This window comes from Nicotiana tomentosiformis, chromosome 8 (genome assembly GCF_000390325.3).
Source record: "Nicotiana tomentosiformis chromosome 8, ASM39032v3, whole genome shotgun sequence".
Lineage (NCBI taxonomy): Eukaryota > Viridiplantae > Streptophyta > Magnoliopsida > Solanales > Solanaceae > Nicotiana > Nicotiana tomentosiformis.
This window is the reverse complement of record NC_090819.1, coordinates 135,523,490-135,595,211: the sequence shown is the minus strand read 5'-3', so window position 1 is coordinate 135,595,211 and position 71,722 is coordinate 135,523,490. Positions and strand designations below refer to the sequence as shown.

The 71,722-nt window shown below is 36.8% G+C and overlaps 5 protein-coding genes and 2 non-coding genes across 14 annotated transcripts in view; 4 read left to right on the top strand and 3 right to left on the bottom strand.

The window, feature by feature from the left end:
* LOC104089325 (kinesin-like protein KIN-14J) overlaps positions 1-7,761 on the top strand; it is a 9,904-nt gene extending 2,143 nt beyond the window's left edge. For both annotated transcript variants that reach the window (XM_070182826.1, XM_070182827.1), the window contains exons 3-19: positions 419-525; positions 629-712; positions 822-899; positions 983-1,075; positions 1,174-1,203; positions 3,096-3,437; positions 3,509-3,590; positions 3,680-3,775; positions 3,857-4,036; positions 4,184-4,290; positions 4,376-4,555; positions 4,884-5,047; positions 5,142-5,395; positions 5,522-5,685; positions 5,972-6,540; positions 7,049-7,149; positions 7,323-7,761. In XM_070182826.1, coding sequence (XP_070038927.1) covers positions 419-525; positions 629-712; positions 822-899; positions 983-1,075; positions 1,174-1,203; positions 3,096-3,437; positions 3,509-3,590; positions 3,680-3,775; positions 3,857-4,036; positions 4,184-4,290; positions 4,376-4,555; positions 4,884-5,047; positions 5,142-5,395; positions 5,522-5,685; positions 5,972-6,540; positions 7,049-7,149; positions 7,323-7,384 — 2,693 coding nt within the window. In that variant the 3' untranslated portion in view covers positions 7,385-7,761. The remainder of the gene's footprint in view (positions 1-418; positions 526-628; positions 713-821; positions 900-982; positions 1,076-1,173; positions 1,204-3,095; positions 3,438-3,508; positions 3,591-3,679; positions 3,776-3,856; positions 4,037-4,183; positions 4,291-4,375; positions 4,556-4,883; positions 5,048-5,141; positions 5,396-5,521; positions 5,686-5,971; positions 6,541-7,048; positions 7,150-7,322) is intronic.
* A 2,611-nt stretch (positions 7,762-10,372) lies between these two features.
* TRNAV-CAC (transfer RNA valine (anticodon CAC)) lies at positions 10,373-10,446 on the top strand. Its single transcript has one exon. It is a non-coding gene; the product is annotated as a tRNA-Val (tRNA).
* A 13,075-nt stretch (positions 10,447-23,521) lies between these two features.
* LOC138898203 (uncharacterized) lies at positions 23,522-41,824 on the bottom strand. Its single transcript, XM_070184250.1, has 4 exons — positions 41,654-41,824; positions 40,904-41,224; positions 24,143-24,304; positions 23,522-24,076 (listed from the first exon to the last, which is right to left on the bottom strand). Exons 1-4 carry the CDS (start codon positions 41,822-41,824, stop codon positions 23,522-23,524), a joined length of 1,209 nt encoding a protein of 402 aa, XP_070040351.1.
* Positions 41,825-45,187: 3,363 nt separating this feature from the next.
* On the bottom strand, positions 45,188-46,786 carry LOC104112389 (organic cation/carnitine transporter 3-like). Its single transcript, XM_070184247.1, has one exon. The coding sequence runs from the start codon at positions 46,784-46,786 to the stop codon at positions 45,188-45,190; it is 1,599 nt and encodes a 532-aa protein (XP_070040348.1).
* A 10,050-nt stretch (positions 46,787-56,836) lies between these two features.
* Positions 56,837-62,859, top strand: LOC104118722 (uncharacterized). 2 transcript variants are annotated; one of them, XM_009630044.4, is made up of 9 exons: positions 56,839-57,165; positions 57,880-59,137; positions 59,256-59,374; positions 59,618-59,742; positions 60,293-60,392; positions 60,516-60,593; positions 60,833-60,916; positions 61,215-61,297; positions 62,100-62,859. In XM_009630044.4, exons 2-9 carry the CDS (start codon positions 57,931-57,933, stop codon positions 62,293-62,295), a joined length of 1,992 nt encoding a protein of 663 aa, XP_009628339.1. In that variant the 5' UTR covers positions 56,839-57,165; positions 57,880-57,930; the 3' UTR covers positions 62,296-62,859. The 2 variants fall into 2 exon arrangements, with proteins under 2 accessions (XP_070038926.1, XP_009628339.1); XM_070182825.1 differs by lacking the exons at positions 61,215-61,297; positions 62,100-62,859 and having other exon boundaries at positions 56,837-57,165; positions 60,744-60,916.
* A 250-nt stretch (positions 62,860-63,109) lies between these two features.
* Positions 63,110-63,181, top strand: TRNAD-GUC (transfer RNA aspartic acid (anticodon GUC)). Its single transcript has one exon. It is a non-coding gene; the product is annotated as a tRNA-Asp (tRNA).
* Positions 63,182-64,568: 1,387 nt separating this feature from the next.
* LOC104118723 (uncharacterized) lies at positions 64,569-69,102 on the bottom strand. Of its 6 annotated transcripts, none has more exons than XM_009630049.4 (3): positions 68,780-69,102; positions 65,896-67,764; positions 64,569-65,450 (listed from the first exon to the last, which is right to left on the bottom strand). In XM_009630049.4, exons 2-3 carry the CDS (start codon positions 67,735-67,737, stop codon positions 65,121-65,123), a joined length of 2,172 nt encoding a protein of 723 aa, XP_009628344.1. In that variant the 5' UTR covers positions 67,738-67,764; positions 68,780-69,102; the 3' UTR covers positions 64,569-65,120. The 6 variants fall into 6 exon arrangements, with proteins under 6 accessions (XP_009628344.1, XP_009628341.1, XP_009628340.1 ...); XM_009630046.4 differs by having other exon boundaries at positions 68,865-69,102; XM_009630045.3 differs by lacking the exon at positions 68,780-69,102 and adding an exon at positions 68,520-68,773.
* Positions 69,103-71,722: the final 2,620 nt, after the last annotated feature.

The window sequence follows — 71,722 nt, the reverse complement described above, 5'->3', positions numbered from 1 at the left end:
CAGTTATCATGGAGGGAAATTTGAGGTCTATTTTGGAATTTCTGAATTCTTTAGTTCCTTGCATCAGACAGTTTCACCTTCATTTATCTTTTCATTATTCATTATTGTTTTCTCCTGTTACACCTTTGTCGACTCCATCACTTACTACTGCACTTTACAAATTAAAGAACTTTCATCACAACCAGACTAAGATCCATTACCTTTACCCCGGCATTCTTAACCTCCAGCGCGTAGTACTCTGGCTCTTCACCACATCCAACTATCTTCAAACAACACGTTTACGTGTGGAACTTCGCAGAAAATGGTGTATCAGAAAAATTCTTATCTTGAATTTTATGTATATCTTAAGCGATTTGTCATTGGTTGTAATCTTTTCCACTGTAGATTTACTTGTCTTTCTTTGAGCTTTAAATTTCAGACAATCTTGCTGGGAGTAAATTGCCTGATGGGATCCAATCAAAGCATGGTTTTGCTGATATTCCAGCTGCTAAGATCTCAGAGCTGATGAAACTAAACAGCTTAGAGGTAAAGCTGGAATGGCTCTTCACTTGGCGTTGACTGATCACCTTCTTTTATAGTGTTTATGCCTACTTCTGATTTCGTTTGTTGAACTGACTTTTATCTTCAGAGTGCCTCCACTCATTCGCTTTTCAGTGTTGTGAATAATATTTTGGATGACAGCATTGAGAGAAAGAATGGCGATATACCTCAGGTACGACAGATGAACTGAACAGGGTGACAGAAAAATGAACAAATTTCTCTTTGCTGGATTCTATTTGATACTTAATTTACTTACCGATATCTTTTTACTACTTTTTAAGTGTGTGGCCTCCCTGGTGAAGTTAGTTGTACAAGAGATTGAAGAACGAGTTTCAAAACAAGCTGATAATTTGCGAAAGGTACAAATGTTCCAATTATCAGTACTGGTTTATGAACTTCATTCAAAGGACTTAAGAGCTGTGGATCTCTTGTGGTATTACAGCAAAATGGTTTGTACAAGTCTCGTGAGGAGAGATATCAATCAAGAATTAAAGCACTTGAAACCCTTGCTGTGGGGACCACTGAGGAACATGAGGTACTATAAGTATCAGTATTGATACAGAATTAGTTTCTTTCTTCTATTTTGTTCTATCTATTCTTTTCTTGAACTTCACGTTTCATTCAATCCTCCAGGTTGTTATGAAGAAGCTTCAACAGATAAAGGTGCATACATTAAATTTATCAAGAAGTTACTAATTTTTGACTTGACAGAGCATGTTCTCTTGTTTATTTTATGATGTTTCGATGCTGAATATATTGAATGTTCTTACTAAATATGTACTCTGTGTCTATTTCGTGCTAAGTGTCTAAGTCTACTGTTGTGTTTCCAAATTGCCACTGGTAATATGGAGAGCTTTTTGGGGTTTTGACAATGTCTTATTCTCCTGTATTGCTTTGGGACTGAAAACTACCGCAGTTACGTGTTAGTACTGTAGTCCTTCATAGCTCCCTTTGAGTTGGGAATTTGGATATGCCTGTTTTAAGGTTAATGTGTCTTCAATATTTATCAATTTCCCCTTCTTCCTTAGTTAATACTCGCAGATCCAAAAAGTATTTATATGTGAATGTCAAAAGTTTTCATTGCGAAACACTACGAAGTGCCATAATCGTTGAGGCATTATTGATATTCCATAAATATTAAGGACCTTCTAGGTCAGGTTCTGAACAAGTGTGTGTTAATACAAGGAAAAGGGTAGAGGGTCAGGCCATTATACACATGCATACAATTGCTAATCCTTAATCTAATACTCCCTTTTGTTCCATTTTGTTTGGCATTTTTTCCTTTCTAATTTGATCTAATAATTTGATCTAAAATGGACGACACCTTTCTATGTTATAAAACAATTTATTTTTAAACTTTTCATTTACCCTTAATGACATGTTTCTATAACGATAAAAGTGTCATGATATGTTAAGACCAGAAGTTCCAATAGTCTTCCTTTCTATCTTAAATTCTGCGCCCAGTCAAACACCGTCACAAAGAACGGAAAGGAGGGAGTAGTTGAGAATATATAAGGATTCCATTAAAGTCATGTTAATACTCTCAAATCCAAAATAAATTACTTTTTTATTTTTTATTTTGATATTCTCTGATGATGCAAGTTTTAGACTAGATGAACTGCGTTCAATTTGCCAAAGTTCTCTTGATTCTCTTTTCTTTTGATCACTTAGAGGGTTTCACTACTGTTTCAGATAGTCCTTTGTCATATTAATATTTGTCCATTGATTTGACAAGATTCTGGAATCAATTTTCTGCAGGATCAAATTATAGAACACCTAGTTGAGCTAATCATGCTACCTGTTGCTGGCTTTTCTAATCATTACTGTTAGCATTGCTATAGTATTTATCAGTACCCGTGTACTTTTTTTTATTGGTTTGAGGTTAAGAAAATTTCTCAGCGTGTTTAATATATGTATGTCTTCAATTAGCTTGCATACTGTAGCAGTTGCGAATAATGTTGTATTTAGTACTCCTCTGCCTTTAACGTGACTAGGTTATAATGGAGAGTCAAACAATTTGACTATGATTCTTGTTAACAATTTGTATTAATTTTGATTTTAGAATGCGTGACTACTATTTACCAGGAAGGGGAGCCTTGGCGTAACTGGTAAAGTTGCTGCCATGTGACCATCAAGCCGTGGAAACAGCCTCTTGCAGAAATGCAGGGTAAGGCTGCGTACAATAGACCCTTGTGGTCCGGCCCTTCCCAGGACCCCGCACATAGCGGGAGCTTAGTGCACCGGGCTGCCCTTTTCTATATTAGTTTGTAGATATAACGATTTTAATGAACACTTGATGAATAACCCCAAAGATTAGCTCAGACTTAGAGGCTCAAACTTTAGTCATTCTTTTTGGGATTAATTCGTGGGCGCATTGTGATATATGATAGATCTTTCTCTGCTTCTTTTCACTTGTTTATTTTGCTGTGATGTTGATTAGCATGCCTATTATAGCAACCTGTTGAATTGACAATGTAACAATGTTGCTTATATGGTTTCTTGTTATGTGTTTCTATTTTACTGGACATATAGTCCAACTAACTTCCCTTTTACAGATTGAGAAGGCCAAAATTGAAGAGAAGGAAAAACTTCAAGAGCAAGATTTAATCAGGTTAATGAAAGATAAGGATCATTGTGAGATGCAAATATCCTCATTGATAGCTGAGCTTGAATCATCCAAACATGCACATGAGAAGGATCATTTACAATTGAAAGCGCACGCGGAGCAAACTCGGGCCGAGTCAGAGATCAAGATACTGGAACTTCAGGGTCTGCTGAATGAATCAACAAAGAAAGTGCAAGAACTTGAGGCATTTTCAGAATCCAAGTTGGTGAGCCTGAAAAGAAGAGAACTTGGCTACAAACACTTCATAGACTCTCATTTTGGATCTCTGCAGGTTTGCATTTGAATTTAATCTTACAAGTTCATTCTGAGTTATCAGGAATATGACATTCTCTAATAACTCAGGAATTGAGGATAGCATCTGAGTCTATAAGGCAGGAGGTGATGAGGACCAAGGAGGTTTACGTCGAAGAACTTAACCACTTTGGTAAGAAGAAGAGCTAAATGCTATGATTACATTTGATCTTATTCTTGGTCTTGGCATCTAATCTTTGTGGATGTTTTCTTGATTAACAGGGTTCAATCTTAAGGGACTGGTTGATGCTGCTCAGAATTACCACACAGTGCTTGATGAAAATAGGAAGTTGTATAATGAAGTTCAAGATTTGAAAGGTTAGTTAAATGGAATATTAAGAACTTAGTTGTTTAAGTTTAACACAGTGTTTTTTCCTAACATAATGTCATTTATGATAGGTAACATTAGAGTTTATAGTCGAATAAGGCCATTCCTTCCGGGCCAAAGCCAAAAATTGACAACCATTGAGTACATTGGTGAGAATGGGGAACTGGTTGTTACTAATCCCTCCAAACAAGGGAAAGATAGTCACCGTCTTTTCAAATTCAACAAGGTCTTTGCACCTGCAGCCACTCAAGGTTTGATGATTTTGTTTATCAATTTGATATTTAGAATAAGTACTTAATATGGAAATACTTTACTTTCATCACAAATGAGAATGAAAAGAATGAAAATACCCTTTTTCAATGTTTGCCTTTTTTCTCTCTAACTCTATTATTTTTCAGAGGAGGTATTTCAGGACACTCAACCATTAATCAGGTCTGTTTTGGATGGGTTCAATGTCTGCATTTTTGCTTATGGTCAGACTGGTTCCGGAAAAACATATACCATGGTATGGACATACTTATAAAATTTATTTAGTAGATATAGTTGGCTTTTCACTTCTACTCATCCTTGTCCCTTTTAATTGCCTTTAGAGTGGTCCAAGCATGTCATCGGTGGAGGATTGGGGGGTCAACTATCGAGCTCTGAATGATCTATTCAACATCTCCCAAAGTAGGAAAAGCTCCATTGCATATGAAATTGGCGTTCAAATGGTTGAGATATACAATGAGCAAGTGCGTGACTTGCTTTGCAGTGATACTTCACAAAAACGATATCCTTCCTAAATTTTTTTTAATGTTTTTTTTATTTTTATTTAATGTGATGATGACATGAGTTGATTTTAAATGGAAACGTGGTCAGTATGGTTTCATATAGTTGACCCTAACTTGTTTAGGACCGAGGCATAGTTGTCGTTTTTGTTTTTGATACATTGGCTATTTACCTTTTCTTTGTTCTTTTTCTACACATTTATTTCCCTTGAAGTACTTTGCTTCGATGTAATCATATAGATATATTCAAGTTTTCCAATTCAATAGTTAGTGGAGATGTCAGAAATATGTACGCCATATATTTCCGGATGTTTTCTTTAACTTGCGCACACTTGGGATTTGGAGTACTACTCAGCCCAATGGATTAGCTGTCCCAGATGCTAGCATGCATCCTGTCAAATCAACCGCAGATGTCTTAGAATTGATGAATACTGGCTTGATGAATAGAGCTGTTGGTGCTACTGCTTTAAATGAAAGAAGCAGCCGGTCTCATAGGTTAGCTCTTATGCTAAAACTGTTTATTCACATTGTGGACAATCATTCTCATTCTGCAACGCCATCATGCTTATTTGAACTGACTGTGATGCAGCATCCTTACCGTTCATGTACGTGGTATGGACTTGGAAACAAATGCTATTCTACGAGGTTGCTTGCATTTGGTAGATCTGGCTGGCAGTGAAAGAGTAGATCGGTCCGAAGCCACAGGGGATCGTTTACGGGAAGCACAACATATAAACAAATCCTTATCGGCTCTTGGAGATGTGATCTTTGCATTGGCACAAAAAAGTTCTCATGTGCCATACAGAAATAGTAAACTAACTCAAGTTCTTCAAAGCTCCCTTGGTAGTTATATATCTCTTCAGTGTTAATTCAAATTTGAATACATTGCTTTATTCCTTTGATAGTAGTTTTATTTCTCTTTCCTATTAAACCTTTGTTTACTTGATTTTCGCTCATTACATGTTACAGGAGGCCAGGCAAAGACACTTATGTTTGTACAGCTCAATCCTGATGTGGAGTCCTACTCAGAAACCATAAGCACCCTGAAGTTTGCTGAGAGAGTATCTGGAGTGGAGTTGGGTGCAGCACGGAATAATAAAGAGGGTCGAGGTATTAAAGAGCTTATGGATCAGGTACTTCATGGCATGTTCTAATGAATATCAGCAGTTCAGTAGATAATGTCATTCTAGTTGCTCTTACTTTTTCATTGCATGCATCTACTGTTGTATTGTATACTTATTTTTTGTAAATCCGACATCACATTTGTGCATTTACTAGTAAAACCCCGTCTTAATAATAATCTTGTTACACTTGACTCTTCTCTCGAGTACACCAGATTTATGATGCTTGCCATGTTTCTGTTTCCTTTGTTATGGTCATGTACAAAGTACAACTGAAAATAGAATAGTAATTTTTCAGGTAGCTAACTTAAAAAACACAATGGCAAAGAAGGACGAGGAAATTGGGCGGCTGCGCGCTCTCAAAACCAATGGCAATGGTGAGAGGCGTAGTGTGAGCTCAACCAGGCATGGCTCTGCCTCTCCAAGAAGGCATTCTTTAGGTGGTCCACGAGCAAGCCAAATATTTTCTGGAGAGAGAAGCTCAAGACCTACTCAGAAAGCTGCTTCTGACGTGGACAATAGTTCGGAATACAGCGACAGACAATCTGACACTGGCTCTCAGCAATCAATGGATGACTTTAGGCATCACAGAGATTTCTTTAGACAATCCAGGCTTGCTGTAGTAGATGCTGGTCTAAATTTGGGTGAAGAGACTGATTCAAGGGCCACTGTTAGAGGAGAATGTCAGAATCCTAATGAAGATGTGGTGCTCATCGGATTTGATGATGCAGATTCTGAAGAGAGATTAAGTGACATATCTGATGGTGTGCTTTCAATGGGAACTGAGACTGATGGTTCAATCAATAGCATCGTAGAATACACTCTTTTCCCAGAAACGGCAAAGCCACCTTCAGAGACCCCAGAGAAGTGAGTATTCTACAGATATACGTTCATTATGCCATCTCTGATTGTCTTTTTTGGCGGTCTTGCCTTACAATTCAATGGCTTTTTTCTTGAATATTGATTAATTTGTGGAAACTCTAATTCCTCCTCCCGTAGTACTTCAGGTTGAGAGGTCACGTATCTGGTATCTTTTTGTGCTGAAAAAGTTCTTTACCTGCCTTTGTAATAGAAATTATCCTTTTTCCTTTTCTCATTTTTGATCCATATTTTAACTTCACAGAAAGAACCGAAGATAGGCATCAGGTTACATTCTGAATGAGCATCTCATATAATTTGGAGTTGCACTTCCTCGTTTCTAGTTTAAATGTACTTCATGACTTTTAGATCACATCTTTTCTTAGTACAGTATTTTGTCAAAGACAGCTTACAGTTAAACGGAAAAAGCAAGAGACTAAGCTTTGGCACTGAACTCATTGTTAAAGACACTCATCAAAATTAAAGGACTTATTCTCTTTTCTGGTAAATGATTCAGGCCTCCTGTACCTGCTAAACTTCCACGGCCCACACAAAAGAAGGTGCAAACAGGATCTTCTCGGTTGTCATCATTGCATAAGAGCACCCCTAAAGTCCCGAGTATGTGATTCTCATTTCTTGATTTTCGCCTTTATTTTCCTTCTTTGTTAATGCTCTCCAAATTAGAGAAGAGAAATGACAATAATGTAGCACTATTTCATTCTTTCTAAAGCATTCTTATTTTTGTTCCTAAGGAGTACCAACTTTTGCTTTTTCCTCTCTATGCTTCTCAGGTTCTAAAAAATCCACTGCCAGCAACACTTCTACAGTTAAGTCTTCCAAAAGATGGCAATAGTACAGCAGGAAATTTGCGGAAGAGGATGCTTGCAACCCTTCTTTGTATGTAGAGTAGACACCATCTTTAATTACCTTTAGCCTGTTGTGTTAGTCTTCCATTGTTGTGGAAGATATTTAGGAACTTCAGCTTGTAGCAAGCTGCACTAATCAGGTGAATTTCTGTAGGAATATTTGCTCCTCCACTCTCTCCCGCCTCCCCTGCTCGAAGTGGAGGAAAGGAGGGGGGCGTGGGGTTTGCCATTGTGTAGTGTGTACATGTAGCTCTATTGAAGAATTCAGTTATATACTTAGGTTATTAAATGGTGTTAACTGGTAACTTCTGTTTGATTATGGTGCTTATTGTGAAAGCAGAAAGATCATGCTTGGTTTTGATTATGCTTTAGCACATAGTAACTGGATCTTTTGTTTTCATTCTTGAATTTGAGGTACTATATCTAGCCAAAACTCAAAAAAGCCAGGTGGTTTCTCTGTGTGACCTATATATATAGGTCACGAGTTTAAGCCGTGGAATTAGCTATTGATGATTGTGTCAGGATAGGCTGCCTACATCACTGAGCGGCTCTTCCTCGGATCTTACGTGATCACGGGGTGCTTTGTGCACCGGGCTACCCTCTTATTTCTCTCCTTCCGCAAGTGAAACAGAAAAGGGAGAACAACATAGAAGTGCAATCCATGATAAATATATGAAACCTTACTTAATATAGACAAATTATATGCTTGAATCCACATAACATTGTGCTTAAATAAAAGAGATTTTTATCTTCCTATACACTATTTGAAATCTTATTATCCCCCTACTCAAATTTCAATTTAATTATATGGTCATAAACAATTTACAAATTATATACAAATAAGTTTTAAATGAGTATCCCTTTATATTAGGAATTGAATAAGGAATATCAGTTATTTCCGTATCCCTTATACTTGCCCACTCTCTCTCTCTCTCTCTCTCTTCGTCTCTCTACTCTCCTTTTCTGTCCCCCCTCCCCCCCCCTCCAAATTTTCTTCATTTGATGTTCTATGTTTTTTTATGCTTTCTTGTTGTATAGAGTTTTAATAGAATTAATCAATGAATTTCAATCGTTTTAACTTAGTAATTTCCTTTCATGTTGCACAATTGGTGTTCAAATTAAAATTGTCAATCAATAAGAATTATTTTATGGGAGTGTTTAACTTAGATTTAGAGGGACAAAAGGTTTGGCAATTTTATGCTTTCTTTCGATCATCGCAATGATAATCTCGAAAGACTATAATTAGACACCAAATTACAATTTAGTAGAGACCAAATAAGAAGTGAACAATTTAAAACGTACTCATTTGTTTGGTATGAAGCTATACGTACCCAAACCAAATACAGTTGGTCAATTTCGATATCAAACTACTAAATTATAGGAAACGAAAGAATGTATAGAAAATCTATGAGGCTTTAAAGGAAAAATATTAATTGTTTTCACATCTTTTAGGCTTAACAATTTTCTCTCATTCTTTAATAGCTGAACAGTGTCCTAAGGTGCAAGAAATAATTGCAATTACTTGATTTGTTTTGTGAAAAATGTTGACTGTTGGGAGTATCTTTGGTCCCAATATTCTGGAGAGAAGAGGGCAGAGATGAGAGAAAAAAGAAAAAGGGTGTAACTAAATCCCTTGATTGAAGGCAATAATAATGGATTGTGAGCCTTTTAAGGTGGAATGTATATAATTTGTAAGTAATTCTTGTTTATGGCGGGTAATATATAAAATTAGAACGATTTTGGTAAATAGGTTTTCAAGGGCGGCTCAATATAAGTGGGGGCCTAAAGCGAAGCTTTAAGAAAAGGCCTAAAATATTTTAAATAAAATTTCATTTATATTTTATTTGTAATTTTTTTTCTTCTAGATTTTGAAATGAGTAATTAATATCTTATAATTAATTTCTTTAATAAATATTTTTTTAATTGATAATAAAGCTAATCCATTTATTTTTCTTGAAACAATGTTGATCTTATATAAGATTTTGATTAGTTTCACTTTTAAAAAGAACACTCTCTTGCTAATACTTTAATAAGAGTGCTTTTTGAGATTGTGATTGTATTAAAGTTTCAATTTTTTTTTTTTGAGTTTCTAACAACATGACTCATATTTTCTAGACAACAATTTTAAAGGACAGCCTGTCATAAATCAGGATGGAAGGAATATGCAATTCATATTAATAAATGTACTTTTTTGTTTGACACAATATAAAAAGGCTTACGAAAAAAGAAAAGAAAGAGCGTAAGTATGAATATGAATTAGGAAGACAAAATTAGAAGGAAACTTGTATTGCCAATAAATCAAATTTTTATATGCATTTCATTACAGTAAGCGTTCACTATGCTCTAATTTTCTTTGAGCTATTTTTTGGGGAGGGTCAACATGAATTTTAAACTTTACAAATTCATTTTACCTTTTTTTCTCTAAAAATTTCAATATTTTCTAAATATCTTTAAACCATAAAGCTAACTATAAGAAATTTTGGCCCCCTAGAATTTGGGGTTACTTGCTTTGGCCTCAAGCCGCCCATGTAAGTTTCAAATATTGTATATAAACGAAAAAATCCCTAAATAAAATAGACCTGCAAAGATATGAATTCTATTTTCTTCTTTTTACTAATTAGTCTCGTTTTCGACACTATTTAGATAGAAGATAGGCACGAAACTTTAATCAATGATATTGCAATATATCAACCACTTCTATTTTTCTTGGCGACAGTTGTATTACAAAACTAAAAATATACAAATAATTAAGGTTACAACATGGTACTTATGAAATAGTGAAATACAATAGAAAATTTATCTTTTGAAACAAACTTTTCACAAATATTCTTTTTGCATGAAGCGAGGTATGTGTTATATTATAAACTACAAGTGAAGTAAACGTTAAAAAATAAAGTTGTGAGAAATTATGCAAATAGTTATTGAAATGAAGAAATTTAATTTATATTATAAATAAAGCCAAGTTTAGCACACAAGTCTGGGTGGTGTAGTCGGTTATCACGCTAGTCTCACACACTAGAGGTCCCCGGTTCGAACCCGGGCTCAGACATTGATTTTTACGCTCTTGTTCTATTTTGGTTTCTACTTCGATTTTGCAAACTTTTAAGAGACAATTATACCTTTTTCCCCCCCTCAAATTACATGGGATTTTGATGAGAATGAGATAAATGTAATTGCCAAATAACTTCTCATATTAGATAAAATCAAGAGAGTGAAGTTTATAGGAAGTATGCAAATCATTTGTCTTATTACTTCATCCATCAAAATATGATGCCCTTTTTTTTAGCTTTTCTCCTTAAGATAAAGAAATTTCGCGATAAAACTGCTAGTACCAGGTGAAATGATATTGATCAAAGTTGAATAATACCATAGGAAGTATTTCTGGTCCTAAGCTATATATTGACCTGCTTCGGGAAAAAATGGAACATAATTTTTAAGTAGAAAGGAAAATATTATGTGCTAAGTCAAAACTTATACATGATGGATACACAACTACAAAATCAATATTCACACCCCATTCATCACATAAGGTGCTCCATTACCCTCTTGTTCTTGCTCTTCCATGTTCTTACAAAGCTCCAACCCCTTTGTTTCAGGCAGAAAAATGACCAAAGATCCTGCAATTGATGTCATAATTCCAAGCACCAAATATGGTAAAATCTTGCTTCTATCTCCTCCTGCATCAACCAAAACTGGACTTACCACGCCCCCGAGCACCACAGACTGCCAAACAATTGACACAGTAGCATTCCTTATGCTAGTTAGGAACAACTCTGAAGTGTATATCAGCAACAAGTCACGATGTGCTCAGTGTGGTAAGCAGCATGCCGGGCAATGCCTTATGGGGTTGGGTGTTTGTTATACTTGTGGTTATCCGGGCCACGTTATGAGAGATTGTCCGACGAGATGTGGTGCAAGCATAGTTCAGCCAGCGGGATCTGTAGCTGGTTCGTCATCATCAGTACGCCCCGGGCAAGGTTCACAAGCACCAATGGGTCGTGGTAGAGGCAGAGGTAGAGCATCTAGCTCGAGCGGTCCTCAGAACCGCATTTATACATTAGTAGGTCGACAGGATCAGGAGTCGTCACTTGATGTTGTTACAGGTATATTATCAGTCTCCTCATATGATGTATATGCATTGATTGATCCAGGTTCCACTTTATCGTATGTCACTCCATTGGTTGCTAGTAAGTTTGGGATAGAACCTGAGTTGATTAAACCTTTTGAGGTGTCCACACCTGTTGGGATCCAATAATAACTAGACAGGTATATAGAGAACAGTGCAAGCACTAAAGAAGGAAATTAACTCCAATACTAGCTGTAACACTTTCCATTTGTTCACTATCATGCACAACATGCCACAAACACCAGCTAAAACACTTAGTCCAACTAGTGTGCTTCTTTCTCTTGCATTTTTCTACCAAGAAAAAGATTATCAAGAATGCTGGTAATTCTAGCAACGCGTTTAGCCCGGTACTCAAGTAGAGATTTAAGCTAAAGTTTCCAAGTCCTAGTGGCATGCCATAGTCAGAGGCGGACCTATGTTGCGAGTTCAGGGGTCACGGGACCCCGTTAGCCTCGGCAAATACTCTGTATATATATGTCATATATATCTGTACATATATAGATGGAACCCTTAAATAATTTTCTCGTGTCCCCAAACACAAAAGGGCTGACTGGCGAAGTGGTTGGCTGGAGCATCTAATTTTCCTTCTTTGTTGAATGACATGGGTTAAGCCATTCGTCCTCCTTCCTACTTTACTTTTGCCTTTTCTTCTCCTTTCTATTTTATACTTAATAGCAAATTGCTTTATTTTTATATTTATCTTTTTTTAAAATTCAATTATTGTTTAACACTAACACATAACAGTCAACTTCATTAATTTTTCTTTTTCAAATCCCTCCCTTAAATTAAAAGCCTCAAATTGCAATTTATCGCTCCACAAATAGAAAAATATAAATTCTTTTGCCACAACTTTCTTTAACAATTACTTTGACTCCAACGCGACAATAGCAATTAAGAGTTTGAAACTCTTCTTCAGTTCATTGACTATTAACATACCCTTAATCTTGATTTCATGAGTAAATTTTTGATATTTTAAAGTATGAACGCCCTTTTGATCATTGACCCCCTTTTTTAAATTAATAAACTAGAATTTTTAAACTGTGAAAGATGTTTAATCAAAACCTTCACTTCCCATAACACTGATTTTGCGAAGAAATCTCTCTCTGTCCGATGCTTTCTTTTTCTTTAGAACTTCTTTTTGTTTATACTTAGATGATAAGTCATCATAATCATTAAGTTTTCAAAATATTGAACGCCGAATTTTATCGCTAGTGATTAGTATACAATGGTGCCCCCGTCATGCTCAAATCCTGGGTTCGCCTCTGACCATAGTACATCAATCCAATACCAAAACCTGTTGACACAACTAGCAATAGCTGTCCAAGAATCCATCTTTTCTTCACCAAAATCTTGATCAATGGTTGATTAAAGTCATTGTCAATCTTCACTTTGTGGTCATGTTTCAATACCAGGTCATTTAAGCTTAGGTTCTTGGAATGAGGTGCTATAAATGTTTTCAGGACTGCAAAAGCCTCTCTATTTTTCCCTTTTGAAAGTAGCCATCTTGATGATTCATAAACACAAAACTGTAGTAACATGCAATAAATTATTGTTGGAAGAGAAGTCCAAAGATAAAGTACCCTCCATGAGTAATTCCTACTAAAATAAGCCAAACTTGGTAGTGATACAAATCCAAGTGTAGACATAAGGAATCCAACAGTTCCAACTTGGCCTTGATACTTGTATACGGTCAAAATCGATTTTGCCCTTCATGTAATTAGTCGAGATTGGAACATGATGGACCGAGGGTCGTCATCGTAATTGTCACGACCCAAACCAATGGGCCACGACAGGTACCCGACACCTTACTCAACCGAGTACTAACGTAACGTATCTTTCGTATCATACTATCATAGGTAATTGAGCCGTAGAGGCTGTCGTGAGATAAGTAGAATAAAACATGAGGAAATACTCAATATAGGGTGACCCAACTTGATATACCGACTTATACATATTACGTACTGGCCGATAAGGTCATACTAGTATCCGTATACATGACATCTGTCTACAAGCCTCTAAGAATACATAAATATTATAAAGGTCGGGACAGAGCCCCGCCATACCAAATAATACATATTCAAATCATACTGACCAAATAAGTAACTCCGGAGCAAGTGGAGTGCACAAACACCTTCTGCTGAGCTGATAGCCTACTAGGAGAACTCTCAACCTGTCTATCGGGACTTGCGGGCATGGAACGCAGCGTCCCCAAGCAAAAGGGACGTCAATACAAATAAAATACCGAGTATTTAAGGCATGACAGTAGTATATAAAAAGACATGAAAGAAACATGGAGTAAAAACTCAACCTGAAATTCTGAATAGCTCTGTGAATCATGAAAATTTATAATGTCATGCATGTGCGTATAAATGTTATACCATGCATAGGTATATGCGTTCATAACATCATCAAGCCTCCGAGGGCATCCCATCATATCATCTCGGCAACTGTGGGCAAAATCATCAACGTATACCAGCTGATAAGGTGGTGGTACGTATATAACGCCTTAATCTTTTTCCATATCCCATATACATATAATATATGCGTATATAACACCTTCTGGTCATGGGTCAATGTACATATATAAATGCATGAAATGCATAAGAAATATGTTAATAAGATTTCTCGAATATCATAAAATCAATATGCCTTTCGGACAAACTTTATCAAATGCGTATTTTTCTGAGACCCATGAACAGAGGATATAATAATAATTCACATGGGGAATCAAGAATACAGACATCCCTAGTATTTCTATGAATATAGTCATTTATGAAAGTTGCGTATTTTGCTTGTTTCGTTTGTATCATTTGGATCATGCCAAAAGGAAAGAAGGGATAGCCTTAACATACCTTAACTCCGCTGAGTCCTTAATACCTTCTAAGAAATTCTTCAAACAACTCAATTTAATCTACCACATCATAAGGAGATTCAAAATCAGTATTGAGTAAATGCTAAGTCCGCAACTTAAACTAGTAGTTCGTTTACGTAAATTTGGGCAGCATCTCCCTTATAACTAGGCTCTCCTCCAATACCATATACCAACAACAACAAGAAAACGATAATAACAACATGTGAGCATCATTTTCCAACCTTATCTCCATCATAATATACCACAAAACAGCTCACACACCCTAATTACTTCATACGTAAAACGACAATCAAAGTAGTGTCAAACAACTTCAAATAATGTAACGATGAGCGACCAGCCCACCATTCCGTCATTATGTGGTGTTTATCCATACCATTTATACTTCAAAACTCCATTAAATAGTAGAAAAATATACAGCCCAAAGGCAATACGAAACAACCCACAAAACAGTCTACTACAAGTCAAATAACTCGAATTCACGGCTTTCGATCACCGTCCCGTAAGTTCTAATTATTAGGAAATGAATTTATAAACCTTACTTGATATTTAAACACTTAAATACAGAAAGTACACGTTTTCGTAACTATGAAATACCTTCCAAAACTCAAACCACAAAGAAAAAGAGAGGAGATATAGTAATATTTACATCGTAGGGATCGTTTTAATGTTATCGCTTCTTGATTCCGTGCCCGGGATAATAATAATGCTTGAAGCTCTTATAGAGAGCTTAAGAGTAAAGTTAGGGGTGTTATTTGGGCGAGCTCTCTGGAAAATTGGAGAAAGAAACGAGATGGGATGCAAATATCCCAATTGTTTTAAAAGTCATAAAGGTGATACTTGACACCCTTTGATTGGCCCTTCTTCCAACGCTTATAACTTTTTATCCGGGTGCCTTATAAACGAACGGTTAAGTGCGTTGGAAACTACATTCCAAGACCTTTAATTTGATATATAATATGTCCCAAAAGACCTCATATAACACACAAAATATATTTCTCAAAAAGCTCTGTTACATGGCAAATCCTTAGTCGGTGTTTCCGCAACTTTAATCCGTTTTTCTCAAACTTCATATTTTCTATCCAAACATCATATATAGCCATATTATGACTTTAAAATTATTTCAATCATGATTAATAAGTCTCATATTCATTACGTCACCTTAAGACGTACAAGGTGTAACAGTAATATCAAGATAAGATCTGAAACCCGATTATCGAGCGCAAGAGTCAGGGACCAATCAATACCGAGCTCGAATCAATATCGAGCTCAAGTCAATACCGAAATCGGCCAATATCAAGCTCGAGTCAACATAGAGCTCGAGATCCAAGACTGTCCAAGATCGAGCTAAGAGATAAAGAGCCATTGTAGCCGCATTAGGGGAGAGAATCTCGATGGGAATTATGGAAAGGCTAATTAACTAATCTATCATGGGATCCCCACTATGTATTTTTAATTATATCCAAAGTAGGATTACTACACTATATGAAGAGTGGCTATCATTTCTGTAAGTGACCTTCAACATTCAAGACTTAGACATTAATACACTCTCATATTTAAAAGATTATTACGCTGATATATAGCAGAGATTATCCTTTTTTGAGTTTGGATATTGATTCATCTTGCTCGTTTATAAATCATTCTCTACTCAATTTGGTTTGTATTTTATTCTTTTTTACAGTCAATATTCGATATATATTTCTACTTATTTTTTCAATTTATACCAAGTTATACCACGTATCCTTAGAACTACGTATAAATTCAACTATATCCGTTTTTTGGGTAAACAGTTTGGCGCCCACCGTAGGGCTAAGGATAATAGTGGTTATTTGGTACAAATCTCTGTAAAACATACTATTTCACGTTTGTTCTTAAAAGTGTCTTCGATTTCAGGTTAAAAATGACAAACTCTCAAATAATGGCCCTACCTATCAACAACGAAGCTGGCTTTCAAGATGAGAATAACAATGTGACTCCAGGGGATGAAAGGCCACTCGTCGAACCCGTTGGAACTCGGGCCGTAGATCCAATCGACGTTAATTCAAATATGGCCATTGAGGCGAACCATCGTTCCGACCCAGAAAACAATATTTATAGTGGAACTCGATCTGCAGTTTGAAATACACAAAATGCTGGAGAGGACGGGATCAGCTTGCGTATGATTTTTGAATGTTGCAAGCTCAACAAGTAGCGATAGCCCAGTTGCAGAGCCAAACCCATGCACCGAGCAGGCTCGAGCCCAGTCCACCCTAAGAAGTCACCCATAAAACGGGGCTAGTTATAGTGAGGTCAAATGAACAAGAATCAGGGACTAATCCCGAAATTATTAAGACGCTCGAAGAACTGACAAAACGAATAGAATAAGGAGAAAGGAAGATTGAAGCAAACGACCAAAAGGTGGAAACTTATAACTCCGGGGTTGATCAGATCCCGGGGGCACCACCGATATTAAAAGGCTTGGATTCCAAAAAGTTCATGCAAAAGCCTTTCCCCCCGAGCGCGGCTCCAAAACCGATCCCCAAGAAGTTCCGCATGCCCGAAATTCCTAAATACAATGGAACGACCGACCCCAACAAACCCGTCTTCTTTTACACATGTGCCATCTAAGGGAATGATCTAAAAGATGACGAGATCGAATCCGTATTATTGAAGAAGTTCGGTGAAACCCTATCAAAGGGAGCAATGATATGGTATCATAATTTACTGCCTAACTCTATCGATTATTTTGCTATGCTTGCAAATTCCTTTGTAAAAGCACATGCCAGAGCCATAAAGATAGAAACCAGAAAATTTGATCTTTTAAGGTAAGGAAAAAAGGTAACGGAATGCTAAGAGAGTTTGCATCTTGTTTCCAAATGGAACGAATGGATCTACCACCAGTCACAGATGATTGGGCTGTTCAAGATTTCACTCAAGGACTGAATGAACGAAGCTCGATGGCTTCACGACAATTTAAGAAAAAACTTAATAGAATACCCTGCCATTACATTGGCCGATGTGCATAATAAGTATCAATCGAAAATCAGAGTCGAAGATGGTCAGTTTGGAGTCCCTTCGGAGCCTATTTATCCAGCTAGGAACGTCGAAAGAACCAAGAGAGACACCAATTGTAGGCCAGGGTCAAGCAAATATCGATATCGGCCATATAACAAAAATTGGAGGAGCATCGGACCTGGTCGGAACCATGTGAGAAACGAAAGAAGAAATGATCAAGGTCGAAATAATCAGGGGTCATGACCAAAAACGACTTCGACAGGCCTGTCAGGAAGCACCAAGGCTATCGTGCCTAACAATTGGAATGTAACTCACCTAAAAGCGATACTACTGCTGAGGTACGACCCCTGTTCGTTTCTCTTTTTGATGCTTCAAAACTAACAATTGTAGGTAACTTAGAACATCGGTTCAGTGTTAAATGTTGCGTCAACAGTATCCAAGGCTTCTCTATCTGATCAACCTCGAATACATGGGGTGTCGCCCTCAGATATCAGCTGTTTTACACCCCATGTTAACGTACGTGAAAGTACGCCATAAGTAAATTGATGGAAGCTCGAAAATGAGATGTTACATCCAGTATTTTCGTACGTTAAAGTTTCATCATAAGTTAATCGACGTAACCTCAGGAATGAGATTATTCTGAGGCCATAAGTATTATGCTACTTCAAACAAGTGATAAGTAAATTTGTAAAGGTGAGAGGGTAAGCAAATCGAAAAAAATGAGTTTCGTCGAAGTTTGACATTTTGGGATAAATACGGTTCGAGCTATAATACCCGGTATTTATGGACTAGTGCCATACAAGGTACCACATGACCATGATAGTAAGATGTATGAAGTGTATTAAAAGTGAGTAGAATTTTAAGTAATTTGAGATAATTCCTAATTACGTGGATAATCAGGTAATTATTAATTTTAGTGGGAGATTAACAATTAATTAGAAGTTTGTGGTTAATTATTTAAGTACAATTTTGGATAATCATTAGGGAAAAATACTTCCACGTGGGATTCTAGAATTGTGGCAGCAAATTGCCATCTAATTAGGTTCTTAAGGAAGTGGTGGAAATAATTTAAAGACATGGGAACCTTATCTCATTCTTGTTGAAGAATTATATTCAAAGACCTCTCTTTAATTCACAAAAATGGAATGGAAAACATGATTTGCTTCAGCAAGAAAAGCCATCCAAGATTATGATCAAAATTTAACAAAAGGCTTCTTTAATATATAGAATGGAGATGCTTGCATCCAACCTCCAAGTAACGAGCCTTCAGCAAAAGAAATTATCCGAGGATATATTACGAGACTTCTTAGAATATTAGCAATGGGATTTTTGCGATTATAAGGGAGTACGATGCAATTTTTCTCAAGAATATCATACGGATTTTTTCCTACTTCGATCCGCCTTTACAAGTTGTCACAATCAACGGTGTTAAAAGGATTGTCAAGAGAATCGGTTCAGGTATGTTAAGGCTATCTCTTCTTTCTTTTGGCATAATTTATACGACACAAACGAAACGAGCAAATGCACAATTTCCATAAATGACTCTATTCATAGAAATACTAGAGAGCTTATGTTCTTGATTCTCCATATGTCATATTATTCTATCATCTATTCATGGGTCTAAGAAAATACGTAAATTGATAAAGTTTATTTCATGACTTTAATCAAAGGCATAATGGTCCTATTACGTTCCGAGAGATTTTATTAACGTATTTCATACGCATTTCATTCATTTATCCATGTACATTGACCCATGACCAAATGGCGTTATATACGCGTTTATATGTATATTATATGTATATGGGATATGGAAAACGGTTACGGCGTTATATACGCACCACCACATGATCAGCTGGTATACGTTGATGATTTGCCCACAGTGGCTGAGATGATATGATGGGATGCCCTCAGAGGCTTGATGATGTTATGAACGCATATACACATGCATGGTATGACATTTTATACGCATATGCATGACATTATAATTTAAATGATTCACAGAGCTATTTAGATATACATGTTGAGTCTTTTCCTCCATGTTTCTCTCATGTCTATTGTTTACTGATTTTCATTCCTTATATACTCGGTACATTATTTGTATTGACGTCCTTTTTTGCCTGGGGACACTGCGTTTCACGCCCGCAGGTCTTGATAGACAGGTCGAGAGTCCTCCAAGTAGGCGATCAACTCAGCAGAAGATGTTGGTGCACTCTATTTGCTCCGGAGTTGCTTATTTGGTTAGTATGATTTAGATGTGTATTATTTGGTATGACGGGGTTCTGTCCCGACCTTTATGACAATTATGTATTCTTAGAGGCTTGTAGACATATGTCATGTACGTAAAAGATTGTATGGCCTTGTCGGCCTATGTTCAATGTATGAGTGGTTATTTTGGTCTTATAGGCCCATATGTCATATGTATAAGTTTGTATTCCCCCATGCTTTACTTCGGTTCATTTATCTATGATAGTATGATACGAAAATATACGTTATGTTGGTACTCGGCTGAGTAAGGTAACGGTTTCCCGTCACGACCCATCGGTTTGGGTCGTGACAAGCTGTAACAAAGAAAAAGATTTATGTTAAAAGGTCTTCGAGAAGACAAGATTATTGTACGGGCTAAACGGTCAAATGAACCATGCCCGCATAGATTGCTCAATCCTTAAGCATAAAACATGTACGCATGTAAGATTAGATTCAAAGGAGTTTTTCCAATTTAAGTGACATTAATCGAAATGGGATATTTTATTAGATTCAGAGTCGCCACTTGGGATAATTTTTGGTGTCCCAAGTCACCGATTTATTTTAAATCCCAAATCGAGGAAATTTGACTCTGTTTTACGGTCCGCGAACACAGAAGACCGGGTAAGGAATTCTGTTAACCCGAGAGAAGGTGTGAGGCACTCTCGAATTTCGTAGTTTTAGCACGATCGCTTTAATCATACCTGGCTTAATTAAATGGTTTAATTACTCATTTTAGAACCTATGTACATTTATCTTTTTACCGCTTTTAATTGCTTTATTATTTGTAATTATGGAATTATTTTGAAACGAATCACGCGTACGTGTATTCGTTTTGTTTGGTGTGTCATGAATCATGTCACGCGTACGTGTACACAATCAATAACACTTTATTATTTTTAAGGATTGTTTTGTCAAAGTCGCGCGAACGCATCCTTTGCCTTTAATTTAGAAAATCATAATTATGTCACGCGAACGTATACATAATTACAATAATTAATTGGTTAACACGCACCTAAAGCATACTAAAGTATTCAAAGTATTCTGTTTTTTTTTTATAAATATTTTATTACTATTATTATTTTTTTTACCTATTGGAACGAGTCTTGAATTAGTTCATCGCTCATCTCGTTCCTTATAAATATTGTTTACCACTCCAATTATTTATTCCTTGAAATAGCTAATTCGAATATCATTTTAACACTAATACATGAACTTTCAAACAAATGCATAAATTAATTACCTAAGAATCTGTAACGAGACTAATGAAAACATTAGACATGCATCTTTACTTAAAAGAATAAAAGAGGAAGTAGAAGAAAAATGGGCAACCTACTATTTTGTGCAGCCAATTCATTATAAAATTTTAAGATACAACGATTTAATATATATGAATTTATGTACTGATTCTAACATACTTACAAAGAAACAAGGCTAGGTAACTTGAACAATGGACTGAACCACAGAATAAACTTTTAACAATTATATTTCTTTATCCAAAATGAACCAAATTCTAAGGTGTCAAAAAGATCTAAATATTGTTAATGAGAGCGTCAGAAGAACATTTCATACGTAATAACAAAACTAAAAAAAAAGAATTAGAAGAGTTCCTTCTCTTAAAATATTTCAAACAATGCATAATTCATTCAATCTCTGAATCACTTTTCAAAAATGCAAAACTAGAACCTTAAAATAAGTAAAAGATGAGTAGATCATATAGAAGAGAACCTGTAGAGCAAAGCTTCTTCACTATATAAGAGAGGAACCTCCAAAATAATTTTACAATGACGTAAATCCAAGCGACAAGCAGCAGCGAGAGGAGATAGGAATATCCCGATCAAGACTAAAGTCTTAGAGCGAAAACGGAACCCGAACGATAAACCCAAAGTCGATTGAAATTTAAAATTCTATTTAAACTCCATGTTTTCTACTTAGAAAATCTTTTAAATGAAAGGATGCAATTCCTTCTTTGTTCAAGAAAAACAAAACCTGATCCCCCTTCTTTCTTTCTCTCGTTCTTTTCTTTTAGATAGCAGTAAAGTTTTTTTCCTCCTCCTTCTTTTTTTTCCTAATCTAAATGTATGCCTTATATAGAGAATGTGTAATAGTGTGTGTGTTGATGAATAATAAGAGTGGGAAGGTGGGGGAGTGTGTGTGTGTGTGTGTGAGACGGAAATGGGGATATGGGGTTGGGACGTGAGAGATGTTAGTGAAAATGGGAAAAGAAGTGACGGAGGAGTCATGGATGAGTTGCAAAAGTTTTGAAGTTAAATTTGTTACAAACTCTTTTAAAACATCACGTGAGTAGTGGCTGCTTCTTCTTCTTCCTTTTTTTTTTTAGTTTCTTTTATTAATAGAATTCAAATAAATATTAAAACTAAAAATATTAATTAACTAGTATATATATATATATATATATATTAAATACTTACATATACTTTAAGTAATACAAAGAAAGGTTCTATAGCTTGTTTATTAAAATTCTAATTAAAACAAAATCATATATTTTTTGTAAATTTTCATTTTTCTCTTTACAAATAAAATATGTTCTATAAGTATATATATATATATATATATATATATATTAAAATTAGGCCTAAAGAAAATATTTATACTAAAATAGTATATAATTTGGGTGTGGTAAAAAATTAGTTGTTCACAACTACAAAGCCCAAGGACTACCTTATTTCAAGTTCGAGCAAGTCCTCACTCGACCATACGGCCTGAGGGCTATATTACTTTGAGTTCGAGCAAATACTCACTCGACCATTAAGCCTAAGGGCTACATTATTTCGAGTTCGAGCAAACACTCACTCAACCATAAGGCCTAAGGGCTACACTACTTCGAGTTCGAGCAAACACTCACTCGACCATTAAGCCCAAGGGCTACATTATTTCGAGTTCGAGCAAACACTCACTCGACCATTAAGCCTAAGGGCTACATTAACTCGAGTTCGAGCAAACACTCACTCAACCATAAGTCCTAAGGGCTACATTAACTCGAGTTCGAGCAAACACTCACTCGACCGTTAAGCCTAAGTGCTACATTAGTTAGAGTTCGAGCAAACACCCACTCGACCATAAGGCCTAAGGGCTACATTACTTCGAGTTCGAGCAAACACTCACTCGGCCATTAAGCCTAAGGGCTATATTATTTCGAGTTCGAACAAACACTCACTCGACCATTAAGCCTAAGGGCTACATTAACTCTAGTTCGAGCAAACACTCAGGTCTAAGGGATACATTATTTCGAGTTCGAGCAAACACTCACTTGACCATTAAGCCTAAGGGATACATTAACTCGAGTTCGAGAAAACACTCAGGTCTAAGGGCTATATTATTTCGAGTTCGAGCAAACACTCACTCGATCATTAAGCTTAAGGGATACTCTTACTTCGAGTTCGAGCAAACACTCACTCGACCATTAAGCCTAAGGGCTACATTAACCTGAGTTCGAGCAAACACTCACTCGACCATAATTTCTAAGGGGCTACATTATTTCGAGTTCGAGCAAACACTCACTCGACCATTAAGCTTAAGGGATACTTTTACTTCGAGTTCGAGCAAACACTCACTCGACCATTAAGCCTAAGGGCTATATTAACTCGAGTTCGAGCAAACACTCACCCGACCATTAAAGCCTAAAGACTATTCTTATTTCGAGTTCGAGCAAACACTCACTCGACCTTCGAATAGTTATTCAATGCTAAGGCACTTTTGACCTTTGTATAAATTAACAAAAAACAAAAGATTCGGAAGCTATAAAAGGGAAAAAAGTTTTATATACAAATCTTTTACAAAGGCATCTCGACCCGAATGAAGTTCTTTACAAAGACCGAAAGCAGCCTCAAAAGAAATAACAACAACTGCTTAAGATCCTAAATGGCTTAGTTTTCATCGGAGTCGCGTCCTCGACATCTTCCCACATTTATATTCGCTCGAGCTATCGGAGTCTTCCTCAGGGAAGGCCAGCCTTCGAGCCTTGTTTTCCTCCGCCTTGGAAATTTTAATCTTGGCCCCAACATCGAAGCCCTGAGCACTGACCTCCTCGAGAACTTCTCTCCGAGCCTGCCATTTAGCGTGCTCGACCATGCTCTTGGCTTTGGCTTGGTTGATCTCAACATCGATCCTGAACTGGGCCACTTTAGCATCAACTCTTTTATTGGCCTCGATCACCTCAGATCTGGCCACTTCAAGTTCATCAGCCAAGCTTGCTTTATCAGAAATAGCCAAATCTAACCGATGTTGAAGCTCCTTCATCCTCTCGATCAGCCCCGAGGCATTTTCTTTCGCAGATCGAAGTTGAGCCTCAGACAACTCCAACTGAGATTGAACAACTTCCTTTTTCGAGGCAAGGATATCCATATTCTTTTTAAATTCTTCCGCCTCGGCCAGTAGCCCATCTACCTGTGAGTTGAGCAGTCTGATCTGCTCGATTCTCTGCCGAACCTACAGAATCAGATCGTTAGTAGTTATCTCCAATTCATTTTCACTATCATGGAAAATTCAGAATACCTGCTCAGCCATCTCCTCGTGCTCTTCCCGAGCTGTTGTCAAATCTGCTCGAAGTTTCTCACTAAGAAGCTTGTAAAAGTCACTCTTCTTAGTGAGGTTCCGAACCTCAGCCTCGTGCTCCTCTCGGATTCGGAGGAAGGCCTCGTGATGCAGCACCGAAGCCTACAAACATAGGAAAAATGTTAGAATTAACTACATATATGAATATAAGATAAACAACAAAGATGCCATCGAAGTTACCCGATTCAGAGCATGCTGGACCTCGTTGAAAAGGCAGGCGGGTCCTACCGCACTCATCACTGATGTCATTGCCCACTTAGTTGAAGTTCGGAAAATCATATCGTTTCTCACCACATTTCTTCTGAGAAAAGGGGGGACTATTTGTATATGGTCAAAACCGGTTTTGCTTTTCATGTAATTAGTCGAGATTGGAATATGATGGACCGAGGGTCGTCATCGTAATATTAAGATAAGATCTGAAGCTAGGTTATCAAGCTCAAGAGTCAGGGACCGATCAATACCGAGCTCGAATCGATATCGAGCTCGAGTCAATACCGAGATCGGCCAATATCGAGCTCGAGTCAACATCGAGCTTGAGATCCAAGACCGACCAAGATCGAGCTAAGAGACAAAAAGCCGTTGTAGCCGCATTAGGGGAGAAAATCTCGGCGGGAATTAAGGAAAGACTAATGAACTAATCTATCATGGGATCCCCACTATGTATTTTTAATTATATCCAAAGTATGATTTCTTCACTATATGAAGAGTGGCTATCATTTCTGTAAGCGACATTCAACATTCAAGATTCATACACTCTCACATTTCAAAGATTATTCACTGATATGTAGCAGAGATTATCCTTTTTTGAGTTTATGACATTGATTCATTTTGCTCGTTTATAAATCATTCTCTACTCAATTTGATTTGTATTTCATTCACTTTTTACAGTCAATATTGGATATATATTTCTACTTACCTTTTCAATTTGTACCAAGTTATACCACGTATCCTTAGAACTATGTATAAATTCAACTCTATCCGTTTTTCGGGTAAACAATACTGTTTCGCAACAACCAGAACAGACGATCCAATCGCTGCACGGCCATAGCCACTTAGAAATTTCAAGGCTGAGTACTTCCAAATGTTGTTAGAGAAAGCAATGAAGATTGAAGCCATATACATGATCAAACACCCGAAAAATAGCAGTCTTTCGACCAATTGTGTACCCGAGTCGGCCAAGTATTAGGCCACCAAACAAGCAGCCCATGAAAAAAGATGAAGCAGGAAGTCCTTGAAGTAAAGGGTTGTTAGAGCAATGAAGTGACCATTCAGATACAATGGATGTGTGAATAGGCTTATCCCAATTCCATTCATTGGTAGAAAGTTGACATATATTGGACTTGGAATTGCAGCTAGTGTTATTAAGTTGTGTGCAATGCCATGATGGAATAGCATCAGTAAAGATAGAAATAAATGTTTGTTGAGCCTTAAAGAAACAAGCCAGAGAAACAAGAATGACTTGCAAGATTTGTGGCCATGCAATTCCACAACTTCCAAAAAATAAAGAGTAAATTTCATGGGCGGTCATTAACTTTGTGTTCGTTACCTAAAAGTCACTTTTCTTTCTTTTGTTATGTAAAAGTTATTCAATTTTGTGTTCATTACCCAAAAGTCACTTTTCTTTCATTTGTTACACAAAAATTATTTTACTATGCTCTAGTTATCACAATACTCACTTTGACCAGATTTTACAAACCTTTCACTTGAAAAGTCTGCCCTTGACATTATAAACCTCCCATTTATGCAACACCTTCTATATTATATGCTATATAATATACTTTTACCCAGGTATTTTACTTATAATTAAAATAACTTATATTATTTTATTTATTATTTTTATAATATAGTCGTACATTTAATTTTTTCTTAACATTAATTTTCATGATATATAAGTAGCATTATTAAATTTATCGGTAACAAATAACTTGAACAAATCTCAACTCCACGTTCTTAACCATGCTTAATGAAATATTTTTTAATGAAAATTATAAAATCAAAGCTCACTGATTTATCAGCCAAGCCATACCCATTAATCCAATAAATAAAATACTTACATTTCGCACAATGACACATCGGATTAATACTTTCAAATAAATAATATTAACAGATAAAGCTTTAAAAACTTAATATTAAACATAAATATGTTTGGGACTTTTTCTAAAATTCTTATTAACTATAAAAAAACTATCATTTGTTAAACAAATCTATTTTTATTATTTCAAATAAATATTAAAAAATAAATATTTTTTATTATTTTTATATTTAAAATATGTTCATGTTTAAAATATGATTAAACAAATTGAGTGCCATGGAAAAATTAAATGTATGGATATATTATAAAAGTAATAAATATAATAATATAAAGTTATTTTAATAATAAGTAAAATACCTGGGTAAAAATATATTATATAATATATATAGAAGGTATTACATAAATGAGAGGATTTATAATGTCAAGGTCATAATAGATTGTTCAAGTAAAAGTATTATAAATCTGGCCAATGTGATTTTTATGATAAGTAGAGCAAAGTAAATAATTTTTGTGTATCAAAAGAAAGAAAAGTGACTTTTGATTAATGAACATAAAATTGAATGATTTTTACGTAACCAAAAAAAAAAAAACTTTTACGTAATGAACACAAAATTCAATGACCACCCATGAAAATTACTCCAAAAATGGCTCTATTATTTCTTCAAGAGAAGAAGGTTCATGTAGCTTTTGAGGTTCTTGATCTTGGTAATTCTTGGTTGAAGGAGATTGTGAGATTGAAGGAGTTGAATCAACCATTAAAATTTGGAAGTAATGCACTAAAAATATGGAATTATAACCAAACATCAGGACTGGACCTCTTCCTTCTAGTGATGTCTATATAAGGACTAATCTGCATAATTTATATTATAAGTGATTTAATTGTGTTAATACTCTTAACTCAAATCGTCGTGTGATTTTTGAGCAATTATCAATTGGTTCATGCTTCTCATGATTTCTAAACTAAGGAATTTCTTCCAGGAGACAACATGGTAAAAGCTTTTTTGTGATTTTTTCTGAATATTTTCTTCCATTAGGAATAAACAACTAAATATTTTTATCATTGACTTTATGTATGAAGAGTTGCTTATTTCTTTGTTTCACAAGCCAAGAGTTTCACTAATTTATTCTATGCATGGAACTTAAATATTCAAAGAAAGTTCCATGTCGCGGAAGAAATTAAGTTGATATTATGATAAATCTATATGTTAACAGTATATGAATCAATCTGATACAGATATAACAACCAAGAGAAAGAGGACCTTTCAGGCCAAGGGAGAAGACAACCCCTTCTGCCATCAAAATGGTTATGTATGAGTTGGATGATTAGCTTAAAATATGATTCAAGGATTAATATAAACTTGTTAATTACGATCAACAATCAATGATTAATAAGTATATGCCATGCAAGTAACATCAATATGGCCATTTATACTTGTTCAAAATAATCCACACATTTCTAAAAACATCATAAAAAACTACAGGTTAATAATTTTGCAATAACTTCCCCTTATTTTGGTTTCTAGATCTTGAAGTTGCAAACTTTTGAGTTTTCTGAGCAGATCATCTGCCACTTTGCTGCATTTTTATCCATTTTCCTTCTTTAGCTGGGAGACAATTTTGACCTTTTTGCCTCAAATTATTTAGCAGTTTGAAAGCTTAATATCAAGACATGAAAAAATCAACAGTGTAGTCTATAGGAAGTAGTTGTATGCATGCAAACAATTAGTCTTATTACTTCACCATCGATTCTGTTTCTCCTTCTTAGCTTTTTTCCCTCTTCCTCATTTATGGTGTCTAAAGGGACTGCAATCACTGCACCCATGGATGTGAACTAATGCTCGATAGCTCCTGCTAAGGTGAGAAATTCTGCGATATAGCTGCTACTACCAAGTGAACTGATATTGATCAAAGTTGAAAAAGAAAAAGAGGTGCTAAGACTGCAACCACTGCATCCTCTTGTGTCTAATCAAATCACCGAGGAGAGTGAAAAAGGGTCCATCAAACGAGCAGTTCAAGCAGTAAAATGAAGAAGGCATACCCCTATGCTGATTGAGCTACTGGCCCAGTAGACCATTCAAATGGTGGATGAATGGACCAGTTCTTTATAGCTGATCAAATTTGCATGAAAGATATTTTTCCAAGTTTGCTGAGCATCAGGTATGGTGCTAAATGTTTATTGTGCCTTAAAGATTTAAGAGAAAGAGACATAAGTTGCAAGATTTGAGGCCACCCAAAGCTTTGTGTGTATGCTCAATCCTCTCAATCCTTATTACTACCGTTAGGATCGGGTTACCGGGTAGTGCGTAATTTAGCCAAACAACGTTATAATGATAATAACAAAGACAATGCAAGTTGATAGTAACGGCAATTAAAGAAGATAAAGAAGACACAAATTTAACGTGGTTCGGTCAAGGTGACATACGTCCACAAGCGGAGAGGAGCAATTTTACTATACCAACAAGAGTACAAAAGAGAGTACAAAATTAGAGTAAATACTCTAATTAGTCCCAAATACCCCAAGAAAATAACCTCACAAGATCACTCCAAAGAAAGGGTTCACACAAGTATTTCCCAACACTCACTCTCTTACAAAATACTCTATAATGAAATAAAGGAGGAGAAAGAAAGATAAGAGTGAAAAGCTCTTGAATTGATGTATTTGCAAATGAGGAGAAACTCCTCTATTTATAGCAAGAAATCCTTGGCCTAATAGTAGATATTATGTCATGACAAATGTATGATCCACAATTTTTGTTATAATGGATATTATGTGTGATGACCCAAAAATATCATCTTTAAATTTAATAAGTAATTATGTGTTCTAAGATCTCGAAAAGTACCATTTTTCATTCCTTGACTTGCGTGTGTAGTCCAAAATTTTTTTCGGAAAGTTTCATGTGAAAAATGGATTAAAATGTGAAATAGAGCTTTAAAACTCAAGTGAGTTGACTTTGGTCAATATTTTTAGCAAACGAATCCGGATCAGTATTTTGATAGTTCCAGTAGCTCCGTATCGTGATTTGGGACTTGGGCATATGCCCGAAATTTAATTTGGAGGTCCCTAGCTCAAGTTATGACCATTTAACGGAACTAGCAATTTAAAGGTTAAAGATTTCCAAGTTTGACCACAGGGTTGACTTTTTGATATCGGAGCCGGAATCCGATTTTGAAAATTTAAACAGCTCCGTTATGTCATTTATGACTTGTGTGCCAAATTTGAAGTCATTCCGGATTCATTTAATATGTTTTGGCACGAGATTTGCAAATTGAAAAGTTTAAAACTCAAAGTTCGAATCGAGGTGTGAATTATAATTTTAATGTTGTTTGACGTGAATTGAAACCCCGAGTAAGTTCGTATTATGTTTCTGGACTTGTTGGAATATTCAGACGAGGTCCCGAGTGTCTCGGATGAGTTTCGGACGAGCCACAGAGCAATTGGAACCCGCTGCCTAGTGCTGGTTTTGGTGTGTCGCACCTGCGACATTTTATGCGCAGCTGCGTGGCCGCTCCTGCGGAATACCAGTCGCTTCTGCAACACTGGACATCCTTGCCGAGCTCCACTTCTGCGAAGAAATGAGCGCATGTGCGAAACCGCATCCGCGATGGACAAGCCGCTTCTGCGGTCACTTGTGCGCTTCTGCGATGTCGCATGTGCGATAATTTTGGGCGCAGATGCCCAAAATTGTAAAACTTTCCAAAAACGAAAAATTTAGATTTGAAGGTCCATTTGATACCGGAATTGGACAATTTTTATATGGTTGAACTCGTATCGGAACGGGTGTTCGGATTTCATAAGTTTTTTCGGGATTTGAGACGTGGGTCCCACTATCGAATATTTAAATGAATTTTAGATTTTTATCCGGAAAATTTGTAAATTCATATGGAATTAATTCCTATGATTAGCATTGAATATATCGAATTATTTGTGAATAGATTTGAAGCTTTCAGAGATAAATTTAAAAGGAAAAGTTGTGGTTGAGTAATTGATTGGAATTTGCAAAGCGAGGTAAGTGTCGTGGTTAACCTTGACTTGAGGGAATAGAACCCTTAAATTATTTGTTATGTGAATTGCATGTGAACGACGTATAGGCGAGGTGACGAGTGTCTATACGTCGTCAAATTAATTGTTTGCCTGCTTACTCGAAAAATCATAAATTATTTTAAATCATAAATTAATTATTATAATAATTATTTTTCTAATATTGTTTGTCAAATATTAATTCTTGAATTCCTACATTAATTGTTACATACTATTTGAATTATATGTTTTAATTGTTATTTAATATTTAGCATATTAAATATTAAACTACCTAATTTCTCTATGATTTTTATAATAAATTGTTATTTGTCATTGTTTGGTTCATTAATAAATTATTATTATTGTGTGCCTTGATGCTTAATAATTTCTCATTGGACGTGGTATTTATTGGAGTAAGTTTTATTACATTTACGAGTTATTTAAAATTATATTGGGGGAACGGGTTGCACGCCACAAAGGAAATGAAAGTATATATATATATATATATATTGGGGGATCGGATTGCACGCCGCAATAGACTTATTTAAAAGTCAATATTGGGGGATCAGATTGCACGCCGCAATAGACTTATTTAAAAGTCAATATTAGGAGATCGGACTACACGCCGCAACAGACTTATTTAAAAGTCTATATACATATATTTGATTGAAATAAATATATGACAGACTAGATTAAAAGGAATATATTGGGAGAGCGGGTTGTACGCTGCAACAGAATTGAATGTGAATATATTATGAGAGCGGGTTGCACGCTGCAACAGAATTGGGTGAAATAATAATGGATTATGACTGCCGAGTTGGATTAATTATTATAAATGAGTTACTTGATTTATTTCTATTATTTGTTGTTGTTATTAATGTTGCGTACAAGTTAATGTAAGTGAACCGCCTTAGCCTCGTCACTACTTCATCGAGGTTAGGCTCAGCACTTACCATTACATGGGGTCGGTTGTACTGATACTATACTCTGCACTTCTTGTGCAGATTTCGGAGTTGGTCCCATTGGCGTGCTATAGACTTGCTCGGATTTCAGCTATTCGGAAGAGACTTGAGGTATAATTGCATGGCGTCCGCAGTTCTGAAGTCTCTGTCCATTTTACTTTAGCTATGTGTTTATTTCCTGACAACTTTATTTTATTTCAGACCTTTATTTGTATAATTGTAGAAGCTCGTGCACTTGTGACACCAATTCTGGGATGGTATTTAGACACCGTTATTTTTATGGATTATTCACTATATTTTAGACGTTACTTCCGCAATTATTCTCGGTTATTAATAGATTTAATTTTTTTTAAAAAATGGATAATATTATTCTAACGTTGGCTTGTCTAGCAATTGACATGTTAGGCGTCATCACGGTCCGAAGGTGGGAATTTCGGGTCGTGACAGTTGGTATAAGAGAACTATGTTACATAGGTCTCACGAGTCATGAGCAAGCTTAGTAGAGTTTGAAGGATCGGTACAGAGACGTGTGTACTTATCTCTTAGAGGCTATGAAGTTTAGGAACAATATCACTTCTTTCTTATTCTGTCGTGCGATTTTATTCTATCATCGATGATTGAATCATTCTACTCTTAATCTCTCGCAGATGGTGAGAACACTTAATATCTCTATCGATGGTCAGGGACCAGAACCCCCGGTGGAAACTATGGCCAGGGGTAGATGTCGAGGCTGAGGTCGTGCTAGAGACCGAGGCCGAGGCCGAGGTAGAGCTCAGTCCAGAGATCGAGCAGCTGCACTTGTTGAAGAACCTCAGGTGGACCTTCAGGAGGAGGTTCCAGTTCAGAATGTACTAGTTGGACCAGTTTAGGTCCCGGAAGGATTCATAGCCATTCTAGTACTTCAGGACGCTCTAGGCCATTTGGTAAGTCTTATGGAGGGCGTAGCCCATAATGGTACATTTCTAGTGGCACCAGCCATCTCACAGGCTGGGGGAGGAGCACAAACTCCCACTACTCCCTCTCCGGAGCAGATGGCTCCCCAGAATCAGGCTCCAGCAGCCCCGCCAGTTGTGGTAATTCAACCAATTGTTGCGACACAGATCAGTGATAGGCCCGCCATATCTTTTGAGGCCTTATTGAGACTGGATAAGTTTACCAAGCTCTTTCCAGTTCACTTCAGTGGTACACCTTCTGAAGACCCACATGATTATCTTGAAAGCTACCACGAGGTGTTGCGGAACATGGGTATAGTTGAGACCAATGAGGTTGATTTTGCTGTATTTCAGATGACAGGTTCCGCTAAGAGGTGGTGGAAAGATTATACATTGACCAGACCAGTTGGATCGCCTGCACTTACCTGGGAGCAGTTCTCTCAGCTATTTCTGGAGAAGTTCCTTCCTATCACACTGAGAGAGAGGAATTCCGCAAGCAATTTGAGTGTCTACAGCAGGGCAGTATGACTGTTACTCAATATGAGTCCCGTTTTGTAGATTTGGCCCGTCATGCTCGCCTTTTACTACCTACGGGGGGAGGGAGAGTGGGGAGGTTTAATGAGGGAGTCACTCACCCTATCAGACTTCAGATGGCCAAGGAGACCAGAAGTGAGATTTCTTTTCAGGAAGCTGCTAATATCGCAAGGAGGATCGAGATGGTTCTTACATAGGAGAGATGTCAGAGGTCAGATAAGATGCCTCGTCAGTTCGGTGGTTTCAGTGGTGCCTCGTCTGGAGGCAGAGGTAATTTTGGTAGGGGTCATCCTCCCAGACCATTTGATTCAGCACTTCATGTATCTCCCGGTGCTTCAGGGAGTCACGGTCCTATTATGCCTTACTATGGACAACCAACATTTAGTGCACATTCAGCTCCTATCAGTGCACCACCACTCTATAGTTACTATAATGGTTATCCGGTCCATCTGGGTCAGCTTCAACTTTAGCAGCCACGACATCAGGATGAGTGTTATGAGTATGGGAACATTGGTCACATCAGGAGGTATTGCCCTAGATTGGCGAGTAATAGATCTCGACAAGATTCTCGTGCCATCATACCGACACCGGTTGATTCACCGCCTGCTCAGCCAGCTAGAGGTAGGGGTCAAGCAGCTAGAGGTGGAGGTCAGGCCATTAAAGGCGGAGGTCAGGCCATTAAAGGTGGAGGTCAGGCCATTAAAGGTGGAGGTCAAGCCGTTAGAGGTGGAGGCCAGCCAGTTAGAGGCCGTCCCAGGGACGTAGTTCAGAGTGGTGGGGCCCAACCCTATTTTTATGCTTTTCCAGCTAGGCCTGAGGCCGAGTCATCTGATGGTGTGATCACAAGTATTATTCCAATTTTCCATATAGATGCTTCAGTTCTATTTGATCCAAGATCTACTTATTTCTATGTGTCCTCCTATTTTGCTTCATATTTGGTTGTGCCTTGTGATTCTCTGAGTTCTTCTGTGTGTGTATTTACACTGGTGGGAGACTCTGTTATAGTAGATCATGTCTATCGTTCGTGTGTGGTTACTATTGGTAATCGTGAGACTAGTGTGGATCTTCTACTTCTTGATATGGTAGATTTTGATGTCATTTTATGTATGGATTAGTTGTCCCCTTATCATACTATATTGGATTGTCATGCCAAGACAATGACCCTAGCTATGCCGGGGTTACCTCAGTTAGAGTGGAAAAGAACTCTTGGTCATTCTGCCAGCATGGTTATTTCTTATATGAAAGCTCAGCGTATGGTAGATAAAGGGTGTCTAGCCTATTTGGCTTATATTTGCGATCTCAGTGCGGATGTCCCTTCTATGGACTCAGTACCAGTTGTTCGTGAATTTTCAGAAGTATTTCCTGCAGATTTGTCGGGGATGTCACCCGACAGAGATATTGACTTCTGTATTGATTTGGCTCCGGGAACTCATCCCATTTCTATTCCACCATACCGTATAGCCCCGCCAGAATTGAAAGAGCAGTTACAAGACTTGCTTGATCATGGATTCATTAGACCCAGTGTCTCGCCTTGGGGTGCACCAATATTATTTGTAAAGAAGAAAGATGGCTCTATATGGATGTGTATATATTATCGGCAGTTGAACAAAGCCACTATCAAAAACAAATATCTGTTGCCAAGAATTGATGACTTATTTGATCAGCTTCAGGGTGCCAAGGTATTTTCGAAGATTGATTTGAGGTCTAGTTGCCATCAGTTGAAGATTAGGGCATCTGATATCCCTAAAACAGCTTTTCGAACTCGGTATGGTCATTACGAATTCTTAGTGATGTCATTTGGGTTGACAAATTCCCCAGCAGCATTTATGGATTTGTTGAATCGGGTGTTCAAGCCTTATTTGGACTCTTTTATGGTCGTATTCATTGATGATATCTTAATTTACTCCAGCAGTTGAGAGGAGCATGAGCAGCATCTTCGAAGTGTGCTTCACACTTTGAAGAATAATCAGTTATATGCCAACTTTTCAAAATATGAGTTTTGGTTAGACTCAATTGCCTTTTTGGGGCATGTTGTATCGGCAAAAGGCATAAAGGTGGATCCTAAGAAGATTGAGGCTATTCAAAATTGTCCTAGACCTACTTCAGTTATAGAGATTCGGAGTTTCCTGGGTTTAGCAGGTTATTATCATCGGTTCGTGGAAGGGTTTTCATCTATAACAAGCCCATTGACCAGATTGACCCAGAAATGTGTCCCATTCAGATGGTCAGACGAGTGTGAGTTGAGCTTTCAGAAGCTCAAGACCGCTTTGACTACGACGCTAGTGTTGGTATTACCCACAGGTTCAGGATCGTATACGTTATATTGTGACGCATCTCACATTGGGCTTGGTGCAGTATTAATGCAAGATGGCAAGGTAATAGCATATGCGTCGCGACAGTTGAAAGTTCAGGAGAAGAATTATCCTATTCATGACTTAGAATTGGCAGCCATTGTTCACGCGCTGAAGATTTGGAGGCATTACCTCTACGGTGTCTCGTGTGAGGTATTTACTGATCATCGTAGCCTTCAATATCTGTTCAAATAAAAGGATCTAAATTTGAGGCAGAGAAGATGGTTGGAGTTGTTGAAAGACTATGATATCACCATTTTGTATCACCCCGGAAAGGCCAATGTGGTGGCCGATGCTTTGAGTAGAAAGGCAGTGAGTATGGGCAGTCTTGCGTATATTCCGGTTGGTGAGAGTCCATTAGCTGTAGATGTTCAAACTTTGGCTAATAAATTTGTGAGGTTAGATGTATCAGAACCCAGTCGGGTTCTAGCTTGCACAGTCGCTCGGTCTTCTTTACATGAGCGCATCAGAGAGAGGCAATATGATGATCCTCATTTACTTGTCCTTAAGGACACGGTGCGGCACGGTGATGCCAAACCGGTTGTTGTGGGGGAAGATGGGGTTCTGCGAATGCAAAGTCGTATTTTTGTGCCTAATGTGGATGGGCTTCGTGAATTAATTCTTGAAGAAGCACACAATTCCAAGTATTCTATTCATCCAGGTACCTCCAAAATGTATCAAGATTTGCGGTAACATTATTGGTGGAGGAGAATGAAAAAGGATATAGTTGCACATGTAGCTTGGTGTCTTAATTGTCAGCAAGTTAAGTACGAGCATCAGAGACTTGGTGGTTTGCTTCAGAAGTTAGAAATTCCTGAGTGGAAGTGGGAGCGTATCACTATGGATTTTGTTGTTGGGCTCCCACAGACTCAGAGAAAATTTGAAGCAGTTTGGGTCATTGTGGACAGGTTGACCAAGTCAGCACATTTCATCCTAGTGGCAGTTACCTATTCTTTAGAGAGGTTAGCTGAAATTTACATTCGTGAGATTGTCCGCCTTCACAGTGTGCCCGTATCTATTATTTCAGATCGAGGTACGCAGTTTACCTCATATTTCTGGAAGGCTGTACAATGTGAGTTAGGCACGCGGGTGGAGTTGAGTACAACATTTCATCCACAGACAGACGGACAGTCAGAGCGCACTATTCAGATATTGGAAGATATGCTCCGCGCTTGAGTTATAGACTTTGGAGGTTCTTGTGATCATTTCTTACCACTTGCGGAGTTTGCTTATAATAATAGCTACCAGTCGAGCATTCAGATGGCTCCATATAAGGCATTATACGAAAGGCGATGCCAATCGCCAGTTGATTTGTTTGAACCGGGAGAGGCTCGGTTGTTGGGTACCGATTTGGTACAGGATGCCTTGGATAAGGTCAAAATTATTCAGGATCGACTTCGCACAGCTCAGTCTAGGTAAAAGAGTTATACCGACCGTAAAGTTCGTGATATTGCATTCATGGTTGGAGAAAGAATATTGCTCCAGGTTTCACCTATGAAAGGTGTAATGAGGTTCGGAAAGAAGGGCAAGTTGAGCCCTAGGTATATCGGACCCTTTGAAATTCTTGAAAGGACGGCTGAAGTAGCCTACAGGCTTGCATTACCACCTAGTTTATCAGTGATTCATCTGGTGTTCCATGTGTCTATGCTCCGAAAATACCACGGTGATCCGTCCCATGTGTTAGATTTCAGCTCAGTCCAATTGGACAAAGATTTGACTTACGAGGAGGAGCCGGTGGCTATTCTAGCCCAACAGGTCCGACAATTGAGGTCTAAGAGTTATCCTTCAGTTCGGGTGCAAGGGAGAGGTTAGCCGGTAGAGGCATCTACCTGGGAGTCCGAGTCGGACATGCGGAGTAAATATCCATATTTTTTCTCCAGCTTAGGTACTTTTTCTAACTCCGTTCGAGGACGAACGTTTGTTTTAGAGGTGGAGAATGTGATGACCAAAAATGTCATCTTTAAATTTAATAAGTAATTATGTATTATAAGACCTCAAAAAGTATCATTTTTCATTCATCGACTTGCGTGCGCATTCCGAAATTTTTTCGAGAAAGCTTCATGTGAAAAATGGATTAAAATGTGAAATAGAGCTTTAAAACTCAAGTGACTTGACTTTGGTAAATTTTTATAGCAAACAGACCCGGATTAGTATTTTGATAGTTCCGGTAGCTCCGTATCGTGATTTGGGACTTGGGCATATACCCGAAATTTAATTTGGAGGTCCTTAACTCAAGTTATGACCATTTAACGGAACTAACAATTTAAAGGCTAAAGATTTTCAAGTTTGACCACGGGGTTGAACTTTTGATATCGGAGTCGGAATCCGATTCTAGAAATTTGAACAGCTCCATTATGTCAATTATGACTTGTGTGCCAAATTTGAAGTCATTCCGGATTCATTTAATATGTTTTGGCACGAAATTTACAAATTGAAAAGTTTAAAATTCAAAGTTCGAATCGAGGTGTGAATTGTAATTTTGATGTTGTTTGACGTGAATTGAAACCCCGAGTAAGTTCGTATTATGTTTTTGGACTTGTTGGAATATTCGGACGAGGTCCCGAGTGGCTCAGATGAGTTTCAGACGAGCCACAGAGCAATTGGAACCCGTTGCCCAGTGCTGTTTTGGTGTGTCGCACCTGCGATATTTTGTGCGCAGGTGCGTGGCCGCTCCTGCGGAATACCAGTCGCTTCTACGACACTGGGCAGCCTTGCTGAGCTCCGCTTCTGGGAAGAAATGAGCGCAGGTGCGAAACCGCATCCGCGATGGACAAGCCGCTTCTGCGAGGACGACCGCTTCTACGGTCACTTGTGCTCTTCTGCGATGTCGCAGGTGCGGCAATTTTGGGCGCATATGCGGCCACTGGTCAAGCTGCCCTCTTCCACAAATGCGAGCTTTGTCTCGCAAATGCGATACCGTAGGTGCGAAAATATAGGCCGCATATGCGAAAATGCTGGATAAATACATAAAATCGGGTCTTAGCCATTTTTACTCATTTTTGAGTTTTAAGTCTCGGATTTTGGCGATTCCAAAGGGATTTTTTCACGAATATGATTATATAACCAAAAATGATTATATTTCACGAATTCATGTCTATATTCATCATTTATTTCGGATTTAGATGGAAGAAATCGGAATTTTTGTAAAACTTTCCAAAAATAAAAAATTTAGATTTGAAAGTCCATTTGATATCGGAATTGGACAATTGTTATATGGTTGAACTCGTATCGGAATGAGTGTTCGGATTTCGTGAGTTTTTCCGGGATTTGGGATGTGGGTCCCACTATCAAATATTTAAATGAATTTCATATTTTTATCCGAAAAATTTGTAAATTCATATGGAATTAATTTCTATGATTAGTATTGAATATATCGAATTGTTTGTGAATAGATTTGAATCTTTCAGAGACAAATTTAAAAGAAAAAGTTGTGGTTGAGTAATTGATTGGAGTTTGCAAAGCGAGGTAAGTGTCGTGGTTAACCTTGACTTGAGGGAATAGAACCCTTAAATTATTTGTTATGTGAATTGCATGTGAACGACGTATATGCGAGGTGACGAGTGTCTATACGTCGTCAAATTAATTGTTTGCCTGCTTACTCGAAAAATCATAAATTATTTTAAATCATAGACAAGGTGGGTTGCTCTGATGTTAGCATCCTCCACTTCCAACCAAGAGGTTGTGAGTTCGAATCACCCCAAGAGTAAGGTGGGGAGTTCTTGGAGGGAAGGATGCCGGGGGTCATTTGGAAACAGCCTCTCTACCACAGGGTAGGGGTAAGGTCTGCGTACACACTACCCTCCCCAAACCCCACTAGTGGGATTATACTGGGTTGTTGTTGTTGTTGTTGTTTTAAATCATAAATTAATTATTATAATAATTATTTCTCTCCATTCTTTGTCAAATATTAATTCTTGAATTCCTGCATTAATTGTTACATGCTATTTGAATTATGTGTTTTAATTGTTATTTGACATTTAGCATATTAAATATTAAATTACCTAATTTCTCTATGATTTTCATAATAAATTATTATTTGTCATTGTTTGGTTCATAAATAAATTATAATTATTGTGTGCCTTGATGCTTAATAATTTCTCATTGGACGTGGTATTTATTGGAGTAAGTTTTATTATATTTATGAGTTATTTAAAATTATATTGGGGAAACGGGTTGCACGCCGCAACGAAAATGAAAGTATATATATATATATATATATATATATTGAGGGATCGGATTGCACGCCGCAATAGACTTATTTAAAAGTCAATATTGGGGGACCTGATTGCACGCCGCAATAGACTTATTTAAAAGTCAATATTGGGGGATCGAATTACACGCCGCAATAGACTTATTTAAAAGTCAATATTGGGGGATCAGATTGCACGCCGTAACAGACTTATTTAAAAGTCTATATATATACTTGATTGAAATAAATATATGACAGACTTGATTAAAAGGAATATATTGGGAGAACGGATTGCACGCTGCAACAGAATTGAATGTGAATATATTGTGAGAGCGGGTTGCACGCTGCAACAGAATTGGATGAAATAATAATGGATTATGACTGCTGAGTTGGCTTCAATTATTATAAATGAGTTACCTGATTTATTTTTATTATTTATTATTGTTATTAATATTGCGTACATGTTAATGTAAGTAAACCGCCTTAGCCTCGTCACTACTTCGTCGAGGTTAGGCTCAGCACTTACCAGTATATGGGGTCGGTTGTACTGATATTACACTCTGCACTTCTTGTACAAATTTGAGGTGGTCCCAGTGGCGTGCTATAGACTTGCTCGGATTTCAGCTATCCGGAGGAGACTTGAGGTATAACTGCATGGCGTCTGCAGTTCTGAAATCCCCGTCCAATTTATTTTAGCTGTGTGTTTATTTCCAGACAACTTTATTTTATTTCAGACCTTTATTTGTATAATTCTAGAAGTTAGTGTACTTGTGACACCAATTCTGGGATGGTATTTAGACACCGTTATTTTTATGGATTATTCACTATATTTCAAACGTTACTTCCGCAATTGTTCTTTGTTATTAATAAATTTAAAAATTATTTTAAAAATGGATAATATTATTCTAATATTGGCTTGCCTAGCAAGTGAAATGTTAGGCGCCATCATGGTCCGGATGTGAGAACTTCGTGTCGTGACATTATGTCATGGCAAATGTCATGCAAATTTGGCCATATTACAAATCTCCACCTTGGCCTAATTTCGGCTTATATATAGTAAATTTGCTCCACCTTCTCCGCAAAAACCCCCAATGGGCAAAATCATTCTTCATAAATGCCAATCAAGTTCATGCAAAGCTTGAACTTAGACACTGCAAGAGGTTTTGTGAACATGTCAGCAGGATTGTCTCTAGTGTTGATCTTCTGAACAAAGACTTTTTCTTCAGCAATGGTTTCTCGGATGAAATGATACTTTATATCAATGTGCTTCATCCTCTCATGATACATTTGATATTTAGTCAAGTGAATGGCACTTTGACTATCACGGAAAATGGTAATACCACCTTGGTGTAAATTGAGTTCCGCAAATAGACCCTTTAACCATAAAGCTTATTTGATCGCCTCAGTCACTTCCATATATTCTGCTTCGGTCGTAGATAAAGCTACTACATGTTGTAATGTAGCTTTCCAACTAATAGCGTAACCACCGATGCAAAATACATAGCATGTCAGTGATCTTCTTTTGTCAAGATCACCTGCATAATCTAAGTCTACAAAACCAACCAAAGTGTTAGTATTTCTCTCAAACTCCAAACACGTGTTTGAAGTACCTCGCAAGTATCTGAGAATCCATTTCACAGCATGCCAATGTTCTTTACAAAGGCAAGCCATATACCGGCTTACCACGCTCAATGCTTGTGAAATGTCTGGACGTGCATAAACTATTGCATACATAATACTGCCGACTGCACTGGAATAAGGAACCTGTGCCATGTACCTCTCTTCTTCCTCTGACTGCGGGGACTGAGCAACTGATAACTTAAAATGAGCAGCAAGAGGGGTACTAACTGGTTTAACATCTTTCATGCCGAACCTCTCCAAGACTTTCTCCAAGTACTTCTTCTGGGTCAGAAATAGCCGGTTGGCTTTTCGATCTCTTTTGATCTCCATGCCAAGGATTTTCTTAGCTGCTCCCAAATCTTTCATCTCAAATTCACTTTCCAGCTAACTTTTCAAATTGTGAATTTCTATTAAATCCTTAGCAGCAATGAGCATGTCATCAACATATAATAATAGGTACACGAATGAACCATCATTTAACTTCCGAAAGTAAACACAACTATCATACATGCTCCTCGAATAACCATGACCCAACATAAAGGAATGAAACATTTTATACCATTGTTTTGGAGATTCCTTTAATTCCTACAAGGATTTCTTGAATAAGCAAACATGATATTCTTTTCCTTCAATTTCAAATCCTTCGGGTTGATGCGTGTATATTTGTTCCTCAAGTTTGCCATGTAAGAAAGCTGTCTTAACATCAAGTTGTTCTAATTCCAAATCATACATGGCAACGAAGGCAAGCAAGACACAAATAGAGCTATGTTTAACAACATGTGAGAAAATATCATTAAAATCAACTCCTTGTACCTGACTATAGCCCTTTGCAACTAATCGTGCCTTATACCTCGCATCTTCAACCCTTGGAATGTCATCCTTTTTCTTGAAGATCCATTTGTAACCAATAATTCTTTTTCCTGATGGCGGCTTCACAAGAGACCATGTACCATTCTTGTGGAGAGACTCAATTTCTTCATTCATTGCAATCACCACTTGGCTGAGTCAGCACCAGAAACTGCTTTTGAATGTTTTGATGATTCTCCAATTTCTTCAATTTCCTGTGCAACTGAAAAAGCAAATGCAACATAATCTCCAAACCTTAATGGTTGTTTACCTTCTCTTCTTGGTCTATGATTGGCTACAGAATACTCCTCTTCTTCTGGTTCAACTTCAGGAGTCTCAATTTCAGGAATTTCAGCTTCTGTCTCAACTTCAGGAGTTTCAAGTGTATTTTGCTCCAAAGTTGATGAGCTTGGCTCATAAGGAATGCCAATCTCAATATCTACCTGGTTCTGTGTACTCTTTCCTTTATTTGTATTACAAGAACTAGAAGACTCTTTTCTCGAATGTAACATAGATGATTCATCAAAGGTTACATCTCTGCTAATTATAAATTTTGATGTTGTGGGATCATGATACCATAGTCGGTATCCTTTCACCCCAGATGCATACCCAAGAAAAATGCACTTTTTAGCCCTTGGCTTTAATTTTCCATCATTTACATGCATGTATGCAGGGCAACCAAATATCTTTAAATCAGAATAATTAGCAGGAGTACCTGACCACACTTCCTTTGGAGTCTTAAAGTTCAAAGGTGCAGAAGGAGCTCGGTTGACAATATAACAAGCTATAGAGATAGCTTCTGCCCAAAAGGCGTTTGTCAGTCCAACATTTGAAATCATGCAATGAGCCCTTTCCAAAAGAGTTCTATTCATCCTTTCTGCCACCCTATTTTGCTGAGGTGCCATTGTTACAGTACGATGTCGAGCAATTCCTTCATTCTTGCAAAATTTGTTGAATTCATCATTCCAAAATTCCAAGACATTATCTGTTCTAAACCGCTTAACTTGTTTTCCTGTTTGCTTCTCAATCAAAACTTTTCATTGTTTGAAATTTAAGATACATCACTTTTATTTTTCAGGAAATAAACCCAAACTTTCCTTGAATAATCATCAATGAAAGTTAACATATACCTGGCACCACATTTTGATGGGGTACGTGAAGGACCCCAAAGATCTGAATGAATGTAATCCAAAGTACCTTTTGTTCTATGAATCACTGGAGATTTGAAGCTGACTCTTTTCTGCTTCCCGAACACACAATGTTCACAGAACTTCATATTTCCGGTACTTTGGCCACGTAAGAGACCTCTTTTGCTGAGGATGGAAAGACCTTTTTCACTCATATGCCCCAATCGCATATGCCATAATTTGGTAATGTTTGAATCTGATTTATCTGATATTGAAACTGCAGCAGTACCTGTACCATATCTGCGTGCTTTCATGATCACAACGTACCATATCTGCGTGCTTTCATGATCACAAGAGCACTATGAGAAATTTTCAGAACTCCACCTTCACCTGTGTACTTGCACCCAAGATATTCTAGAGTGCCCAAAGAGATGAGATTTTTCTTCAAGTCAGGAACATGTCTAACATCGGTGAGAGTTCTTACCACACTATCGTGCATTTTGATTCGGACTGTACCTTTTCCAATAACTTTGCACGCATCATTGTTGCTCATCAAGACAACTCCACCTCCAATAGATTCATATGTGATAAATAAATTCCGACTGGGACACATATGATAAGAACAACCCGAATCTAAAATCCACTCATTGTTAGATTTGAAACTATTATTAGTTGCTAAAAAAATAGTTCCCTCAGTCTCATCAACATCTACACTTGCTTCGGCAGTGTCAGTATTTTTGTGCTCATTTTTCTTTTCTGTATGGTTTTCTTTGTTTTTCAATTTAAAAAATTCAGAAATAATGTGACCTTTCTTATGACAATATTTGCACATGACATTTCTGTATCTGGATTTTGACCTTGATTTAGGTTTCTCACTATTTGAATCTTTCTTATTGGATCTACCTCTTATGAATAAGCCTTCCCCTTAGTTTCCATTAGTTTCCCCGGTAATATCTCTATTTATTTGTTCTTTTGATTTCAAAATAGATTTGATATCTTTATAAGAGATATTATCCTTCCATAAAGCATAGTATCTCTTAATGTTTAAACGACTAGGGTAAGGAAACAAGCAATAACACAGCTTGGTCCCCATCTTTGATTTCAGCATCTATGTTACTTAAATCCATAAAAAGAGAATCAAAAGTATCAAGATGTGTAAGTATAGAGGTACCTTCAGCCATACGAAAAGTGTAGAGTTTTTGCTTTAGGTAAAGCCTGTTTTCTACTGTTCTTTTCATATGTATGGTTTTAAGCTTTTTCCATATGCCTTTGGCTGAGCTTTCTGCTGCAACTTCACGCAAAAACTCATTTGAAAGATTTAAAATAATACATGATTTTGCCTTTTTGTCTATGACGGCAAACTCCTCGTCCGTCATTTTATCCGACATCTTCTCCTTTCTTTGCAGTGCCAAATCTAAGCCATCCTGAATTAGGATAACTTCCATCTTTAATTGCCACATTCCGAAGTTTGTACTTCGGTCAAATTTCTCAACATAAGACTTTGTTAGAGTTATTTTGGCTATTTAAACTAACCCGGTTAGATCTGGCTCGGATACCAATTTGTTAGGATCGGGTTACCGAGTAGTACAGAATTTAGCCAAACAACGTTATAATGACAAAAACAAAGACAATGCAAGGTGATAATAACGACAATTAAAGAAGATAAAGAAGACACAAATTTAACGTGGTTCGATCAAGGTGACCTACGTCCACAAGCGGAGATGAGCAATTTTACTATACCAACAATAGTACAAAAGAGAGTACAAAATTAGAGTAAATACTCTAATTAGTCCTAAATACCCTAAGAGAATAACCTCACAAGATCACTCCAAAGAAAGGGTTCACACAAGTGTTTCTCAACACTCACTCTCTTACAAAATACTCTATAATGAAATAAAGGAGAAGAAAGAAAGACAAGAGTGGAAAGCTCTTGAATTAGTGTGTTTGCAAATGAGGTGAAGCTCCTATATTTATAGCAAGAAATCTTTGACCTAATAGTGGATATTATGTCATGGCAAATGTCATGATCCATAATTTTTATTATAATGAATATTATGTCATGGCAAATATCATGAAAATTTGACCATATTACAACTACTATGATTTTCTTGGAAAGGATGGTTTTTTAACTGCATCACACGACTTGTTAACACTTGCAATAGAAGATGGAAAGTTTTAAATTCAACTGATCAATTAATCAGCTTTTGGAGAGGAAGTATATGATCCTAAATTATTAATTAGCCTTCTTTGCGAAAAAAGGAAGATAAAATTTTAGGAGAAAATTTTGGACATATCATAAGCTTAACATTTTAATTCTAAGTCAAAACATACAACTGATGGAGGCACAACAACTACAAGATCAACCCTCACGGCCTCACACGCCATTCATCACATAGGATGCTCCATAATCCTCTTGTTCGTGCTCTTCCATGTTCATAAAAAGCTCCAACCCCTTTGTTTCAGGCAGAAAAATGACCAAAGATCCTGCAATTGATGTCATAATTCCAAGCACCAAATATGGTAAAATATTGCTTCTATCTCCTCCTGCATCAACCAAAACTGGACTTACCACGCCCCCGAGCACCACAGACTGCCACACAATTGACACGGTAGCATTCCTTATGCTAGTTGGAAATAGCTCTGAAGTGTATATCAGCAAGAAGTCAAATGCAGTGCAAGCACTAAAGAAGGATATTAACTCCAATACTAGCTGTAACACTTTCCATTTGTCCACTATCATGCATAACATGCCACAAACACCTGATAAAACACTTAGTCCAACTAGTGTGCTTCTTCTATTGCATTTTTCTACCAAGAAAAAGATTATCAAGAAAGCTGGTAATTCTAGCAAAGCGTTTAGACCGGTACTCAAGTAGAGATTTAAGCTAAAGTTGCCAAGTCCTAATGGCATGCCATAGTACATCAATCCAATACCAAAACCTGTTGACACAGCTAGCAATAGCTGTCCAAGAATCCATCTTTCCTTCAACAAAATCTTGATCAATGGTTGATTAAAGTCATTGTCAATCTTCAGTTTATGGTCATGTTTCAATACCAGGTCATTTAAGCTTAGGTTCTTGCAATGAGGTGCTATAAATGTTTTCAGAACTGCAAAAGCCTCTCTATTTTTCCCTTTTGAAAGTAGCCATCTTGGTGATTCATAAACACAAAACTGTAGTAACATGCAATAAATTATTGTTGGAAGAGAAGTCCAAAGATAAAGTACCCTCCAAGAGTAATTCCTACTAAAATAAGCCAAACCTGGCAGTGATACAAATCCAAGTGTAGATATAAGGAATCCAACAGTTCCAACTTGGCCTTGATACTGTTTAGCAACACTCTCAGAAGACAAAACCAAAACAGACGATCCAATCGCTGCACGGCCATAGCCACTTAGAAATCTCAAGGCTGAGTACATCCAAATGTTGTTAGAGAAAGCAATGAAGATTGAAGCCATAGACATGATCAAACACCCGAAAAACAGCATAGTCTTTCGACCAATTGTGTCCCCGAGTAGGCCAAGTATTAGGCCACCAAACAAGCAGCCAATGAAAAAAGATGAAGCAGGAAGACCTTGAAGTATAGGATTATTAGAACAATGTAGTGACCATTCAGATACAATGGATGTGTAAATAGGCTTATCCCAATTCCATTCATTGGTAGAAAGTTGACATATATTGGACTTGGAATTGCAGCCTGTGTTATTAAGTTGTGTGCAATGCCATGTTGGGATAGCATCAGTAAAGATAGTGATAAATGTTTGTTGAGCCTCAAAGAAACAAGCAAGTGAAACAAGAATAACTTGCAAGATTTGTGGCCATTCAATTGCACAACTTCCAAAAAATGGCTCTATTATTTCTTCAAGAGAAGAAGGATCATTTAACTGCCTTAAGGTATTTAGATTTGGAGGTTCTTGATCATGGCAATTCTTGGCTGAAGGAAAATGTGAGAGTAAAGGAGTTGAATTAGCCATTAGAATTTGGAAGGGGATTTGACCTCTTCATTCTAGTGATGATATTTATAAGGACAAACAAATTATTTTGCATAATGTAATACCTTATAAGTGATCTGAATATGTAATACTTTATAAGTGATCTGAATATGTAAATATCTTTTACACGATTAGTGAATAGAACTTAAATTCTTTCTCGTAAAGGGTAACCATTAATTGATCAATTGTCTGTGATGACCATGCCGGAGGGCTGGCTGACGAGGGCGGTTCAAGCAAGACTGTCAGGATTCTAGGTTGGCAAGCTTCTGAAGAAGGGGTGCACATGTCACCTTAGGCGAATCCCACCTCGGATTGGGAGAGGAAAGTGAAATGCTTTACAAGGCATGACACAAGCTCACATGGTACGCGCTCTTTTAGGGCTCGAGGTGGTGTAGCCCGAAAGACAAATCCGTGTAAGCCTAGGCCCAAAGCGGACAATATGTGCCATGTGCTTGGGTGGTGACATTGTCGTGTTCCACGATTTGTGACTGATTAATTATTAACTGGTTCATGCTTCTCATGATCATTAAACAAATAGGTTTCTTCCAGCTGAAGATATAATCGTCTAAGATTTTTGGTAAGAATGAACAAGTAAAGAATTAGTGTTGGCGTTCTGACATTTCTTTGCATTGGGGACCCTCTTACCTCTTAAACAAATCACCCACGTTTGCTACTACTACATAAAAATTAATTAAGTACTTGAAATCATGCTTCACAAACAAAGACTTTCACTAATTTATTCTCGGAATGGGACTTTAAATATTCATAGAAGGTATTGTCATTGAGAGATGAAGTCAACTAAAAGATTAGTACTACTAATGAAAATATGATCTCAGGTCGTGGAATAAGAAAGTTGATAATGCATTAGAAGGGGAGCCTTGAGTCAGTCAAGCTGCCTTCGTGTGCCGTGAAATCGCCATGATACTTATATAAGGGAAAACTGCCTATGTCATATTTCTTGGATGCGGCTCTTCCTCAGCTTTGCGTGAACGCGGGATATTTGTGTCTCGGGTTGCCATTTTATTTTCTATAGTTGATACTCAATATAATACTCTAGTAGAACAAAAGATTACTGATATAAGCTTGTCAAAAATCAGATTGGGAGATTTTGGAATGTTTAATGAGATGATAAAATAGATCCTTGAATAAAACAATCAATATATAAAATATGTTAAATTTAACGGACAAGTCTTGGTGGTGTAGTTGGTTATCATAGGGTTTGCAAGTGGGCCGGTCCCGGGCCTAAACGGGCTAAGTGGGCCGGTCCAAATGGTTCCGGGCCCAGTCCCGGACCGATCCCAAATTAAACGGGCCAACCGGTCTCGGACTAAACGGGCTTTTTGTAGGGACCGGCCCGGGACCGGGACCGTTTGGTTTCGGGCTAAACGGTCCAGGCCCACGGGCTAAACATGCTAAGTGGGATAAGTGGGCCCAACATATATTTTTTTATAAAAAAAATAATTTAAATAGATATTAGAGAAAAAAAGATGTTAAAAAAAATACCTAAGTTAATGCTTTATAAATTTTATTATAGAATTGTCACCTAAATTTTATTTAACATCCTAAATTTTAATATTCAATATTTAATATCGAATATATATAGTATATAAGATGTATATATACTATATAGTATATCGATATAAGATGTATATATAGTATATTCGATAAGCTATATATACATCTTATATACTATATATAAGATGTATATATAGTATAGTATAGTATAGTATATATATATATATTCGATAAGCTATATATATATCTTATATACTATATATACGATGTATTAGTATATAAGATGTATATATAGTATATATATATTAAATGTATACAAAGTTAGGGATTAAAACAAAGTTGGGGGGGTTTAATCCCGCTAAGGGACCGGTCCCAGTCCCTGGCGGGCTAAATGGCCTCGGGCCTGGTGGGCCCAAATCATAGGACCGGCCCAGGCCCACTAAAATCGGGCCAAATGGTCCTGGCCCGCGGTCCCGGACCGGTCCTGGGCCTGGACCGGCCCACTTGCCACCCTTAGGTTATCACGGTAGTCTCACACAATTGAGGTCCCTGGTTTGAACCCGGGTTCAGACATTTTTAGTTTTACATATTTTTTTCTAAATCATCGATATTCAGATAAATAAAATATATTTTATCTTCTTAAAGAACAATAAAATCGCATCATGCACGACTTGTTCTAATTTTTGGGAAACAACATCAATTCGGATTCATTTGCCCGCCTATAATTTTTAATTTGTTATAAAATAAAGACCGTAAAGTAAAGAAATCGAAGACAATTATAGAGAGAGATTTATATATTATTCAACTTCAAACTCATGTACATAATGAACTGAATTCTCCTCTATAATAGAAGAAAGGAAGTTGTTGTGTAAGTTGTTGTGTAAGCTGTTACTGCAAGCTGCTTGTAAGCGGTTGTGTAAGCTGCTACTCTAAGTTGTTGTGTAAGTTTCTTGTAAGCTGCTACTGTACCAGATATAAATAATCTTCTATCAGAGGTAATATTTATCCATAACGAAATACCGAAAAGATAAACTTCTTTAGGAGGTTTATTTTCAATAGAGTACTAAATAGATAAACATATTTACGGCGGAGTCCCATATGGATAAGTTTCAGAAAGCTTATTTACAACGGAGTACTAAATGAACATCTATAATATAATATATTTATAACACTCCCCCTTGGATGTTCATTAAAAGATATTGTGCCTCGTTAAAACCTTACTAGGAAAAATCCAGTGGGAAAAATCCTAGTGAAAGAAAAAGAGTATACATATTAGTAATATGCAATTCTAGCTACCTCATTAAAAACCTTATAAGAAAAACCCCATGGGAAAAAACTTAGTAAGGAAAAAAGAGTACAACGCGTATTTCACTCCCCCTGATGAAAACCTTGTTCCAAATATTTGAGTCTCCGCATTCCAATCTTGTATACCATCTTCTCAAAAGTTGAAACTGGCAAAGTGAACAAATCAGCTAGATTGTCACTTGAACGGATTTATTGCACATCGATGTCACCATTTTTCTTAAGATCATGTGTGTAGAATAATTTTGGTGAAATGTGCTTCGTTCTATCTCATTTTATAAATCATTCCTTTAATTGGGCTATGCATGTAGCATTGTTTTCGTATATTATTGTGGTTTTTTTTATCACATTCCAACCCACATTTTTCTCGAATAAAATGAATCACGAATCTCAACCATACGCATTCCCTATTTATTTCATGAATAACTATTATCTCAGCATGATTTGAAGAAGTAGCAGCAATAGATTGCTTTGTGAAACGCCATGGTATGACAGTACCTCCACATGTAAACACATATCCGATTTGAGATCGAGCTTTATGGGGATCGGATAAATAACATGCATCTGCATAACCAATACGATATGCACCACCTTTGTTGGCATTAACACGATATATAAGTGCACCAATTGCACTGAGATAGAGTATTTCAGGACCAAGGAGTTCCTCATCCTCTTCTGGAGGTCGGAACGGATCCTTATTCACTTCAAATGATCGAACACCCATTGATGTACTTAATGAGTGCGTTTTGTCCATGTAAAAGTGTTTAAAGACCCTTTCTATATAGGCAGATTGATGGATAAAGATATCGTCTGCTAACTATTCAATTTGCAGACCAAGACATAAATTTATTTTTCCAAGATCTTTCATATCAAATTCTTTCTTAAGATATTCAATTACCTTTTGGAGCTCTTCTGGAGTTTCAACAAGATTTATGTCATCAACATAAATAACAAGTATAATAAATTCTGATGTCATTTTCTTTATAAAAATACATGGACAAATAACATCATTTATGTAACCTTCTTTCAGCAAATATGCACTGAGGCGATTATATCACATGCGCCCAGATTGATTTAAACCGTGCAAAGATCTTTGTAATCTGATTGAGTATATTTCACGATACTTTGAACTATATGGTTCATGCATTTTAAATCCTCCAGGGATCTTTATATAGACTTAATCAAATGAGTCATATAGGTTATGACTTGCATTTAGATGGCATGACATCTTCAAGTGTCTGGACTACAGGTCCGATCCTCACAATCTTTTACAATATTATGAACTATATTGTATCAAATATATCGTCGATGATCATTTTGTATCGGTTCCTAAGCGACATAACTTGTTGAGATCTCACCACTTTCTTAATTTTCAGGTACCTGAACGTCTTCTGGAGTTTTATGAAATATTATGTCGTGGGCTCTTCTAGAGCTTATTTCCTCCTCATTATGATCATTTTGATCATTTGCTCCTATCATTTTTCAAGGATTGTTACCTTTGGAACCGATCGATTTACTACGCTTCATGAATGCAATAAACTTTATCCTTTAGGGACTTTAATTTTAATAGGAGCATTTGCAACTGAAATATGATATTTAATTTTGGATCAGCAAATGCTTCTGGCATTTGACTTGAATTATCTTCTAAGTGAAGATCATATTAATGATAATTCGATTTATATAGCATATTTTTCAGTTGTTTATTCCATCCCCCAAATGTTAGAAAAACTAACACATATCCCCAATCTTCTTTGGAAAACTTATCTTTGTGCATTGTGGTAGATAAATTAATCATATACCACACATCAAAAGTTATTAGATAGTAAAATATTTGGTTTCTAATCCTAAACTAATTGTGAGGGGAGGACTTATCATATTTTATTGGTTCGATGCATACAAGTGATGATGTATGCAATTTAGAAAATCTCAGACCAACACATGAAGTTTTGTTCTCATAATCAATAGTTTAGCCATTAATAGGAGGTATTCAATGCTAAACTAGCTAGGATATAAACCAGCATCATCAAGATGAACTATCTTGATTTCATAATCTGAAAATTATGCTCTTAATTAAGAAAAGCAATTTCAAATGCCAAACTGCAGGATGACAATAAACGCATGTGTAACCATCTCATATATGCATCTATAAGTGGATCATGTGAATGTGCCCATATTCACCTTTTATATATTCCAGAATTCAGGGATTTTAGTCCCAACTTTAGCTGGTATAATCAATTTATTATGAGAACAAGCAACATAATTCTTGAAGAATCTTCTAGTTCTTCAGTATATGCTTATCTGAATTCTCAAATAGCTCATTTAAAAATGGCAAATGAAAACTTCAAGTTTATCATGGCATATGCTATCTCTAAGTAAACTTCTGGTTTACTATGACATAAACTTTTGCATCAGTAAACTTCTGATTTACTGTGGCTAGTTTTGTATCAGTAAATTTCTGGTTTATAGTAGCTACTTTTGCCTCAGTAAAACTCATGGTTTACTGTGACTACTTTTGCATTAGTAAGCTTCTAGTTTACTGTGATACATAATATAGTACAAATTAAAGAATAAGGTGGGTCACTTCTCACATACATATTATTTTACCCCATATGATTGTGGAAACATGGAAATTTTAAATCTTCCAGCCATTTGTAGTCTCAATATGATAGCCATTTATTAGTAAATTTGAGGTTTACTATAACATATATTTTGACCATATTCATATAATATGAATGACATATTTGTATATAAGCTCTTCGAGAGCCTTCATTTATTATCCACAATCTAATATTTATCTGACACTACTGATGTCATGTGTCTTCTAGACAAACAATTAGATCTTCAGGAGCTTTTGATAAATTTTGTACTATCAAATATTGTTCAGACACTTCTAGTGTCATGAGAGAAAATCATAATCAAATGAACAATATAAAGACAATTCTAAATTTATAAATGACGAAAATTAAGAATTTTAATTTTTTTTTTTTACCACTACATAATATTTTTCCGCTTCAGGAGAAAATTTTAATTATTTACTATTTCAGGAGAAATTTGAAATATGAAATATTGAGAATATATTCTCTCAATCGTATTACCTCTTCTGGAGGTGAATCGTAATATATTTACATCAAGAGCGCGTTCATATTTAATATTGTCACATTCACTTCAGGCAATAGATTAATATTATCAAAAGTTCTCTTCCTTCAGGAGATAAAACATAATTATTTGAACGTGCATAATCACATCAAATTGTGATGTTTCGAACCTCTTTTAAGATATTTGCTACTTCAAAAACAAATCGAGGTATGAATATAATATAGAGAATTTTCTCTAACTTATCTTCATTGTAACCATAGCAAGTCTAAATTATCACTTCTGGTAGTCATAGGCACATAACACTTCTGGTGGTTAATAAAATTTAGTTACAATGAGATGTATGAAACATATCCGCTTCTGGTGGCCGTACTCTGCTGGAGTTCAAGTGAACCATGAAGTTAAATCATAACGAGACTTAGGAAATATTACCACTCTTGGTAATTATATATTTCTCATAAAGTCCGCTGGAGTTTAGATGGATCTGACATTGTTATTCACTTTGTAATCTTTTATGGAGATAACAACATGATGAAAACAAGTATATAAAAAAAATAGTTGTTATATGCTAATACGTATACAGAGCACGTAACATAGCAAGTTGATTCAATATTCATTGTCTTCTTAGCCTTCAAATTTGTATTTCAAATCACAATATACCTGCAAGTCCTGCATCACTAGTTGCTTAAAATTAGCACGTGATGGACATAGATAATAAGCATAATTTTTCAAGATCATGAAGGAAATCAAATTAAAATTATAAATTAATAAGCCTTATCTTTGAGAAATGACATCAAAAAAGATTTCATCTCTTCATAGAGTTGGAAATTAACAAAACCAACGTGATGTTCACCACTCCAAGGATGTAATTTTCCTCAAAATGCTCTGAATGAACTCGGTTTGACCATGCACAAGGGCAGTACGTTGCCTCACAGTCAGGTAGTGATGATGAAATTAGAGACTCGTGCTGATAACGTGTTATAAAATAAAGACTGTAAAGTAAAGAAACCGAAGACAAGTATAGAGAGAGATTGATATATTATTCAACTTCAAACTCATGTACATAATGAACTGAATTCTCCTCTATTTATAGAAGAAAGGAAGGTGTTGTGTAAGCTACTACTGCAAGCTGCTTGTAAGCTACTGTGTAAGCTGCTTGTAAGCTGCTACTCTAAGCTGTTGTGTAAGCTGCTACTGTACCAGATATAGATAATCTTCTACCAGATGTAATATTTATCCATAACGGAGTACCGAAAGGATAAACTTCTTCACGAGACTTATTTCAAATAGATTACTAAATAGATAAATATATTTACGGAGGAGTCCCATATGGATAAGCTTTTTCAAGAAACTTATTTACAACGGAGTACTAAATGAACATCCATAATATAATATATTTATAACATAATTCACAAATATATATATATATGTAAGGACCCGTTAATATTTAAACCAAAAACTCCGAGTTTCGTGGTACCAAAATAGATTCCTGCATTATTATAGTAGAAGCAGTTCAGACTTTTTGGATTGAACAGTACCCCACGGACTTAGAGAAAAATGTTTCGCAGAAGAATGTATTTCTGCGGCCCATTATGCGGCCACATAATCACTCTGCGGACCGCATAATGGCCGTAGAGTGAAGCAGAAAGCTTGGCCAATGTGAGGTCAGTTTTGCGGTCGATTATGCGACCGCATAATCGATATGCAGACCGCATATCGATCACATAATCCCTCTTGAGTTTTTACGGAGGGAGTTTTGCGGTGCATTATGCGATCGCAGAACGAGTATACGGATCGCATACTGGTCGCATACTTGGGTCGTAAGTCCAGGCCCCTGAGGGCCATTTCTGCGGTCACTTTGTGAACCGCATAACCATTATGCGGTCGCATATGCGACCATAGACCTATGTCGGGGAACCCATTTTCTTAATTTAAAATCCGACCCCCATTCCGTTAAAATACCCCTTAGGTCTATTTTAAGATCATATTCTGATGTTTCTAGAGTGAGAAAGAGAGAGTTCAAGAGGGAGGACCTAAGTTTTCATTAAATTAATCTTCAACCATCACTCAAAGCTTGGAAATATTCAAGTAGAGTACCAAATTCTTCATCCAAAAAGGTAAGACTTCATCACCCCAGCTCTTAATTTGAAACATAGCTATAATGGGGTACTAGTATGATATTTTATGGGTATAAGGGTGGTTTATCTTGCATGCATGTATGATAAAGAATGGGGAAAAATGTGAGCTAGAACCATGAACGTTTTCCTAATTTTGGGTTCAATTTGTATATTGCTAAAATAGATTGTGGTTGCTAAGGGTTCCGAAAAAATATTGTAGAGACTAAAGAAGCACAATTGAGGTATGTATGGCTAACTCTCTTCTTCTTAGAATCGAACTCCTGGCGTCCGAATAATTGGTGTAAGTTCCAACTTGATTATACTAGAATTGTTTGCCTTAGTGTGTTCGATTGAAAGATTCATGTTCCCTAATTATTTTAGATGGTTACCATGTCATCATGCTATTTGAGAACGTAATTATGATTTTCAAAGCTCCTTCCCTTATGTGTAAAATGCCTTATGTGATGGTACTTATCGACATGAATGATGATGTTATTTGAACAAATAAAAAGGGAAAGACTTGAATTGTAAAATGTGCCAAAGTGCCAAGAACTACTTAATAAATAAGGTTGTTTGTGCCATGTAATGAAGATGAGAAAGAAATGTGAATTGAGTGGACAGTTGAAAGAGGTTATGTCTCAAGTGAGATGGCTTAGCCGATCGGGTCGAGATCGGACGCCATGTTGTACACATGGTGGCATTTGTATTGAGATTATTGAATTACATTGTGAATATGGATATGTCTCACTTGAGATGGCTTAGCCGGTCGGGCCGAGATCGGACTTCGTATAAAAATACGGTGGCATTGTGAGTTGTGGCTTTGGCACTAAAGATTATTAATCTAAAAAGATGGAAAGATTGAATTGGAAACTATGTGATCCTTAATTGGTGTTTTCTTTGTATTTCTATGAAGTATTTATTGATTATTATGTCTGCCTTCTCTTTGTTTCACTGTTCATTCTTCTAAGATTGGTGTTTGCCTTACATACTAGTACTATTCGACAGTACTAACGTCCCTTTTGCCGGGGGCGCTACATCTTTGAATGGATGTAGGTGGTTCCATCGCAGATAGTGCCGATCGCAGATAGTGGTGCTCTCCTTCTCTCCTCACAACAGTCTCGGTGAGCCCCGTTTCTCCCAGGGGTCATGTAGTCCTTCTTTTGTATAAGTTTTCACATTTTGAGGTATAGCCGGGGCCTTGTTGTCGGCATTGTCATGTTGCTCTTTTGTATCCTTAGACGCTCCGTAGACGTTTTTTTGTGGGTCATGTATGTATGTTGGAGTGGTCGTTGGATCGAGATTTATTTTGGAAACTCATCTATGGCATAATGTATATAAGGAAAATGAACTAGCAACGTTTATATATTTATATAACTGATCTCTCCCCAGTTTTACAAATGGTGATGCGATCCCTTTTTGGGTTATGAATGAGTCGGGTAGGAAAGGTTTAATAGGCTTGCTCGACCGGGTTCACTCGGTTGAGCAACGGCCGCACTCCCCGAGGTTGGGGCGTGACAATATAATTGACTTTTTTTATTTTATCAACTAAATTTAGAAGAAAAATTAATTGATAAACCTTTTACCTTTAAGTAATGACAAGTCAAGATACCGAGTAATTATAACTTCACCGTGTGCGCAAGTGGTGCAAAATCATACATCTTGAAGGGTCTTCACTTTGTCTTGTTTCGATTTTCCTCCATTCATCATTTCCAGTTCCTATCGTCGTGACCAAAAAACAAAAAATTACAAAAAAAACAACTAAATTATGTTGATCGTTTTAAAAAGATATCTGTTTCAAATTTCCAATTTCCAAGGTTATAAAATGGTGATATCTTAATAGAGAAAACTCAGCATAATTCTGCAAAATATATGGTGACACATAGTAGAAAGATGACTAGTCAAATCCAGTAGAAATAAGAATTTAGGTAATTTTTTCCTATCCGTCTATAGTGCATATGTATTTTTATTGATATAAGATAACATGTATACAAAGGGAATGACTAGCCAAAAGAAAATGTGATAGCCCTAAAACCATAAGAAGCCAATTTTATATGGTACAAGCCCTTGAGGTACAACCTATACTGCACAAAATTTTCTCCATTATAAGAAAACAAGATGACCCTTACTATTGCAGAAGATGTATCCCAAGTTTGAATTTGGTGTGTAGACTCTCAAACATTGTCTTTTCATAAACCCCATTATCTTAAACCCTTGCTCACTTTTTTGCCACAGGAAATTTCCACCCAATTTCTCTTTGATTCCCCTCTGGTGAAAAATGATTCACAACATTCTTGGAACATTGTTTTCAGCTATAGAACAGTCAATTTCACTCAGGTATTCTGTTTTTATGTATTATATAATGTAACTCCTAGTTTGGTTGCTGAGAAACTGAGAGACAGGAAGAAGAGAAACATTGAAGTCTTTGTTGTTAGTTGTGGGTCATAAAGAGATTCAAGAATGGGCAATTGGCTGGATTAGAATTGTTTTGAAAGCTAATACACTTATATACTACTAGTAATTTTTATGTTAGAGCTTTGATGTGCATTTCTTGTGACGAACCGAACATATGCTGTATATAAGACAATACATCAAACACACTGCATAGCTAATGAGCAATTTTATATTCAAATTTCGTTCAATGTGAAGGTGGATACCTCAATCGTATGTTCAGTTCTCAGGAAAAAGGAAATCTTATGTTCAGTTCAGATTCCAATGTCTGAATTTAATAGAAAAACTAGTCTAATTGTGTAAAAAACATCCTATATTAAATTAAAGAGATGAAATAACATTCTGCAAATTTCATTTTTCTTTCTTAACTTTTTCTTGTTTACTTTGAGTAACTAAAATAGTTTGTGCGACACAAATGCTTATTCTCGGTGCAATTCTAGAACTTCTACCACTTTATTCCTCGTTAACAAAATAAGTAGAAATAAACTTAGCTGAGCTTTCTGGATTTGACTTCGTTTCCATACTTTTTGTGCTTTATTCCGTTTATTTGTAATTAGTTCTTTTCACATACGATAATACTAATTGAACTACATCTCGCAGTTGGCAATCTAGCATTCTCTTTGGAAGAAGATTTTAAATCATTGTGATAAAATGGCTGGGGGAAGTCAACCACGCCAAAGTGAAAAACCTTCAGTCAATTACAGGCGTAATCTACTTGAGGGGGCACTGTTTGAGCTTGCTGATTTTGACCGAGAAAGTCATGCTCCCGTTTCATCTGAAAATAAGGAGAACCCTAAAAGCTCTGAGTCTAGGTCTTCTGAGATAATGAGCACAAGTGAGCTCATATCAGCAATTGGAACTATATGGAATTCTGCAGCCCGTCCTCTTACACGAATCGTATCCAAATCAAGCTCTAGATGCTATAGCGCTGATCACCGTGAAAACAACATATCTGGTTGCTCCGCCGCAGATGAAATTTCTAGTGCTTATTTTTCAACTTATGATCACTCAATACCTGTCAATGTGGATAGTGATACAGATTCTTCACCGCTGGCGCTTGCAAATGTGGAATGTCTGACAGTAAACCAGAAAGTCTCACTCTTTAGTCCTCTTTTAGGAAATTCTCCTCTGTGGAATCTACTCCGTGGTGGATCTACCATGCATCCAGAAACTTGGAAAGCAAAAAATCTTGCCGATGATTTACATACTATGTATGATTGGATGCATGAAATATCCTTACTGAGACTTGAGCATCACTTAAATAGTGCTAATACTGGAATCCACGAAAGCAGAAAATGTGCCGAAGAAGACACGACAAAGAGTCCTTCAAGTTACAGCACCATTGCAGATATAGTAAATGCTGATTGCCAGACTGACAGGGAAAAAACAGCTGGTTCATTGTTAGGTCAGATTGCAAAAGATCACGAGATCGACATGGTATCAACCAGTATTTCATGTCTAAGGCACTATAATGAGGTTTCACCTGACAAAAACTCAAACACGCTAGAGGCTCCATGTTCTAAAAATAATTCAGTTGTCCATGAGTACTCTCTTCCTCCAAATTGTCCTGCTAGTGTCCTCCACAAAATTAATGCTGAGGATCACACAAATGATTCTACAACTAATGAAAAAGTTGAACTGGAGAATGAGCTGAATTCTGAAGTACAGATCTCAGTGGCAAAGGACAAACCTCGTTATACACTTGCAAAACAAGAGCATGCTTTTGCAGGAGCAATGGCCGGAATATTAGTCAGCCTTTGTCTTCATCCAGTTGACACAATTAAGACTGTTGTTCAGTCATGTCGTGGTGATCAGAAACCTCTTTATTATATAGGCAGATCATTTATTTCTGAAAGAGGTATATTTAGTTGAATCTGCACTTCACTTTTCAATATGATACTTCCTTACATGCAAAGAGATGCTGCTCTTTCTTGGAGCCTATCTTTAGACTTGAAATTGTTGTATACTTGTCTCAGGAGTAACTGCACTTTATCGGGGAATTTCTACCAATCTTGCTTCGTCTGCACCAATATCTGCACTTTACACCTTTACATACGAATCAGTGAAAGGGACCCTGATTCCTCTTTTTCCCAAGGTGAATGCTTATCCTTATTTTTATTTTCCTTTTTATGTTAAACGTCCCATCAAATTTCTCTCCGCACCACCCCAGCAAGTTGAGAAAGGAATTGGGGGGGGGGGGATGAAAGCAGTCTGTTAAGCCACCTGAGTCTGTTTGGGAATGGTACCCATAGTTGTATTTTCAGTTTTTCCATTCGTATGCTTTTTCTTACAAGGAAATTGGTGCATTCCTAAATTTTACATGTTTTCTGTAACACAGGAATATCAATCTTTTGCACACTGCTTCGCAGGGGGTTGCGCAAGCATTGCCACTTCATTTATATTCACTCCAAGTGAGCGTATAAAGCAGCAGATGCAAGTTGGTTCACACTATAAGAACTGCTGGTAGAGTTATGCTCCTGAAATGCGTTAGTCATCCCATTATCTGGTTCCACCAGCTTTTGTATCTATCTGATTCTTTTTACCACAGTTTATTCATGATATGAGAACTGCTCGTAGCCTTGAATGCTTCTTGTCCTTGTTTAAGTATATATCTGTTGCCTAAGTATATCATGCTCTGCCTGCGTCTGCCTTTTCTTTTGTGTGTGTGTGTGTTGGGGGGGGGGGAGGGGCATACTCATATACGCCCCGAAGATTTGTCCTGTTAAAGAAAATCCTTTAAAATATGATCGCTAGTTGCTACTACATGTTAAATTACAGTTGGTCCTTGGTATTGTGAAATCTGTTTTCTCATCAGGAAAAAAGGTGTAGTCTAGCGAATATTTGATTATCATAATGGGATTAAGGGTGTCGATGTTAAATACTTAATCTTCATTTGGTGGTTTGCTTTAATCTTTGAGTTTGTTATAGTCATTTGCAACTTTTAACTCGGTACGCTAAGCAGCACTAGTATTTCCTACTAACAGCTTCTTGCTTCTCATTTTTGCCTCCGCAGGAATGCCTTAGTTGAGATTATAAGAAGTGGTGGTTTGCCTTCACTATATGCTGGATGGAGAGCTGTACTATGCAGGAATATTCCACACTCAATCATCAAGGTAAATTTTTTACTATAACAATCTTTCTCTGTGCCGGTTTTGGAGAAAATTGGGGAGCAGGAAGTTGAGTGCTCTTTTATTCTATAAATTATATTCTCTTAAAAGTACTATTTTGACTGGCAGTTCTATACATATGAAATATTGAAGGAGGTGAGGTTGTCATCTGTTCAACTGCGCAACCAAAATGACACACTAATGACGGTTAGTTTTCTTATTAATGAGTATTCCTTTGTCCGCCTCCATCTTTGGCCTTTATTAAGCTCATGATATATATTTTCTGGCACTTGCATTTTCACTTTGACTCTAGGCTTTAAGGAATGATGGTCGAGGTTAACATATTAATCTTTGAAGTTTGTAATTGAGGCAATGGGACCTTAGTGGTTTCATTGTCTGGTAAAAAAACAACAAGAGTTTTCTCAGTTCTATACTCCTCTTTCCAGCTCGTATGTGGCGGATTAGCTGGATCTACTGCTGCACTATTCACAACTCCTTTTGATGTCGTCAAGACAAGATTACAGACACAGGTTATTCATTCTGTTTTTCCTTTCTTACTAGCTCTGGTTGTGAGTCTTGCACAGATATCAATATGTCATATAGTTGCTGCTGGAAACCGGGATCAGTTTAAGCCTTCTGAAAGCATTCAGTTGCTCTATTTCTTGTCCCTTTGTACTATCTATCTGATTGCTAGTTTGAACAACTGATTTAAGACTGGTATCAGTTTAAGCCTTTGGAAATCATTCAGTTGCTATATTTCTCATCTTCCCCTTTACAGTATATGAGCAGCTGATTCATAATGCTCCTAAGAAAGTCTCGTTTATGCAGATTCCTGGATCTAGGATTCAGTTGGGTGTATTAGACACACTTAAAGAAATAGGAAAGCGTGAAGGTTTGAAGGGTCTTTACAGGTAATGGTTGAATATCATATTGAAGTAATTTAATTGAATATTACCACTTGATTATAATCTTGTCAATCTTGCGTCAAACATTTGGCACCCCCAACCCATCCCCAACCCAACCCCGAATATTTCTTTAAAGTAAAGACAATGAGAATCTGATGCAGGACTCACAGGATGGTTATCTTGGTCATTTGTCATCATTCACTATGTTTAATATGTGAAGATTTTTTTAAGCCAAATATTTAGAAAGAACGACATGATTGTCCTACACATAATTAGTTATTAGAACTAGGAAAGGAAGGCTTGTGTATATTTCATCACTGACATGACTTATCCCTCTAGTTTTGAGGCCTATAATTCCTCTGTGTTCACATCACTTATCGCTGAAAACTTTGTTACTCGACAGCATAGTTTGATTAAAGTCAAATTGCTGTTATCAACAGTATTGGAAACATTTACTTGGATAAAATCAACTAAACTTCCATCTTTCACTCATCATATGTACGTTTTCTACGTCAAGCTGAAACCAGCAACTTAATCTAATAGCATACTTCAATATACATTTGAAGCTAATACTGCTCACGAGTTAGTAAAGGCGAAGGATATAATTATGCCATTTACTATAGCAAATTTTTCTACCAAGCTTAACTTTGTTGGAAGTAGAAGAAGTAATAACTTAATTGTCTCTGCTATATCATGAATTCTTCTCAATGAATAACGTGCATGGTGCTAAAAGCATATCACGTGTTGTCAATATGTAGTTAGCCATTTTATTTGGTTTTAGTAGTGATGAATCTTGATTTTATGGCAGGGGCTTGAGTCCTAGATTAGTCATGTATATGACACAGGGAGCACTTTTCTTTGCATCTTATGAATCTTTCAAGAGGTTATTTGCTTTGGAGATCCCTCAGCCTAAAGCCGAAAGAGTTAAATACGAGCAAAGTTTAGAAGATGATTCTGCTCATTACCTTCACCAAACTAACAAAGGAAATATCAGTTCAAGGTAGTGTATCTTTCAGCAAGGTTCCAAATGACGACAACAACAAACCCAATGAGTTCCCACAAGTGGGGTATGGGGAAGGTAGTGTGTACGCAGACCTTACCCCTAACCCCGGGAGGGTAGAGAGGCTATTTCCGATAAAATCTCGGCTCAAGGTTCCAAATGAGAATATATAATGTCAAGATTAGCCTATATATAATCTCTTCTGCAGGTCCAAATAGATGATGAAGGAATTTGAAGTGTTAACCGCCGACTGGCTCTCTTAACACTTCATATAAACAAGCTAGCTGATCATGCACTGAGTTTCGAACCATGTGCCAGCTAGCCCTCGGCGGATTTTTGCGTATCGGAAAAGCATGAGGAGCATTTTTTGTAAAGTTTTAGAACATGAGAGGGGAAATTGAGAGGATGTAGGGATGCCTAATTTTGTATGATGTAATTATGATATTAACATTAATATAGGCGAATCCAACTGGTCTGGAATTGAGACGTAGTTGATTAATTAATTGATTGTAAGAATAAAATTTTAGTTTTCTAGTGAGTTTGCAACAAAGTATTTTTTTCTGGTGTAGCTGTTGATTTGCATAAACATGGATGAAAATGCAATTACCAAAAACACTTCCAGCAAACACAACGGAAGCCTATGGAATTAAAATTGGCTCAAGGTAATCAAAGGAGTTTGCTCAAACAAAAAGAAAAACTGTAAACGAGTGAACAACTTTTTCTTTTTTGCACAAATTTCTTAAATGGAGGGTGCTTTTGCCTGCATTTTAGTCAAAATATTAATCATATAAAATTAGTTGAGAGCTCTAATCAACAAGGTCGTTGTAGTATAGTGGTAAGTATTCCCGCCTGTCACGCGGGTGACCCGGGTTCGATCCCCGGCAACGGCGTTTTTTTATTTTATTTTATTGGATTTATATAATCAAATCCTTATTATCGACATCTTCAAGGTATAAAAAGAATGGATTCGAGTTGATTGAGAAGAGAAGAACGTAAAGAGACAGTTGATTGAAACATCCATGTGCTCTCTAAATTTACACATATTATAGTTAAATAAATTTGAAATATATAATATTTGTTCTATGTTAGAAGCAAGTAATAACCCACATTCACTAACTTAAAATTTTAGATCCGCTTCAACCTTTATGTTTATCAGTGTAAATTTATACAACCTCCAAATCCCATATCAATAACTCATTATCATATTAGGAACCAATCGAAGTCTATAAAAGTTTAGCCATCCTCTTGTTCAGGGGCGGATTTATAGGAGAGATGGTGGGACAAGTGAACTCATGGTATCTCATCAAAATTAGATATTTTATGTATATATTTTCTAAAATTAGTATAATATTAACTGTTGGCATCCATGCTCCGAAAATGTTGAATACTTGGCTAAAGGTGAGTATTCCCGCCTGTCACGCGGGTGACCCGGGTTCGATCCCCGGCAACGGCGTTTATATTTTTTAATTCTTTTCTCATTTTCTTTTTCCTATTTTGCTTTTACTTTCACCTTATTTCGAATATAATATAATCTGTTTCTATTTAAAAAACCAAAAAATAAATAAAGAGAACGCAACCCTTGAGGACCAATATGTTATACGTATAATAGAAAAACATACAATATTTATTATATATAGGATAGATCGACAGACTAGTTACTTTTCCAAGTCAAGTGAAACATTAAAATATATATATACATATATATATATACACTGGAAAACCAAAAAGTAAAAAAGCAAAACAATGTTTTCTCTTACAGAAAATAACAAGAAAAGAAAATCTCTCTTGGAAAAGTAAATGTAACGATAATGTTTTCCTTCCCAACAACAGTGAGAAAATCGATATCCATTTTCAAGAAAATGAATTTTTTGGATGGCCATCAGACAGCAGTGTGCATTTTTTGAAAAAGCTAAAACTTTTGATTAGTAAAAACTATGCAACTGCCTTAACTCCAAACCAACTCATAACAACTGCTTAAACAATGAAGTAGTAATGAATATGGTTGACAATAATCAACAACAAACCCATAATAATTACACAAGTGGAGTTGGGAGAGGGTAGCGTGTACGCAAATCTTACCCGTAGCGTAAACGTAGAGAGCATATTTTCAAGAGACCCTCGGCACAAGGAAAGATGAAAATAAAGTAGTAGCAACAAGCAGTAACGTCAACAAGATAATAAGAAAACGAGGCGAAAGGAACATGTAGATGGTGACAATAATCAAAAGATCAAATTGTGATATACAACTTCAAATTATTCTCACAGATGCTGCATTAGTAGCTTAAGAGCTATTTATTTTCCAAAATGGTGTACTTACATAAAATGCTCAAGCAAAAGTGTACTACTAGCTCATACTACAGAGAGTTTCCAAAATTTCCCTTGTGACTTGCTTTCCATCAGCACCCTTGGCCATCATAATAAATAAATTACAAGTAGGCTAAAGTTTATATTTGAAATTTTTCTATAGTTGAAAAAATTGAATGAGATTCCTATGCCCTCCCTCCCTATCAACTAACAATATAAACAGTGTGTTGTGGCATCTCTAAGATTTTGGCCCCCTATTTCAGAAGGGAAAAAAAACATGGATATCACCAGAAGACAATATGATGAGAACTTCATCCTGCTGAAAATCATATTTAAACAAGCTCGAGCATGCTGCCGCGTGTGTGCACCATTCATCATCTTGGTTCCTCTCAAAATTTCATGCACAAAAGTTGCATTTAAATGATCTCGAGTTCATAAAGCAGCCAGTTTTTGCTATCAAACTCGACATACCCCACGTGGAACGGAGTAGAAAATGCAATGCTTAGTTGAGTGAGTCGTTCAAACCTATACTCGACCAATTGGAGAGAATGGTGGATTGAGTACAAAAGATGGGAATACTTGCTCAACTTTCTTGTGTACTTTCTGTTTCTTTTCCTCTCTAACTGCATTAAGCAAGCCTTTAATATCATCCTGAACAAATACCCTCAATATGTTGGATTGCAAAGATTCTACGTTGTTCTCCTGTCCCACGGCAATTGAAGTTTCCGTAGAATGCAAAATTGCAACACAAATAGAGAATGCCTGTAATGCAGATAACTGAGCATGAAAATCAACTGAATACTGTCCATCCTCCTTAAGTGTCATCGTTAATGCTGGAGCTTTATCTTTTCTTCCCTGTATAGAGTTTTCAAACCATGAATATGGGAAAAACACCTTTGGGACAAAGCATTATCAGTAATAATCAAGCAGATAGAGTAGCCTATTGTGGTATTCTCAAAAGCTTTCTGGGCATAGTTAACATTGATTTGGCTTGTATACCTTGAACCAAGTTTATGAGTTAATGTCATCTGAATTCTAGCAGTTACTTCATATTAGTTGGAGCTCAAGTTTCTGTGCTAAGCGGTGGGAAGTAAATGTATATAATAGTTGGAGCTCAAGTTTCTCATATTATATACATTTACTTCCCACCGCTTAGCACAGAAACCTTTTTTTAGGGAATGCTCGAGTTGCAAGACTAATTACTTGGTTCATGTCTATCAATATTGCCTAACGTCTGAAAGGTTTTCTTCAACGTCAATTCCTATGAGACATATGTCTAGGACACAAGTGAGAATATTACCTGAACGAAGAGTTCTAATGGCCGCTGACTCTCAACCAGAGGACGGTTGTCATCAATATGAATATTTGGATTGCCAAATATGTGAAGCGGACATGCCATGTCCCAGCCACCACAGTCGCAACCTCCGCCCATCCTCCATCTATCTAACAAGGAGGAAGGACCAGGACCTTCAGTTGTTGGAAGACCGTGGTGTCCGGAAGGGATCACAACATTCACCTTGGCATCAGAAGTTCCAATTCTTTGCTCAACCAGAGAAACATCCAGTAAGTTTTGAAGTGGCTGATCATCAGCCTTTGCATCTCCACTCCTAAATTTTAAACTCTCTCTCTTTTCAAATGGTACCTCTATAGAAATTGCTGCAACTTCAACCCGTGACTGCAGTTGCGCTACTCCTAAAGGGTAAGGAATTGATGAGTCAAGATGACCTCTGTCATGAGCATGGTTCGGTTGAAGTTTGAGCTTTGTTTTTTCAGGTACCTCTTCGGCTCCAGATGAATTTTCATTGGACGCCTTTGGTGTATTAGTGAGATCAGGGGAAGAACAACAACTATCTTGAGGAGAAACTTGCTTTCTTGAATGGGCCGTATCATACAAGACAAACTCTGTCACCATTGAGTTGTCACAATCTCCAGCTTTTTTAATGTCTGTACATAAATAACAGGAAACTTGCATCTGCCCGACCAACAAGGGTTCTCTAATGCTATCTTTCGATCCCCATCCATTGGCATTGCTCTTTCTTTTCTGGTGAATGGAATGAAATGTGTACACCCAATTCAAGGTATTCTCCACTTTCCACGACTTCGCGACGAAACTATCTTCAGGAGACTTTACTGAGAACTCAAAAAAGGGCAATCCATTTTTCTTATCTACTCTGAGGGATCCATGCAAATGAGCCGGTAAACTCTGCACGTTCGAATTATGGATCTCTTTCTTGATAGACTGAGGATCACGACCCAAAGGCTCAGCCATGCTTGAGAAATCATGCAATAGAGATTTATGAAATGCTCTGTCTCTACTAGCATCAACTAGCTCATTCTTAATCTCCTGGTCAGGTTCGACATTATAACTCAATGGGCTTTTCACAGACTTTGATTTACCAAATGGATCGAACATCTTTCTGATAGGGCTGAAACGGGATTTTTGGCTGCCGCTCCTAGTGCTATCACTTTCTGAACGAGCTGGAGATTGTGGTAGCGCTAATTTTGCAGACAACGATTTGGGTAAAGGGACAGATGGATCCCTCTCCGTTAGTCTGTTAACTTCACTTAGATGATCAACGACGGATTGAGACATTATGTTTGAATCCTGAGCTGACTGTCTTAGTGAAGTTTGAGCTCTTCTATTTTCTCTATCGTCAGAGTTTATTAAACTTCCTGTCGAGCTATCTGTTTGTACACCTCTCTCTGGAATAGGACCTTTAAAGGAGGATCTATGTTTCTCTATGAGTGAATTATCCTCACGTGAACTACATAAAGCATCAAGAATGTCAAATGAGACTGCAGCAGCATTGCCACCAGAGAACTCAATTTTTCTTCTTTCCCCGACAGCATCAGTTTTCTTGACGCGCCTAACATCTTTAGAACTTTGATAGACAGAACCCCTCTTTAAGATTTCATTTCTTTCCAAATACGATTTCCTTGATGGAACATTTTTGCAGGACACGCTACGATACTTATGAAAGCTTATCTCAGTGAATTCATCATCTACAGATAATACTTCTTTGCTGCATTTGGGATTTCCTTTGCTTTTTCTCCTTTCACCTTTTAGACGGTGTCGTGGAGATGGAAGCACAGTTGTAGGACTTCCATCTACTATACAATACTTGTCGAATTCCAACTCCATATCTAGTCATATCAATAGATCTACAACCTATCAAGAACAAAATAACAGGTCATTCACAGTAGAATAAAAAAGCTACTAACATAATGCCTTACATTTCAAAACAAACATCAACGAAATATAATTAATCACATAAAGTTTTGAACTTTATAGACTAACATCTTATAGGGCAATATTTGGATGAACTAAACCAATTGGAAATATCAAAAGCTTGGATTTTTACACTTCAAGATTCCAAATGAAATCTAGATTTAAGGGGTTCTTAACTTTGTTGGACGCAGAAGGAAGACTAGGAAAAACAAAAGGTTCAGGGTTCCAAATATGCATATATAAAACAAAAGGTTCAGGAATTAAGCAAACAACTAGATCTAAGAGAAGAACTCTAAACTAGGGAACTGCAATGTCACAACATGTTTCACATGCAAACTTGAAGATATGGGGAAAAAAATAGAAATTGCATACCCATTTCTTCAAATTGAAAAAAAAATGGCTGAGCAAATAATGAACTTCAACCAAGAACCTTAACTTTCCTACCCTTACATAAGCAATTTGAAGATCTAATCTTTCATTTCTAGCAAATGCACAAATGCAAATGACCTAATGATACTTGAAAACAGAAAAAAGGAACTAACTTTTTTCCAATTAACTGAAACCAATGTAACACAACAAAGAAACCCACAACCCCACTTAACTATGAAGCCCCTAATTTATTGTAAAAACACATCTTAAACACTTGCATCTAAAGTAAATAAAAGGAACAACTGCTCTTGAAAACAGTCCATTACCATTTAACATACCCCACTTGATCTTAGAGAAGTGAAGCCAAAGAAAAAACCCAACAAACTGCTTGTAAAAGAAATCATTTCTTACAATATCTTGAGCTTAAAGTCTCATCCAAGAAAACACATTTCATATTCATATATTCTCCAAAAGGGTAAAAGAAAAGATACCAAACCAAACTGCATTGCTTAAAGAGTATTCAGTTTCTTGTACTTAAAATCAAGAAAAGTACATGGGCTTAAATATAACAACAATTAACACCTACCCTCCAAAAGTTAGACCATATAATGAGTTAATGAATATGAACACAACGAAAAAAAAAAGATTAATTATAAAAAGACAAAGCATGCCTTATAGAGATAGAGACTGGTTGAACAAAAGGGGTAGTGGGGTAACAAATGTACTAAGTGAAACTCACACACTCTCTCTTTCTCTCTCTCACACACACACAGTAGGAAGAATAGAGTTGAGAGACAAAAGAGCTGCCAAGCTGCTCTATATGTCCACTAAAAAAAAGCTAACTTTGACTCATCATCATATGCTTTCATGCTGTGTTTTTACTCTATGTTTCTATAGTTTGCCTCTAGTTTTGGTTTTTCTTTGTTGTAGTGTGTGGCCTTTCTTTCACTTTCTTCAATGTTACTTTTTAGGACACTGTTTTTAGGCACATTCAAGATAGTGCATTTCCATAAGTAACCTTGGAAAAAGGACTAATGAATCTAGATTTAAGGGTAATTTTGATAAATAAGGAGGGGACAGGCCAATTATTAATTTGAGGAATCACTGCACAAGGATTTTAATATCTTATGCTATTTTATTGGGAATAGCAGATACTGTTTTCTCTTGGCTCTTTCTTGCTATAATAATTAAATAATTTTGTCCAAATATAATATGGGACAGGATTCTTATGATCAAGGTGATTACTGATTCCCAATTTATAATAATCTTTTTTTATATGGTGAATTGAATGTAATAGATTTCAGATCCCTCCAAAGATGCAATTACATTATGACCCTTGATTCTTGCATATATTTTGACAAGTTTGCCCCTCAATAAAAAAACAACACGAAACCCAAGTTGGTAAATTCATTATTTGATCGTGTTGTTACATATATTAGACTGATTTAACAAGATATCACTGACCAAAAATAGCATAGAAAAAAACAGCTTGAATATAATTTTGATTTGGAAGAGAAAATCATATTAGGTTGTCACTGTTTTAGAATAGTAAGCATAATTAGCACGTTGAACCATGTTTGTCCGCGGTGAAACATAGTTCTAAGGTGATGGTCCCTCAAAACAATGACTCTAGTAATTGTAGTCTATAGTGTACTTGAGCTTCAAATTTTGGTTCTTCTCGACAGAAAGCACTCCGATACATAAAGCATCTCGCATTCATACAGGATTTGAGAAAAGATCGCATTCAACGATGTAATGTAGGCAATTTACATTAATCCAAGTATCAGTGGCTCATTCCACGGCTCGAACTCGTAACTTATAAGTCACACAGAGACAACTTTATCATTGCTCCAAGGTTCCCCTTCACACCCTTTCAACATAGGCGGACCTATGCTATATCGAGTAGGGTCACCGGCCCCCGTACAATTCGACAAATTTTTTATTTGTACATGTATATGTCTTTAGAAAATAGTGATTGCTAAAATGCAAGTTTTGAAGCTCTCACCTTGCTCGTTAATGGAATCAGAAGAGAGAAAGAGAAACAGAGTATTGAAGAAGGCAATTGTTTCATTTTTTTTTGTCATTAACAATGTACATCATAGGCGGATTCACGATTTGAGACTTATGGGTTCCTACCGTAATTTTAAATTAATATGCAATAATATATGGGTTCACGGTTAGATATTTACATGAATTTCTTAATATAAATACATGGTCTACGCAAAAGTTACTGGGTTCCCGGAAACCCGTAGTCAATACTCTAGGTCCGCCCCTGATGTACATCCCTTTTATACAAAACTAACAACTTTCACTAATTAACTTAACAAACTAATACAGCTCATTGACAGCTATAACTAACACCCTAACTAATAAATACACATGAGCTGCACATGCTCTATTTGAACATGCCCCCTCAAGCTGGAGGGTGCAAGAAATTGAGCACACCAAGCTTGCCAAGTAGATGTATGTGTTGTGTAGTCCCTAGTCCCTTTGTCAGCAAATCTGCTTGTTGTTCCTTAGTACTCACATGAATTGCCTTGACTACTCCTTCCTTGATCTTGTCTCTAATGAAGTGGCAATCAATCTCGATATGCTTTGTTCTCTCATGTAGGATTGGATTTTCTGCAATCTGTATGGCTGACTTGCTATCACTAAAAATTGTCACTGGTGAAATAACATGAACTCCCAACTCCTTGAATAACCCCAGTAGCCATGTTATTTCTGCTACTGCTGCAGCCATGCTCCTATATTCAGCCTCGGTTGAGCTTCTAGATACAGTTTGCTGCTTCTTTGATTTCCATTACACTAAGCTATCTCCAAACTTTACAACATAGCCCGTGATAGACCTCCTGGTATTGGGACATGCAGCCCAATCTGAATCACGCCAGTGTTTGAGTCTTTCTACATTTCCAGAACTCATCAAAATGCCTTGCCCAAGTGCTCCTTTCAAGTATCTTACAACTCACATTGTTGATTCCCAGTGAGACTTATTAGGCCTTTGCATAAATTGGCTTAATATTTGCACGGTATAGTTGATATCAGGCCTGGTAATAGTGACATGTAAGAGCTTACCCACCAATCTTTGATAAGAACTGATATCTTCTAGTAACTCATCATCTTTAACACCATTTGTTTGGTCATATTCTGCAGTAGTTAGTCTGACATTTGCCTCCAGAGGTGTAGAGGCTGGCTTGGCTCCACTCAGCCCCAACTCTGAGATTAACTCAAGTATATACTTTCTTTGGTTTAGTAGAATTTCGGTCTTGGATCTCAAAACTTCAATACCTAGGAAATATTTGAGTTCTCCTAAGTCTTTGACTCTAAATTGCTGATGTAGTATGTCTTTGCCATGTCCAATTAACTCTGCACTATTTTCTGTTATTAGAAGATCATCTACATACACTAATGCAATTACAAGGTTATCTTGTTTCCTTAAAGAAAACAATAAATAATCATGATGGCTTTTAACAAAGCCTGCTCTCAGTAATGCCTCAGTTAGTTTGATATTCCACTGCCTCGAGGCTTGTTT

What these genes read in the sequence shown, in the direction of transcription:
- LOC138898203 (XM_070184250.1), bottom strand. Translation starts at nt 41,824, where the DNA reads ATGAATGAAGAAATTGAGTCTCTCCACAAGAATGGTACATGGTCTCTT. An exon ending in TTGCAAAGGGCTATAGTCAG is followed by an intron (nt 41,225 to 41,653) that starts GTACAAGGAGTT and finishes TTGAAAAGTTAG; the next exon opens with CTGGAAAGTGAATTTGAGAT. An exon ending in ACGAGGAGATGGCTGAGCAG is followed by an intron (nt 24,077 to 24,142) that starts GTATTCTGAATT and finishes CTGATTCTGTAG; the next exon opens with GTTCGGCAGAGAATCGAGCA.
- LOC104112389 (XM_070184247.1), bottom strand. Translation starts at nt 46,786, where the DNA reads ATGGCTAATTCAACTCCTTTACTCTCACATTTTCCTTCAGCCAAGAAT.
- LOC104118722 (XM_009630044.4), top strand. Translation starts at nt 57,931, where the DNA reads ATGGCTGGGGGAAGTCAACCACGCCAAAGTGAAAAACCTTCAGTCAAT. An exon ending in AAAATGACACACTAATGACG is followed by an intron (nt 60,594 to 60,832) that starts GTTAGTTTTCTT and finishes TCCTCTTTCCAG; the next exon opens with CTCGTATGTGGCGGATTAGC. An exon ending in GGTTTGAAGGGTCTTTACAG is followed by an intron (nt 61,298 to 62,099) that starts GTAATGGTTGAA and finishes ATTTTATGGCAG; the next exon opens with GGGCTTGAGTCCTAGATTAG.
- LOC104118723 (XM_009630049.4), bottom strand. Translation starts at nt 67,737, where the DNA reads ATGGAGTTGGAATTCGACAAGTATTGTATAGTAGATGGAAGTCCTACA. An exon ending in CATTAGAACTCTTCGTTCAG is followed by an intron (nt 65,451 to 65,895) that starts GTAATATTCTCA and finishes AACTCTATACAG; the next exon opens with GGAAGAAAAGATAAAGCTCC.